General features: G+C 46.7%; 3 protein-coding genes across 14 annotated transcripts in view; all 3 read right to left on the bottom strand.

The window, feature by feature from the left end:
* nox5 (NADPH oxidase, EF-hand calcium binding domain 5) overlaps positions 1-1,235 on the bottom strand; it is a 21,127-nt gene extending 19,892 nt beyond the window's left edge. The window contains exon 1 of the mRNA XM_063477494.1: positions 1,150-1,235. The gene's annotated coding sequence lies outside the window, so the exon portion shown is untranslated. The remainder of the gene's footprint in view (positions 1-1,149) is intronic.
* A 2,259-nt stretch (positions 1,236-3,494) lies between these two features.
* rpgrip1l (RPGRIP1 like) lies at positions 3,495-28,195 on the bottom strand. Of its 6 annotated transcripts, XM_063477479.1 has the most exons (27): positions 26,030-26,125; positions 25,286-25,381; positions 24,979-25,123; positions 24,499-24,806; positions 24,285-24,384; positions 23,587-23,730; positions 22,074-22,179; positions 21,493-21,639; positions 21,289-21,362; positions 21,055-21,194; positions 20,854-20,960; positions 20,732-20,782; positions 20,442-20,624; positions 20,187-20,304; positions 19,639-20,091; positions 18,676-18,779; positions 18,244-18,580; positions 17,698-17,891; positions 17,363-17,458; positions 17,165-17,224; positions 16,891-17,020; positions 15,321-15,409; positions 14,769-14,955; positions 8,140-8,224; positions 7,765-7,901; positions 4,769-4,907; positions 3,495-3,590 (listed from the first exon to the last, which is right to left on the bottom strand). In XM_063477479.1, the coding sequence occupies exons 2-26, from the start codon at positions 25,371-25,373 to the stop codon at positions 4,792-4,794; spliced, it is 3,699 nt and encodes a 1,232-aa protein (XP_063333549.1). In that variant the 5' UTR covers positions 25,374-25,381; positions 26,030-26,125; the 3' UTR covers positions 3,495-3,590; positions 4,769-4,791. The 6 variants fall into 6 exon arrangements, with proteins under 6 accessions (XP_063333549.1, XP_063333547.1, XP_063333548.1 ...); XM_063477477.1 differs by lacking the exon at positions 26,030-26,125 and adding an exon at positions 28,175-28,195 and having other exon boundaries at positions 3,495-4,907; XM_063477478.1 differs by lacking the exon at positions 26,030-26,125 and adding an exon at positions 26,422-26,440 and having other exon boundaries at positions 3,495-4,907.
* A 32,577-nt stretch (positions 28,196-60,772) lies between these two features.
* LOC134630312 (ankyrin repeat domain-containing protein SOWAHC-like) overlaps positions 60,773-63,167 on the bottom strand; it is a 56,790-nt gene continuing 54,395 nt past the window's right edge. For all 7 annotated transcript variants that reach the window (XR_010094282.1, XR_010094280.2, XR_010094284.2 and 4 more), the window contains 2 exons: positions 62,039-62,134; positions 60,773-61,249 (listed from right to left, as the gene is read on the bottom strand). The gene's annotated coding sequence lies outside the window, so the exon portion shown is untranslated. The remainder of the gene's footprint in view (positions 61,250-62,038; positions 62,135-63,167) is intronic.

Below are 63,167 nucleotides of genomic sequence, written 5' to 3'. Positions count from 1 at the left end.
GGAAAAGCTCTTGTGGAGTAGCTTTCTAATAAACCATCAGACTGCATCAACCTTCATAAGAGGAGTGATGATTGGAGAATGCAAACCAACGTTACCAACGGTAAAAGTGATGATGACGATCACATGATTCTAATTTTTCCGTCTTTCTGTAAAGCCGGTGTGTTTGGTTGCTGATGTCATGCAGAGATTTGATTGGTTGGTGGTGATCGAGTCCAGATTTGGTTCTGTGTAATCACTTTTCCAAGGAGATCATTTAAACTGTGTTAAAAACAGCAGGAGTCTCAGTCTGAGGCCTGAAATGCATTCTGGGAAACATTCAGGCTCTTCTCAGCAGGTGGGACAGGTGTGTGCTCAGAGCAGGTGACAGTAGGTGAACGGTCTCCTTTTACCCACATTTAGAGACGAGCATCATCTTCCAGCTGTATTTGAAGTCCCCGTGGCGGTAACGATGGCGTTCCTGTTCTGTTAAATCAAACTTGAGCTTCTCACGTTTGTAAAGTTCTTGAAGGTTTGTGATCGCAGAGTCTCCGCTGGGATCTGAGTGGAATTTGAACCGTCAGCCTTCACGAGCAGCTGGACTCGTGGACGTCCTGCTGGTTTCCCTCACGGGGACAATCTGCGGCGATGCCGTCGTCATGGAGACGTCGGATGCAGAGACAACAAATAATACACGTGAGGCGACGAAGCATCGCCACAATCAAACCTGAAAGTCCTTCAGAGTCCCAGCCTGAAACATTTCAGCTCTGTTTTTTAAATAAAGCTTCTGACCGTAGAGTCACAGCTGCGCCTCACACCTCACCTACTGAGATCAGTTCAGCCAATCAGAGAGCAGCAGGAATGTCCACACGTCTGTACAGGCTCCGTCCTTCTGCTTTTCTGTAGTTATTCGGGCATTATTTGACCTCCATACAGCAGCGACAGCTCTCAGTGTGAGCTGCTGTATGGAGGTCAGAAACCGCCCAGACTAATCATCAAAAACATTTTAAATCTGCCTTCAAAATAAAATGTATTCAAAATATGATCACGGGCTTCTGATAACTGACTTTTTAGTTTAAACCTGAAACTCTCACTGAGCCGTGAAGTCTCTGAAATTCATCTTTTCCTGAAAATTCTTAAAATATTAGTTTCACAAATTAAAGTCAGACTCACATTAACCTGCTGCGGCGAGTCTCCCTCCGTCCTCAGCTGCTCTCTGTCTCCTCTGAACTCCCTCCTCACCTCCTCCTTACCTCCTCCTCCTCCTCCGTGTCAGCTGGAGCTGACATCCCACAGCCCTCACAAAAACCAAAAACAACATGGAGCAGAGCAGAAACACGTTTAACCCCACAGGTGAGTCCGGGTTTGTCACATGGTTTAACTAGACTTTTATTATTTTTATAAGTTTGTGGTTGTTATTCCTGATACTGCTGAGGTTCACGTCTTGACCTCACCGATCCTTTTGATATCCCAGCTGGAGAAGGGTCAGATGAGGCTGAAGTATTTTTCATCAAAGCTTTATTACCAGTGCACACTGGGAGATCCCACTATATGCAGTCACAGCAAGCATCAAGTGAGGATCTTTCCTCATACACACACCTTCATAGAGTAAGTGGGGGGGCTGCCCTGTGTCACCCCTCTTCAGTAGTTTTCCACTAATTCTATTGTTCAGTCTGGGGGGGCTGTCCTCCCCAGGCTTGTAACTGTGGCTTCCTGTTTAATTAGCTGAGGCATTTATGACAGGCAGACCCCCACTGTCAATAAATTCCTAACTCTATAGTTACACACCAGGACTTATAGCTAAACCAACTAGTTGAGAGCAAAAATCCACTATAGTCCTCTAAACAGGGGCTGACAAAGTCATCCAAAAAAACACACTTATGAATCATTTCCTGTTCTTCTAAATTACAGTCACACCCTATTATCTAAGTAAACTTAAGCACATTCTGTTCCAATCATTGTTTTATTCTACTCACAATTAGAGATGGACCGATCCGATATTACGTATCGGTATCGGTCCGATACTGACCTAAATTACTGGATCGGATATCGGCGAGAAATAAAAAATGTAATCCGATCCATTAAATATCAAAAAAACACCTCACAAAACTTGCGACATGGAGTAACTCGGCTCATAACCGTAGCACGTCGGAGCAGTGTGCATCACGTGATAGAGCGGCTGTGTGTATTTGTAGCCTCGCTAGCAAACCAGCATTTCATCTCCGAGGAAGTGATCCCAGAGAGAAGTAAAGCAAGTGTGTAAGTTCATCTCTGAATGTTCGTAAAGCGTTTCCACGTTAAGCTTAACAACCGATATATTTAGCGACTGTCTCTCTCTCTCTCTCTCTCCCTCTCCTGCCGCTACTTCATGAAACTGCTTAATGATCAGCTGATCGGCTTTTCTGTCGCGAGTCCGTCTCTCTTCTTTGTTTTTGGCCCACTTTGCACCAGAAAGAGGAAACCAGCGGCTGAACAACAGCAGCACGTTTAACCTCGATAAGCTGTTGTTAGAATTTATTTATATTACTTTCTAGACCAGGATCCTTTTCTACGCAGCTGACGGCTGGTAACTGTGCAGGGGCGGATCTAGCAAAGTTTAGCCAGGGGGGCCGATAGGGCATTAACAGGGAAAAGGGGGCACAAAGACATGCTTATCTTTCTTATTCTCATTTAAAATGTCTCGCTTTTAATAAATAATTATCTGAATCTTACACCCAAAGTTTTAATCTGATGTAAAATGTATAGAAGTCCATTACTGTATATACTAACTGTTAAGTCTAATATACCCTAGTAAGCTATAGTACTTTTTCCTTTGGGAAGGTACGATCTGTGCAGTTTGCAATTCTGTTGAAGAAAGATGTTGAATCTATTTAATTATTCTTGAAAAATAATTTAATTCTGTGCATTTTTTTCACACTGCATCAAATAAAAGTTGATTACTTCGATTAAGCATCATGAGGTGGAGGGTGGGGGGTGGTTCCCTATTTTTTTTTTGCTGGGAGTTTGCAACCCTATTTGTTAGTTTGCTTAATATTTCTGCTAAGTACTCTTTAAAATACCAGAATAGGAAGGATGGAGTAGGTTTAAGTTTATTAGATTGATCAGTGTTGCTGAACTATGAAATATTTTGGGTGCAGTGTATTTTTTACATACAGGTATAACAGAATAGCTTTAGTGTTGTTGTTTATTTAAACTTGAGTATGAACTTATACAAAATGCAGCAATATATTAAAAAACAGTTTTACTGATTAAAAAACACACTATATCGGATTCATATCGGTATCGGCAGATATCCAAATTTATGATATCGGTATCGGACATAAAAAAGTGGTATCGTGCCATCTCTACTCACAATACAGATTCACCGAACGTGCAGCTGTTCCCATTCTTACGTCACCGTACAGAGGTAAAATGAGATCAAAATTATGGGATAAAAACGGTGTGAATGAAGAAAAATATGAAAAAACAATGATAAAAGCTAAAATGTGAAACGTGACTCATAAAAAAAAGAAGCTTAATTGCTTTATTCTTGTATTTATTAGAAATATTCTTGTTACAGAGGCGTCCATCACTTTGTGTAATGTTGTGTTTCAGCACCGACAGGCGTGAGGACTCTGCCAGACAGGAAGAAGATTTTTATCAAAGCAAGAAGAAAACAAATCAAAACAACAGTTTTGTACAAGACAGAAAAACTTCTATTCGTTCTTTTGCCCACTGTGAAAACTGATGAATGTGAATATTGTGTGTGCTGACATAATGACGGTAAAGTAATCTTATGTTGCGCATGTGTTATATTATCAATGCTTCCCCTGACACGAGGCATCATTTGTGTTATACTGTTTTGTTGTGTATGTTTGGCGTCATGTGGTTAAAATCTACAGTTCTTCGATTAACTGCTCCTTCCATAATCCTTCTTCTACCCCACTACAACTTGAAATATGGAATACTTAGGTATTAATGTCTCTAAGCTTGTAGATTTAAATGAAAGCACATCCCACTTTTAAATAAAATAAAAGATGATGTGGTTAGATGGAAATCTCACACATCACACACGGGAAGAGTCGTTAGAACACCAAAAATCTTTATTTTCAATGATCTTGAGTAAACCATCAGCAGACTGGTTCAGATCTCTGGATTCGTATAAATTCCTTTGGAAAGATGAACCCCGCCTATCAGCTTAAAAACACCACAGAGGACCAAAGAGCACGAGCTCTGCCTAACTTTTGTGGAGATTCAGAAATTATTTTATTCCTACTATATAATCTGCATTATTGTGATTGCATTAATAACATGTTTTACAGCATTGTTTTATCAGTAATATTTCTTACAGGGTTCATATTGCATTGAAGATGTCTTGTCATCACATTGACCTTTCTATTCACAGGTTGCGTCTCCGTGGTTTGTTTCTCCGGTCTGCATTTGATTGATCTCGCAGCACTTTCAACACTACCTCTGAGCCAGCAGGCTTCAGTTCATCTCAGATCAATGATTGTGATTGTTTTCCCCACACTGAGACATTACAGCTGATTTTATCCATAAATGTCAGAAACATGATGATTTATGTCTTTCTAAGCCACACCTGCAGACACATCATCTCTTTGTAAGAGTACAGAATCTAAACGTTCGTGCAGGAAGGACACGTTTTATTTCTCGCACACAAACAGTGAAACTGGAGAAGAGCGTGAAGATGCTCTGAGCAAACAATAAATCATATTCACAGGCTCACAGCAGAATTCAGCACATTCACCACTTTGAAACACACACAGAGACGTCAAATTTGAAATGCCTCCACCTCACACAGCCTGCTGAGCGGCCTCACAGCGAGCTGATGGCGGTCTCCTCCTCCTCCATGATGGAGCGCAGAGCCTCCAGACACTCCATGGACACCGTCAGGGTGCCGACCACCTCACTGCTGTCCTCCACGTCCAGCACTGCAAACACACAGACACACGCACACGTGTACTATGATTACTCAGGGAATGATTTTGGGTTTCAGCTAGAAAAGTCTGCCAGACTCAGACACTTAGTTATTTCTTTTAGTTTGTTATTCGTTTATTTTGCTGTTTGTAACAGCTCAATACGTCTATCAGAGTACTTACTGCTCACCCCTCGCTGCAGAACTGGGATCATTTTACATTGCATCAGGTAAGTAATATTCACTTTACTCTTTCATGTCACTTTGTGGGGTTCAAAGAATATGATTTTGTGGGTCAACTAAAAAGTATACATTTTTATTTTCACCCTGAAGATCAATGAAAAGGTCAAACATGAAATCTGAGACTCAAAGTTTTCTGTGCTCACAGAGTGTCAGTTTGCAAAGTCACATCCAATCATACTAATGAAGGTGGAACGGCTTTTCCTCCTTTTTATAACTGCTTAACTAGTGACAATCATCTCGCTGTGAGTGGCAGTGGGTCCTGAAAGGCGCTTTTCCCCACAGCACTGTAAGGTTTCAGTGGAGCTGTGTGCCATGAATGAAACTCTGTGAAGTACAGCATCAGCTTTTTTGCCAGCCAGGTCAGAATGGAGACGTTGCAGATTTACGTGCAACCACAGAGAACGTAACGCCTCCGTTCACAAACACAGTTTGAAATAATGCTCATTTATTTTCTGATGAGCATTAGTTAACCCAGATGCTGTTTTAGCCCCTCCCCCTTTCATCCAAGCTTCTTCTGATTTGCTGCCTGTTGCAAACAGCAGAGAAGACCACATTAGGACTTTCATTTCTCACTGAAATCAATGAGAGCCTGAAACAGTGTTTGGAGCAGTTTGTGAAGCCTAAGCTGGAAAATTAGAGAAAGCGCAACAGCATCACTTTGATTTAATTTACCAACCCTCGCAACGCCTCAAAGAACCACTGTTCACTTGAATCCTTCATAGGAGGGACAATGGTCTCTAACCTATGAAGCGAACCGACTGTCTGTGTCGCTCGACTTGACTTAAATGTTTGTGAAAGTCATGTTTTCTGGGTCACAAAAACATGCTCATGTCTCCCTCTGCCCCACACCCTCCACTCTTTTATTCCCTCCATGCATTCCTTTCCTCTTGCTAAACACATCCCCCTATCAGCCAGAAGAAAGTCGGAGCAGGGCTGCTGGGAGACAAGGATCTGCAGACATGGTCAACAAAAACACCTTACACATCGATTTGTGCAACATGGCGCATCTTCAGATCTGTGGTAATGAACCATAATGTAAGAAACCCCTCCAGGACATTTAGTCTAACCCTGCAAAGCTTTTAACCATTACGCTGAAGAGAGCGAGCACCTGGAGTTCTCTCTTTGGAGCCAGCGATGGCCGACATGGTGGTTACAGCAGGAGACACAAACTCCACAAATCACGTTGTGTTTGCAGGAGTAACAACAACAGTAATCAATCAAACGTGATCCTTTCTGATGGAGGGACAGATGTGAACACACACACATACACACACACACACACACACACACACACACACACACACACACACACAGAACTAAACATCTGGACTGTAGGTGTGTCTGTGAGAAAGGACAGAAAGAAAACACACACACAGTGTGCGTAACAGTGTTGAAATACTGATAAAATCCTGATGGAACAGAAAAAACTAAAAAATACAGAAACACTGGAACACACACACACACACACACGCACACACACGTGCAGGGTGGATGATATCGCTATCACGATGTGACACAGAGACCCCAGCACCACAGGGAGAGGAGGAAAGTGTGAAAATCAGTGGCAGACATGGTCGGAAATACGAGACAAAGTAAACGTGTTTGTGTTACGGTGATGTCACGGTCGAGCACACCCCCGTGTACGTGGACTGAGCGGGCGCGGCTGAGCAGATGGCCGTTTTTGTAGTGAGGAATTCGTCAACATCACTCGGCTGACGTGAAAACTACGCCTCAAGTTTCCCCTGCGGGACGGCAGACGTGCTCATGTCAAACACACTCGTTCTTTCTCCTCGGCCTTTTGATGCAATTTCTCACAGTCTGAGTGCAATCTGAAAACGAGTCCAGATGAGTCACTGAGCCCCACAATCGCACTGTGCTTGTCCGATTCGTGCTGAAGGACCTGAACTCATCGATTATCAGTGCAGCAGTAATCCAGGGATGACCCATGTCGGGCCTGCATGGAATAAGTGTGGATTTGCCACACAGCCCCACAGTTTTACCCACATTACTTACTGTGGGCTCAGACAAGCACGTTTTCAAAGAGAAACTATTCCCCTCACATCACTAAAAAATTCATTAATTAATTAAAATTAAGAACGTCTTTCACAGAGGTTTCCTCGACTCAGCAAGTCTGCAACAATCAAGCATGTTTCTGATGGTGAGAGAAACCATGAGGCTCGAACGCCAAAAACTGTTCCCATAGAATGTATGCTGGATCTGGGAGTGACCAATGCTACCGTATCATGTCTGATTTAACATACAACATGCAGGAATACAAAGAAAAACGGAAATAATGAACGAGCAAATGCACGCAAGTTACCTGAAACATGGAGGAAGTCGGTTCACATGAGTAGGGGAAAGAAAAGAGGGAGCGCTCAGACTATTTCTATTCTGACGTTTAGATTTAACCCAGAGAGGCAGAGAATCACCAGCTGCAGGATGGTCTGCACCACTCGAGCAAACACTATTATTTGGAGGTCGTAATCTATTGCAAATCCCGTGTCAGCGGCTAAAATGGTGAACATTAGAAAAAGGATGTGTTTCCTGTGTCTCTGCTTTTAAGAACAGGGTGAACTTTAAAGGCTGCTGTGGTCATGTTGTTGGTGGTTATTGTTTCGGTGCGTGCTGACCGCTCAAACGCTCCTCCGTCACGTCTCGCTGTTTCTCCAGGATGTCAGGGATCCTCAGGAAGGCCATGCCCACATCCTCACACTCCCTCTCCTGCTCCTCTTCCTCTGGAGGCTCGCTCACCACTGTGAACCGGATTCTGTTGGGAAAGGATGTTCCCGTTAGCATAGCCTGCAGCACCTGGACGTTAGCACCTGGACTCTGTGGCTAACCTTCTGTGGTGTTTGTGACCTATCACAAAGAGCCTGGGCACTAACACTGGGGCTCTAACACCTGGCAGCAGCCAATCACAGCAGAGCATGACGGACGCTGTCTGGAGTCAGAAGAAGAAGCAGCTGCTCTGAGTCTGTGTTCAGTGAACTCCTCCCCCTCCTCACCTCTCCATGTGAGGATTTCGTCCCTGCAGGACTCCCCTCAGCAGGCGCCTCCTCGCGGCGTTCCTCTCAGCGTCCACGGGGATGACTGTGGACAGACAGTGAGGTCACAAGCTGTTAAGAGATTTTGTGATGTTTTTCATTACTCAGTTTTCCTTATAATGTTTCATTTACTCAGTTCTCCTTTTTCTGTTTCATTTACCCATTAAGAAAGGCCTGAAAAGCACATAGTGTTCACATATCTTTATGTTTTGTCTTTGCTTCTTCTCACACACATACACATGAGCCCTGCGGTATTCGCTGACTCCTGTGAAAGTATCTTGCAGACACCCTTGGAAACAGGACCCAACTGGCTTCTGTTTTCCTCGAGATAGAAACTACACACCCACACACACATATACACTGTGTCCCATACATGCCCAGATTGTCTGTTACAGCCTGAAAAAACAGGGAATGCTACGATGTATAAATAAAGCTGACTGCAAAGCCTCGGTGTGAGTATCACCCGATCACTCACCCGTGCGCACGTAGTTCTCTGAACAAAACTCTGACTGTTTCTGTATTCTTTCAATGTTTAAAAATGTCTTGCCACTGACATTTAATTGGTCCTTCGAGCCGGATGGTTTATTGATATTATTATATCATCTAACTATTCACAGACGGAGCCACCGGATCCTGACGTCGTGACTACCTGCACTGCAACCACCGTTTCTAGCGAAGCGAGGAAAAGCCCAGAGTCGTAAATTCGCCTACTGGCCAGTGTCTTATACAGGTACACGACGCCAGGTTCTCGGTGACGCCGGGAAAAAGAACACAGCGCAACATTGAAGGTGAATATAAAGCAGCCAGAAACACTTTGCGTTGAATAATCGATTTTTAGCTTGACACTGCTCAAAGTAGAAGGGTCCTGTGTGGACCAAAAGGACAGACGTGTCCTATTGTAAAACGTCCTGTGTGGACCGGGCCCTGTGTGGACCCGCACGTAAACGCTCGCCTGTGTAAGACGGGATAATTCGCCCTGTGTGGGCCCATTCCGCAACAAAAGAGAGGTTGGTAGCTCGTGGTTTCATTTCACTCCGGGAGTGAAAGGTAACGAGAGTGTCAAATAAAAATAGGATTTTTCTAAGCGCGCTGAATGTTTGTTGAGGAGTAAGTGCTTCATTGAATAGGAGCTCTAGGCTCCTGCACTACTCCTATTGTTTTCCTGTGAGTACCTGATGGTGAGAAAGAGAAAAGGTTGCGCGTCAACGCGTAAAAATTAAGTCCGCCCTGAATTTAGTTCAGGGTAGAAGGCTGACTTAATAACCCTCCTCTGACTCTAGTACCAGAACGTCTCACAGTGTGTGCTGGCAGTATTAATAAATCAATAAAATAGTACTAATAAATAAAATACAAAATATAAGCATTACATCGATCAAACAAAATTAGAAATGGGCAACGAATCCAAAAGTAAACTAAATGTCCCACATGGGAGGGAAAATGTAGCCCCTCCGCATTGACTAAATTAAAAGAAACCCTCCAAGTAGATATAAGTAAAAAAGAGAGAGATGCATAAGGTATATTATGGCTGTGTCATTGTTCAGCCAAGGAAAGTGTGTCTCCAGCTTGGGTGGGGGTGAAACTGCAGATCACCCCCAGCCCTCGATGGATACATGTTATATAGAAGTAAGAGAAAATAATTATTAATAATAATATTAATAATGACATAATATTAATGAGAAGAAGCATCCTATCCAGTTATGATGTGAGGTGGATAATTGTTAAAAGTAGTCTGAATCAAGCTTAAGGTTTGCTCAAACTCAGTATAATGATATATGAGATGAAGAAAATACCAAATCTAATCAAGTGCATAGAGACGCTTGACCTGCTTGAAAACCTGTCATCCTAGATGAGACATTGTTGAGATATAGAGCACACCTATCCTAACAACTAAAAACCCTGTATACAACAGCTAAGGCTACACAATTGCGAAGCTGAATTAAATATATGGTCACTGCTAAGCTGATGAGCAGGTTACACATTTTTTAGAGCAGGAGCTGCATAAGAACACATCAGAGGGAGGGAAACAGAGCTATTAAAGCTCAAACATGAAGCTGTCTGTGAGCTCAGTTTTTTCCCTCATGCTTCTGATTTGTCTTTGGCAGCAGCCTTTTTGCATCCTGACTCGTGTGTAAAGCGTTCAAGCCATCAGTAACTTGTTTTTGTTTTGTTTTTTGTTTTGTTGGGTTGAAAAATGAATAAATCAGTGATCATACTTGTGGATCACAGTGGCACATAATGATTAGGCATATGGTTTACTAATGCAGATGTAATAACTTTATTCTAAAATTCAAGGAGAACAAACAAGAACAACATCTTCAGTTGTGTCTTGTTGTCGTTCTCTGTGTAGTGTGCTGAGTTTTGTTTGTTGTTTCTTTTGTTTCTTCAAATGTTGCTTGAGTGATGAGTACTGTAACTTCTGAAGTAGCTCTCACCATGCGACCTTGATGATGATAAGTCCAGAGCCAGCTGAGAGCTGGGTTGTCTGTTTTTGTTTTGAAATGTAATTTTGTGTTTCTCAGCAAGGAACAACTACAATTTCATTTTCTGTTTTTGAGAAAGGAGAATTTAAAATAATAGTAATACAAACCAATTTAACTTCTTCAAAAAGAAAATAAAGAGACTGGTATGGCCAACCAGTGATTAAACAACAAATTTGGTGGTTAAGAGTCAAATTGTGAGATGTTTTCTGCTGATTGAACGACACATGTGATTACTCAAGGAAGGAAAATTCCTTTTCGTGCTTTTAAAAATGATCTTAAGAATTTAAATATCTACCTGTGTTGTCCTTTCAACTTGGTGGGTTATCAGTTGATTACATCGTGGGAAAAAAAGGACTGTCGAGAGAAGGCTGACACAGGGCCTGCCCGGTGGTTCTCCCCTCCATTTGTATCACAGCCAACACAACGTCTTTTTCCTGTTCGTACACCTCTGTTTGTTTTTGTTTTGTTTTGTTTTTTCTTCTCTTTATGTTTAATTACAGGCTGCTTTGCCGGCCCTGAAAGCCGAGGCTGACCTGGACTCCTGCTCTCCCCTCTACCACCTTCGACGTGACCCTGACCAAATGCTGCAGCAGCTGGACTTACAACAACAACAACCTGAAAATGTCAACAGGGCTGCAGAAAAGCGATCTTATGCAGCGGAGACGGAGAGCGTTAAAACCAAGGCCCGTTTCACTACACGGGGGAAAAAATTCCCAGACAGCTTCAGCTGGCAGAGCTGTGACGAGACGCCTGCCAAGCCGAATGACAAGTAAGGCCGAGCAAAAGAATGCTGACCTTAACAATTCAGCATTAACACTGTGCAGGACAGTGATGGACCAACACGGCAGCAAAAAGGGCGTGCCAGAGACAGGAGGAGCTACGGGGGTCGAATGGACAAAACACAGAAGAAGATGCAGTTTTCACCTGCGGTGAGCATGGACACTGGAGAAAAGGACTGTCCCAATTGGGGTCAGAACCAGGACAGACTGAACTTTGAACAGCAGCAATGGTGGCAAGCGGACTGAAAAGGAGGAGGGCAGGACCCCAGGGCACGCTTCAGGCTGTGGTTTACCCAGAACACCAGAACAGGAAAGTGATGAACACACCCACATCTACATACACTGACTCAGAATGGAGAGAAACACACACATGAACACATGTGCACTCGTTGATAGAGGGAGAAATGGCACACACACACGCTTATGCACTGAAGAATGCTTTGCTCGCAAATGCTTGTGCTGACATGCAAAATGCTGCACACAAACATCCCAATACATAATTTTTATGAGAAGCAATTGATTACTTAGAATGTGTTCTATGTCACCCAGAGGATATTTATGTAGATTTAAGGAACAAGGTCTAAAATTGTCCGGTTATGAAAACAATGTCTGTGCGTGAGGTCTGTTTATGGCTCAAGGTCTTGATTGAATTGTCTATTGTGCTACACATTTTGTAAATGAAGTAATATCAAAGGTCTCTGAAGCACTGGGCTTCAGTATAAAACTTCTCATATCACCCGCAGAGTACCTATTACAAGTGAACCGATAGACAAATCCATAAGAGAAACAACACTAGCAGAATGGATGACAAAACTGTTAGAAAACAAAGAAATAGTTTTGAACAATCAACTGCCAGATGATTCTCTTCCAGTCTCTTCCAGGTTGAAACCAGGAGATTGGATCCTGATAAAAGTGCTCCAGAGGAAAAAGTGGAGTTCCCCGAGGTGGGAAGGACCTTACCAAGTCCTCCTGGCCACACCAACAGCCTGCAAAATTGCTGAACGACCTTCCTGGATTCATCAGAGCCACTGTAAAAAAGTGAGCGACAGTCCACACTAAGACGCCAGCACCCCTGCCTGTTAGTGATCTGGGAGGTGGAGAGAGGGCTGTTTGGGTAAATCCCGCCCTTGTTCTTCTCGCCCCTAGTCTACTCACTCACAGGACCAGGTGTGTTTGGTCATCATGAAGACCATACTCGTTCTGGTGGCCAGTGTCACAATCCTGTTGGGACTGCTGTTACTGATTCCACAAGAAGAAGAACAGCACCACCTGGAGACAAGACTGACACATGACGCAATACATCCAGACGACATGACACAAGATCACAACCACCCATGGATGAACAATGCCTGGTACCGTTATGTGTACAACTCCACAAGAGACAAAAACTGTTACATCTGTTCACACATGCCTCTCACTGCAAAACACTTGACCCTGTACGGCACACCCGCACCACTAAATGAAGGACTGTGCATATATGAGAAAGCAGCCCGCGGACATTGTGATAACCAAACGATGAGAAAATTGGAGAAGTGGATATGTCTGGGAGACCCTAACGTCCAGAACATCAACGTCACCACAACAGTAGGACAAGAAGACCCAACCTATCTGATGGACCTATGCACTAATATCACCAACACGTCAGAGCCTAACAGGTACACGTACGCCTGTGAGGACAAACACTGGGTGAATATGTCACTCAGCACCCCAAACATCACTGTGCTGGCTGTGGTGACCACGTACACTTTTCCTTATGTGTCGTGTTTGTCAACATCACCAAAGGAGCAACTCACTACAGCCTATCTGGCGCATGCCAATACACCCTGACACTACCGACTCTTACAAAGAAACTCTACTGGGTCGAGGGGACCGGCTGGTGGTGTCAAGGATATGACAAACAACCCCAAACATACCTAGCCGTGCCTGAAAACTATGAGGGACAATGTGTGCCACTGATGCTAAGCGATCACACCTTCAAGATAACAGCAGGAGCAGCCCGTGCGCGGACACGCCGGAGACGAACAATACAACCACACGACCCAATTTGGGGCTCTGACGTCCCAGAGGAATTCAAGCTTTGGACCACAGGACAAAAGGTCGCCCATGCCCTTTTCCCATGGGTAGGAGTTGGAAAGCACGCCCTTAGAATTGAGACTCTGAACTACCGTTTTGGACTGTTCCTGAATGCATCCTGTAAAGTGAATAACGCGCAGAATGAAGAAATCGACGCCTTGCGCCTTAGTACAATGCAACACCGTGTGGCGTTAGACATGATTTTGGCCGAGAAAGGCGGTCTCTGTGTGTTGTTTAATACAACCTGCTGCACCTACATCCCTAATAATGTGCATTCCACCAACATGTCTGACGCACTGAACACGCTACGTCAGCTCAGACGAGTACAGCAGCAAGATTACACACACAACACCGAGGACTGGCTCACATGGCTGCTTAGCGGGTCGTGGAAGTCATTACTTACAAAAGGACTAACATTCGTTGGAATGCTCCTTATGCTACTTTGCTTATTTTCCACATGTGTACTGCCTTGTATTCGGAGTATGATAAGCAAAATGTTTACTGTAAGATTGCAAGCTTACATCGCATTATCTCAAGTTGAACAAGCTCAAGAAAAGGTACAAGTTGAAGATGATTTTTAAGCACTAAACTGTGTAAACCCAATAAAGTTGATCATGTACGTTTTCACAAAATGATACTCTAGTTGAAAATGCTTCTGCAAGTGACTAGTAGTTGAAGTACATAAATATATATGAACAACAGCAGGGAATGTTAAGAGATTTTGTGATGTTTTTCATTACTCAGTTTTCCTTATAATGTTTCATTTACTCAGTTCTCCTTTTTCTGTTTCATTTACCCATTAAGAAAGGCCTGAAAAGCACATAGTGTTCACATATCTTTATGTTTTGTCTTTGCTTCTTCTCACACACATACACATGAGCCCTGCGGTATTCGCTGACTCCTGTGAAAGTATCTTGCAGACACCCTTGGAAACAGGACCCAACTGGCTTCTGTTTTCCTCGAGATAGAAACTACACACCCACACACACATATACACTGTGTCCCATACATGCCCAGATTGTCTGTTACAGCCTGAAAAAACAGGGAATGCTACGATGTATAAATAAAGCTGACTGCAAAGCCTCGGTGTGAGTATCACCCGATCACTCACCCGTGCGCACGTAGTTCTCTGAACAAAACTCTGACTGTTTCTGTATTCTTTCAATGTTTAAAAATGTCTTGCCACTGACACAAGCTGAGAGCAGAGGCTGTTGCCGCGACTGGTGCAGTGTCTGAGCACACCTGTGCAGGTGCGTACCTTTGCTGTAGTTGTAGTTGATGCTGCGGCCCGGTGGCGGTTTGGGCAGAGACAGCGGCGTTTCCTCCGTGGGCAGGTCCAGGAAGGAGTACTCCACGAAGAGCCGCACCACGCTGGTGTCCCGTGCCACCCGAGACTCCGCCCTCAGGCTTAGACACACAATCTCCACCCGCACTCGCTCTGACACCTGAGGAGGGCGGGGCGAGGTTATTTAACCACAGGATGGTTACATCATCTACGAGTGCTAATCATCGATGAATCAGAAATTCTTATGATCATTATGACTTTTAAGGACGTGAAAATAGGAAGTGAACGGCGGCAAGAAAACCGCTTTATAATTATGTTACACACACACACACACACACACAGGACATTAGTTTTAGTGTGTGTGGCAGCCAGCAGCGACCCCCTGGCGGGCCGACTGGGACATGAGCCGTGAGGCTGAGAGGCTCGATATAGTTGAGGTTTTGTTTTCCTGTAGTTTATGTTTTCAGATTTGATGGGAGACGATGACTTTGTTTCTTTATTCACACAAACGCTCCTCCTCCTCACCTTCCTCGCCGTGGCCGGGCCGGGCACGATGCAGTCATCGCTGTCAGACTGAGCCGAGTCCTCTGCAGCTGCTGGGACGTCCTCCACATCTGGACAGGAAGAAGAAGAAACCAGCAGATGATCAACAAGTGTCGACACTTTTGCTCTTTTCACCGTTTATACCACAAATTTGTCACAATTCTTCTCACGTTTTGGTTTTTTGATGTTTTTCTCTGTAATCTTAAATCATTGGATCAGTTTTCTGATGGTTTGTCATGTTTCTGCTTCAGCTCACACATTTTCTTAACTTTTGTTTTTAGACAAGACGTGAGTTTTTGCACTTTAAACTATTTTAGCTTTAAATTTGAATTATTTTCTTATGCCTTGAGTTTATATTTGATCAGTTTTTAACTTTTATTTTTTTAATTTATAGTTTTCAGTCATGATTTCAGTGATGATGTCATGGTCAAGAGCTTGGAGGCAATTGCGGCTGCAGTGAATACTCAGAATAACATCTCTGAGCGGATACTGGGTTACATCAGGGAAGAATCCGCTCAAATCAACACCTATGGGCGGAAGCTGGAATACATCACGGATCAGTTGGCTGCGGTCGTGAGGTCTCAGAATCTGCTCTGTGAGCAAAAGAGTGACAAGACCACGGAATTGAGGGTAAATAACATCATGGAGAAACTGGCAGCTATCCAACGGGAGACCAGTGTCGGAGTGCTAAAAAACAGCTCGAAATTCTCATGAGTTGTAGGAAAGAAAATCGCCATCATAATGCGGTACCCCTACGGCGCCAGCTGTGGGCTCAAGGCTGGAGCCGATCAAAACACTCCCTGATAACGACTATGTTGAGACTGACCATTCCATGCAAGGCCACCTGGGTTGGCTGGTAGACTGTTTACTTAGCCTGGCAGGGCGAAGGACACTGTCTCCGCTGAACTATGGACACGCACACACATACACTTACACTGATAAGCACACACTCATCCCCCTCCCTTTCCAAACGCCTTCGACGCTTGTTTCCTGCGGGGGAACACGGCGGGTCTATGTGCCGCGCTGGAAAGACAGCGACGTGCGAGGCGGCTGCTGAGTTCGCTTCAGATTACTCCTCACCCATCACCCAACCCTGTGGCTTGTTATGTCTTCACAATGTTGTGCTGTGAACATTTATGTGCTTTTTTGTGCAGAGGAGTTTTTTTGTTTCCTGTTCTCATGCTGTCCTACCATGGAAGCACAGCATGAGAAGAGGTCTCTTTTTTTCCTCTTGTACTTTCCCATTGTAATGTACATTTCAATGTTTTTTCTCCAACGCTACCAATCTCCGACTTGTATCCCCATGTAATGTCTGTGTTGTGTATGTAAGGTCGGGGGGGTCCCATTTCACTGCAGGGCAACCTGCATGTGACGAATAAAGCTTTGATTGATTGATTGATTGATTAGGACATTTTCTAATGATTCTCCGTTTTTATTGGTGTGGATGAGCTTCAGTGTGGGACACGTCACACATTTAACTAGAGGCAGAAAATGTTGTGTATGTTTTAAACATAATAATCGACTGCGGGGGAGTCCCATAGTCGATACAGACCTTCGATGATTTCCTCAGAGATTTCAGAGTCATCAGAGTACGACGCAGCGCTCACTGTGACCAGCTGTCCTTCAGAGACGTCAGACTCTCTTTCATCGTCCTCTTCCTCTCCGGCACCTTTGGACAAAACCTGAAAAGAGGTGGGGGACAGGTGAGGACAGGTAGGGAATGCAGGTAAACCATAAATTAATTATTGATTCCTTATTAGGTCAAACCTGTTTTTAACGAGTGTTGGGGTGATGGTTTCTATCTGGAGTGTGTGTGTGCAGGTTACCTGTACAGGTGCTGCAGGTAGAGTCTCCGCCCCCCGGGCCGCTGAGCTCGACGCGTCCAGCTGAAGGAAGGAAAAACAGAAAAACATCAAACTCCACGTGTTGTTTTATCCGATCTCCACCTGAGCCCTGAATGCACCTGCTGAGCTGCAGGTAAACTCCTCCCTCTCTGATCACCTGACAGAGGCAGTGCCTCTCACCTGTTGGTTGGCGGCCGTCCCTTCTACAAACGTGACCTTTTTGGCGGGTGGCGTTCCCTTCACCTGAGTCTTCGGTCTTGGTTTGGGCAGCGGGGCCTGAAGAGGGAAGCATCCAGAGAGGTGAGGGAGGAGCACACCTGGACCGAGTCACAGGTGAACATCTGCTGAAGGCACAGGAAGGCCACAGCCTTCAGGAGGAACAGGTATCTCTGGGAATTATGGGAATCGCTCGATTGTTGTGCAGTCGATTCGCAGAAAAGGAGAAAAAAATCTAAAACATTTTCAGGCCATTATTAAATTTATAATTTATGTTTGGGTCATCTGGATGACCTGACCTGAGATTCAGTGCGATGGCGGCGGGCCTCCTCGCCCTCCGGCTGTTGTTCGGCCTCTGACGCTTCCTCCACAGGAGTAAACCTGGGCTCGTCCTCCATGGCGTCCACCGGGTGGATGTAGGAGACCTTCCACTTCAGAGTCACTTCGATGTTCCCGGCGGGGAGTCCAGAGGGATCAGCCAGCGAAAACACACCTGAGGGAGCAGAGCAGGTTACACGTGCTCACTCACACCTGATCATCCTGATCCTGAAACATTTCCTCAGACAGCAGCAGTGTGAGGCGTTTGGTTAACTTTAGATTTAAGAAGTTTAAACCATTAAAATACTTTTTGATGTTTTATCGACTCAAACAGAAGCCTGGACCCTTCATCAGGAGCTAAAAATAAAAACATTTCCTGTCCAGTTTATTTAAAACCAGTGTAAAGTGTGTATGTCCATGTTCAGGTGATGACGGTGAGAAAGAACCCCATTTTAACAGATCACACTGTAGCTGAACACTGAAGCTGCACCTGCAGGCGAACAGTGTACTACAAACACCTGACTCACCTGTGAGGCTCTCGTCGTGGGTCAGCGTCCTCAGAGGGACTCGGGCCTTCCCCAGGTACGTGTCCATCTGCTCCTCTTTGTAGTCGAACACGTAGAACTGAAGGAGCTCCGACTTCAGGTACCGGTCCAGGTCCGCATCCATCGAGACACAGTACGACCTGAGGTCATTGAAGTCGGGGTCCTGGCGGTTGTGAACGGTGGCGGTGGGGTGGTCGGGGAAGTGAAAGAACTTGTAGACGACATAGGGGCTCGGCTGCCGGGAGCCTCGCAGCTGAAGGCCGGAGCAGCGGCGGACGGTGATGAAGAGCTCGTTCCAGTCGCTGGTCGTTGGCGGAGGCTGAGGAGAAACGACACAAGTGAGAACCTTCACCTGCTCAGGTGTGTGTACACTGTGGGTGTATCTGAGTGATGACGGGTGATGATGAAGCTCACCGCCTTCATCTTCTCTCGGTACAGTCGCAGCGTCTCCGTCATGGGCACCCTCAGCCTGAGCCAGAACTCCAAGGAGCCGAAGGAGCGCGCCTCATCACGCGACCCTGAAAGAGGTTTGCACACGAGCGTTCATCTGACGATGCGTTTTCATCGAACATCACCGACAGTCGCTGAGTCTACCGTCATCGTCAAGTACATCGGACAGCCCGCAGACCGCGTGGATCCGGCCGTCACTGAGCTGGCTCACGGGTCACACGGCCCCTCAGTGACACACAGGAAGGCAAATATCCAGGTTCTGCCTTCGGCCCTACTCTGACCTCGTACATATTTGAGAGTTTAGAGGGGACATGAGGCGCTCCACTTATAAAGGCTAATTTACATTAGATGTAACGTCATGTGGTTGGTTGCAGCTAACAGACTCACATTAGTTTATGTTAAGTCTGCTAGCCACAACCAACCAAACTCATGACGCCATGTTCCGTACTGACAGAAGATGGCGCTAAACATCTTTTTAAAGAAGCGTCTCCTCTTCCTCAGACTTCCACCTCCCTCTGAAGGTGGAGGAACAGCACCGGGACAGACGAGCTCTCCAAAGAGTGGTGCGCTCTGCTGGATGCATCACTCGCTCAGAGCTCCCTGACCTGCAGTGGTGCTGAACCAGGTGTTGGACTGGACTCTCTACACTGCACATGCACTTAATAACAAAATAATGTACTTTAGTGATGCACCCCGGTAACTGTTTTTGACTGCTCGCTGTCAGTCTGCACCTGTTCAGTGTTGTTCTTGTGTCTGGTGCGTCTGAACATGTCTGTGTATGTTCGTGTGTGTGACAAATGAAATATGGACTTGGTCTGTGTCAGTGTGAGTGAGCCTTTATACGTGCAGCGCTCACGTCTGCATCTGTCTGTCAGTCTGTGCTTATGTCAGTCTTTCTCTCCCTCCCGCCACAGACCAATGACTCACCGATGAGCGCCACGCTGCCGTGAACCTTCCCATCCTGTTCCAGCAGCTGCTGCAGACGAAGCTCGCCGGTCGCCAGTGTCCTCCAGTCCAGACCGAGCGCTTCGTGCAGCTCCACCCTCACCGTGCCCCGGTGGAGGTAGTCGAGGAAGCGGTCGTCCACGCTAACCACGTACTTTGAAGTAAAGTTGTATTTCGGACTGCGGCCCGTCACCACCGGTGTGGCGTGCAGCTCGAACACGTAGAAGGCGTACGTACAGAAGGTGGCGGGCTCAGCTTCGCCCAGCATCTGCAGGGCAGAGTCAGACAGCGTGATGCCTACTATCTGAAGCTCCAGCAGGTTTTCTCCACTCTCCAGGTGAAGCGCTTCGCCAGATTCGTCGGCCTCGTCCTCGGCTGTGACGTCCGCTTTGACGCTGTAGGTTTTGGTCCCGTAGGCGATGTCTCTGAGCTGAGCTGCGGAGCAGAGAAACCTCATCATCGACGGTTCATTTATTCTTTAAACTGAACATCAGCAGGAGAACTGGATGGATGCTTGGATGGGTGGGAACCTTCCAGTTTCCTGATCTTCGTTGCCCTGGCGTCCAGCAGCTGAGCCTGGCGTTCTAGCTTCTGCTCGTACTCGAGTTTGTCGGCGTCCATCTTGCGTAGCGCGGCGTCCAGCTCGGCCTGCGGCCACGAGAAAGGAAACAGATTCTGCTCAGCACAACAAACGTGATCAGGTTCAAACTTAGCTCCGCTCTGACCCCTCCCCTCGCTGCTTCACCTACAGTAAGAATAAAAGTGGGCGGGTGTGTTTGCTCCACCTTGTAGCCTTGGCTGATCCGGCTCTCCGTGCTCAGGAGGCTCCGGGTCTTTTCCAGCTCCTGGATGGTTTCGGCGTGAGCGGCTCGCAGCTCCTTAACGGCGTTTTCCATGATGGCGCCACCCGTTTCCTCCTCCGCCTCCCTCAGGAAGCCCAGATCTCCACTCCTCTGGGATTTACGTGTCTGATAGACGACGATGTTACAGACAAAAGGCGAGACATGAGACTGAATCTGGGCTGCGTATGATCGCAGTAACGACCGGACGGCAGCGGCGTGTGACGGGCACTCACTTTGACGAGCAGCAGCGCCTCGGTGAGTTCGGCCACGTCGTAGTCGCTCCCCTGTGAAGAGCACGGTGATGTCACACACACCAAACCTGCAGCAGGTGAAAGGATTTGATTCGTCTGCTCACCCGACTGTAAAACTTGAGCCGCTCATTCAGTTCCTCCAGCTGCTGCTTCTGCTGCAGGAACTGCACCTCCAGTTTCTGATTTGCTTCTTTCAGCTTCTCGTTTGTGTCTGAAAAACAATCAGAGGGAGGAAATCGGTCGCCACATTCACCCTCGGCGCTCTCACGGGACACGGAGCGGTCTTAATGGGCAGGTACGCGTACCTCTCTCGGCCTTGACTTTGTCGAGGATCTCGTTTTTGTCGACGAGGTCGGCCTTGAGTGCCGTCTCCAGCTGAGAGATCTGAAGCTTCAGCTGCTGCTCCTGAAGCTGCCATTTCTCCTGCTGAGAGACGTCAAAGGCGCTGCAACGAAAGGAGGTGGTGACGGAGGTCAACCTGGGCCAGGTAAGACTGAAACGTTCAGCGCCGCGGCGTGTCTTCGCCTCCTTCTGCTCACCTGTTCAGCAGCTTCTCGTTGCTGTCCTTCAGCAGGTCTCTCTCCTGCTCCAGCTCGCCGATCCTCTCCTGCAGCTGAACGCACACACACACACACACACACACACACACACACACACACACACACACACACACACACACACACACACAGGTGAGCCACCCACACCTGCACAGCAGAACACCCCTACAGCGGACTCGGGCTCACCTGCTCCATCTTCGTCCTGGAGACGCTGGCACTCTGCAGCTGCTTCTCCAGCTCCAAACGCTTCAGCCGCTCGTTTTTCAGATCCGCCGACAGCTCGTCCACCTTCGCCATCGCCGCTTCATGACTGAGCTTTAGCGTCTGCTGACTCTGCAAAACAAACACCGCCGCTGTTAGCTCGCTGTGTGTACACACCTGACACCTGGTCTTGTTGATCTTGTCAGGCCAGATGTGTCTGCAGATGTGTGTCAGTGCCATAAAGTGGAATTATAAACGGGAGGGATGTCACATGATCTTTGAGCTCATCATATCCAGCTCTGGTGTTTCGTCCCTACTGCTCTGCATGATTCATAGTTCAAAACAATGCTGTGCACTGAATCAAGCCCCTCCCCTCTTAAGAAATCTTTCTCCTGATTGGCTGCAGATGGATTTGATTGTGCTTGAAGTCACAGCGTTGCAGAGAAAAGTGTGATAATTTGTTCTCTCACAGACAGAGAAGATCAATAGTGATTACTGAATATTGATCTTGGTGCTGCAGGGTTTCAGGTGGGGGAGGAAGAGGAGGAGGCCGGGAAACGTCTCACCTCCTGCAGCTGCAGATATCGCCCCTCCAGCTCGGCCACGGTGTTGGATCTCGCCGCCAGCTGCTTCTGCAGTTTGATCAGCGTCACGTTGCTGTTGACGTGCGTCCTGACAGGAAAAAACAAAGATTCATCCACAAATACAACCTCGACCTCGAGCGCAGCTTTGAGTGAAGAGGTGACCGCAGAAAGCGATTCTTGTGAATGATGGACGCCTCGCCACAGCACGAGCTCATCTTCTGCCCCGATACGGTGAAAGCTGTTGGACTGAAACCGTGAGAAACATCGTGGAGAAACAGGTTCTGGTGCTCCCCTCCAACAAAAACCTGAGACCAAAATAGAGCTGGGTGATAGAACGATAACGATATGTATTGCGAAATAACTTTTTCTCGATAGAAAAATTAAACTATTGCGATAGGCCTCATCTCTCTTGTCCTCTTAAAAAAAAAGAAGAAAAGAACAGCCAATCCAAATTAAGTAGCGCAGAGCCGAACCAATCACAGCCGCAGCGTCACGTCACGTGACTTGTTACGTGCAGCACAAGTTCCAAGCCGCGCATGTGTATTTGTTTTTGCAGCCGGGCTGCCCGGGTAATGAAGGAAATGAGTTTGCCGACTAGAGAAAAATCAACCGAGAGCGTGAGCGAAGGTTACCGAAGAAAAAGCCGATGATGGTTCCAATGCCGGAGAGCTTGTCGAACAGAAGGGCCATAGAAGTTCCGTAGTGTGAAGGTATTTCGGCTATTTCAAGTCTGACAAAAAACAGAGTAGCGCGCACTGTAAATTGTGCCGAAAGCAAGTCTGGAAAGACAATAAACCGGTGCATGCTCAATCTCTGACTGAAAGCGCTAATTCGTCATTCAGCTTTTGTCAGACTAAAGTCACTGTTAGAACTGTTTGAAAAGCTAAGCTATACAACAAGGAGAGATTGAGAATTTCCTTTTAGTTCTCAGTTTATTTGATATTGACAAAAGTTAGTCAATTTTGTCTGTTCTTCTGTAAAACAAACTTAGAATTTAATATTTTGTTTCTAAGTGGAATTGACAATTTAGTAGTCTGTTTTGTTTGTTTTATTTTGAAACTTAAACACTTTAGCGGCTGCCTTTTGTGTAGTTTGCAATATTTGCCTTTATTTATCTGAAACTGAAGTCTGATGTTCCTTAAGTACATCTACCCTGTTGAACTTATTATGGGAAATAAATATTTAAATCAAAACAAGCTGCAGATTATTTCATATTTTACTTGTGAGCAACGGCACATTTAAATCTTACAAATATAGTTATTTGGCTTATATCGTGATATATATCGTTATCGCCTGAAATGAAAAAAACATATCGTGATATGAAAAAATCTTATATCGCCCAGCTCTAGACCAAAATATTCTCACTGGTTTTATTTAGATGGATTTTCATTTACTCAAACATAAACGACATTTTTGATGAAATAACAGGAAACATCAGAACGAGGCGCCGCTCAGCTTTACTGAAGGCTTCGTATTTAAAACCAGCAGCTCGTACCTCAGTTTGGAGGTCTGCTCCTGCCGGACCTGCAGGAGTCTCTCTTCATACTCTGCCTCCTTCCTCCTCAGCTCCTCCCTCAGCAGCTCCGATGCACCTTCCAGCTCCTCCATGCGGCTCCGCTGGGACTCGATCACATTCTCTCTGCGACACAAACATGACGTGTCACAATCAATGAGCCTCTGAAAATGAGGGACTGTGTGTGTCACCCCTCCCGCTAAAGCTGCGAGTCTGCACTTCACTCACAGCGTGAATCCAGTAAAGAACTACAAAAACTGTCATTTATAAATCCTCAGAAGAAAGCGCTGTGGAGCCTTAGTTACTGTTATCTTCCTGTTTCAGTGCCGATGCCAGCGACGAGGACACGATAAATATTAATATCCTTAAATAAGCTCAGTATGACTCATAGGTAAGGACGGGAATTAAGAACTGGTTCTTGTAGAGAAGTGGTTCCCAGTAGTCCAGCTGTATGGAATTGTTAGTCTGCTTGCCGATCGATCCTGCTTATGGAGTCTTGTGCTCGTGCATCCAGAAACAGCTCCATCATGCTGCTAACACAACTTCAGCTCTTTACATGCACCTGCACAGACAGCATGCTAACGCTAAGCTAGCCAAGAACCCGGAGTGATATGCTGCTTAGAGGTGTTTTTGAGCCAGAATCGATCACTAACATCTCACTGACTCCCATTCCTACTCACAGGTTGCGGATCTCTGATCTGGCCTCCTCCAGCAGACTGTGCCCATAGCGAGGCAGCAGGCCAGTCGGAGGTCGTCCTCCTCCCTCCAAACTCCTCGTACCTGCAGGAGATGAATTCACAGAGGTAAGATGGTAAAAGTTAAACAGAGAGAAAGAAAACATGCAGTTCGTGGAGCGTGATGGCAGAGAAGCTCTGAAGACGCTGCAGAACTCACTTTTAGGTCGTATTAAAGACGGAGACGACATGTCGTCTCTGAACTTCAACCCCGTGTTGACTCGCGGCTGGATGCGGTCGTACGGCGTCGGCCTCTGGCTCTGAGAGTTCATGACTTGATGCTTTGCCACCAGGAGGCGCTGTTTCAGCCCTTCGTTTTCGGCCTGCAGGGCCCGGACCTTCTCGTGGAGCTCCTCCATCATCTCCTCCATCTCCACGTCTCGGACCCTGGAGGACGGGGCTGTCCCTGCTGCCAGCTGCTCCATGCGGTCACGGTTGTTCATCAGCCTCTTCAGCTTTGTGCCCAGTCTGCAGGGGGCAGCAGAGAGACAGTTAAATTAAATGGTATATTGTTAGACACATTAAGGATTCTGGAGCTTTTTGTGTAGAAAAATATTATTGAGGAAATAAACGTGTTCTCTTTAAAGACGTGCTTTTGTTCAGTGATAAAAACGCCCCGGGCACATGGGAGAAGCCTCACTTCTTGATCATATCATGCTGTTTGTGGCTGTGCTGTTTGAGCTGCAGCGTCTCCTCCTGCAGCCGCAGGAAGCGGTCTTCCAGCTCCTCCCGGGACACACGCGAGATGTCCTGCCGCGCCCGGGCGTGCTGATAGGTCGACGACTCTGTGAGCAGAAATCAACAAATTAGCAGGTGAACAAACTGTACCACATAAAACAGAGCACTGGATTTAACCTAAAATGTAGGTTATAATTCAACGTTGTAGTCATGCTACTGTCTGCTGGTACGTGGAAGACTCTGAAACAGCCTGATGAGTGTGGACACACCTGGTGGAGCCGGTGTGAGTCTGGAGAGGTCCACCGTGACGTCCTTGACCGGCACATCTGCTGCCGTCTCATCCCGGAGGGTTGACATGTTTCAGCCTGGACAGAAGATTCAACCGTCGGTGGCGGTTACAGAAAACTTTACGCCTTTTATAATTCATCTCTGAAGATAAATCTCTCAGTGAGGTTAAAAACACAATCGGCGCAATGAATAAAAATACTTTACAATGAAAACTTAATCAGCAGCACTTCACTTTAAAAACGCCTCTAATAGCGCGGTGTAAAACGGACTGTTCACCATTTCAAAAGCACCAAAATTCAAACAGCCTAGTGTGTTACATGTATGCCGAACTTAAAACCGGCTAATTCCGATGTTTCGGAGTCTTCGACGATAATTACGAAGCCACATTTAACGCTACTTTCGACCGTGAACATTAAAACGTATAGAATTTAAAGGTAGTCTGGTACTGAGCAATGATTTAACAAAGCAGCGTTATCTTTGACCAATGGGACACACCATATTAATATCAGATAAATAAATTAAAATATATATTATGCGTACGTGGATGTATTTCACTGAAAAGCTCTGAATTTATCGTGTTTTTTTCCGAGTTAGCAGCAGTAGCTAACGAGCTAGCGGAACCGTCTAATTATCAGATTGCGTGTCGCCTCAAACGCTCGTAACTCCATATTTACTTCTGACTTGTTTCCGGTCATTTTTCTGGTAACATTTGACGCATTTCTTACCTTTTACAACGACTTTATTCAGTTTAACTCACGGTTGCTATTGAAAACATAACCGCTCATCACGTCGTTATGGTGCAACAGCGCACGCGCTGTGCGAAGAGCCTTCTGGGAGTTGTATTTTTTGTTTGTCTTTTTAGCAGTCGAAGGCTTTCCTAGCTTATATTTCCCTCTAAAATATGACACAGTATAAACCACCAATGATTAAATGCTCTTAAAGCTGTTTCGAGTTTAATAAGAAGGAATTTTGTGTGTGAACGTGTCTGTTTCCTGCTGATTTTCATGCAGAAACCCTCTCTCCTGTCTGTCAGCTGTATCTCTGACTCTGGGCCAATTTGGGGACTTTGTCTGACCTGACTTTACATGTAAGCGTATTTATGAGCAGTGTGACTCACTGCTGCACACACATCTGCGGGGATTTGATAGGCGTGCTGTCAGACGCATGCCTTTCATGAACTGGCGATGGATCTAATTTAGGACCCTGAGATGAGCGTCGGCAGGCCAGGATGAGCTCAGTCGGCATGTCAGTGATCGCTGGGCCGTGACAGTCTCCCATCACTGCTGCTGCTTCTTCCAGGCATAACCTTTGAACCCTCCTCCCCGCAAACACACCTTCCCCCGTGTGTTGGGCCTGCGGCGAGCAGGCGCGGATCTGTCAGCGAGTCAGCCTGTCGTTGAAATCTATGATGCCTGCTGGCTTCTTGTTCAACAGGCCGTGCCCACGTTGGTGCAACAACTGTCAAGCACATGATCAGACGAGCATGGAGGCCCGTCTTAGCCTGCTATTGTAATATAGGCAGATTTCCCCTCAAACATCCAGCAGTCGTGGCTTTTATTCAACTGGAGCCACGGGGGGGAGGTGAAAGTCTGTTACTGTCAGGCGCTTAAAGGAGAGGCCAGATCAGCCGCCTACTGTAAATCTGCTTCTTCTTTCAGCTGCTCCATTCATAGCTCCACTGCACAGCAGATCATCTGCCTCCATCTCCTCCTATCCCAGCATCCTCCTCCGTCTGAGCTCTTCTCCTCCTGCCTGGCAGCTCCATCTTCATCCTTTTTTTATCAGTAATAGTCCCTGCACCCACCTCCTCTCACTGATCTGCATCATTATCATCGTCGTTATCATACGATCCTGTGACTGTCCCAGATGTGACACTAGATGGCAGCTGGTTAACGTGTGAGCAGCTGAGGATCCTCCACCGGTCACAGTAATGATGACGGCAGTGAGCCTCTGTGAGGACAAATCACTCGGCTAATCTGATGACACAGATGAAGTCGCAGCCTCTTTAACAACCAGCTCAGAATTTAATGGGGAGTTATGTGGTTCAGACAAAACATGAGGGAAAGAAAGAGAGAGACCTCTGAGTGCTAAACATACAGAAGATGCATAATTATGTGTCTAAAAGCACAAAGACAGGAAACAGAGCTGGATGACTTTGATACTGAGCAGCCTGTAGAAAAAGGTTAGTGTGGAAGAAGGTGGGACTGAAAATCTGACAGAAAAACAGTAAAAACTGAAAATAGATGCAGAAAAATGTTTCAGATTACCAACATGTTAGCTGCTGTTAGCTCAGTGGTCACCACAATTCGCATATTAATGATCAAAGAACTGAGCTCACAGTTCATTCAGTGGTGCTGGTTTCAGTTATTGTGCAGATGTTTACAAGGTTGGAGACCTGCAGTCAGCTGACACTGAAGAAGTCACCTGATGATGATGATGAAACTGAAAACATCCAGATGAACAGGATCAACTTTCTGGGATTTCCTGACCTGGATGACTGAGCACGCATCGAGACAATAGTCTGGATATTTATAATGGAGCTGTTTGTATATTATGGAGCTATTTCTTATACTCTGTGAACTTTGTAATATATAGTTTTATTCCATTTAGTTCAGTGTGTTACTGTTCTTATTGAGCGACTGTGACCACATCATTTCCTCGGGGAATAATAAAGTCTGATATAAAATATTGTTATAATGAATAAACGATGTTAATCCTGCAACAGTGTAAATGAACAGACGCTACAAATACTGTAAATATGAGCAGAGTAACTGCTGACAAATCTGTAAATGCTACAGTAACTGAAAATACAGCACATTATGCTGATGATATATTTTGCTGTAAAAGGTTTGTGCAGTAACTTTTGTTACCTGTGTAGAGTGTGCGACCATCCTCCCCACATACTGTTTGTCATGGAGCACATCACTGACTCGTTGTCAGTATTCCTGTTCCAGGAATGAAGGAGAACTCCTTTGATGCCTGCTGTGAGTAAAGCTGCTTTAGTGGCCTCGCTCTGGCCCCCGAGCCATACATTTAGCACCTCTGGTCTGAATGTCATAACTAGTAAAAACCCAGAGACTTGTTCAGAACCAAAACTTCATCTCAGTTTAATTAGTTTTATTTCCACAGCGTCACACAAAGAAACTCATTGTTTGATTGATCGATCATGTGATCAGGAGTTTGTTCTGGACTCGGTTTGAGGAGAAAGCAAGAGGAGAGTCTGGGGATCAAACATCATGTCAGGAATTGAACACACCTTCTGTTTATCTTCCATTATAAGTAAAGTTATTGAGACAAACCTGACATGCTCAGTGTGTACGAGCCACCTTTGGAGCCATCACAGGAAGTGCATGTGCAGGACTTCCTGTTTGGGAGCAGAACTGTTCTGCTTTTTGATTCACGGAGCAGAATTTGAACTATTTCTCTTGTTTTCAGTTAAAATGTCAGAGCGCAGAGAGCAGCTGGTGACGAGTCAGCTCCGCAAACATGAAACCGCAGACAGCACGGCGCTCCTCCTGATAACTCATTCACACAATTATGTTTTTGGTATTCAGCGTGTTTAAATATCTAAATTAGACGCCCGAGCCACATTTTCTTAATATTTACAACATCAGGCAGCAAAATAGTTTCCACGTTATGTTTGTCCTCTCATCAGTAAAATATCAGGAAGTTTTTTAGTTTTCCCCAGTCCAAGCTCACTCTCGCTGACAGCGTTTCCTGTGGTGCTGACAGCACGACACCATCTTTCTGCTTACTACTGATCCGAGAGCAGGAGGAGCAGTAATCAGAGTATTTCATTAGTAATCAGAGTAGTTGATGGAGCTAGTTGTTGGTTGGATAAAGAACACTTCTTCATGTTTGCAGTGTGAATGTGCCCTCCGAGCAGAGGACATGTGACCTTGTGTGTCGGGGGTCACGCCTCGGGCGGCGCCGCCGCTCTGACAGACGTGTAAACAGGTGCAGCCGTTGTTGCCGTGACAGCTGATCTCAGTTGGCACCTGAGCAGAGCCAATTAAAGCCAAGCCAGTTGGAACGGCCCTCTGTGACCGTACGGCAGCACGTTGGGCCGCTGCGCCGAGGCCTCCTGACGTCGTTAACGTGGGCGAGGACAGCAGCGGGAGAGGAGGAAGCGGCTCGGGAGAGACGAGGTGAGACATTTATGGTAATGAGATGAGCTGCAGGGATCCAGCATTGGTCACAATCAGACGGAGAGTCCGAACATTTTTCCACCTCAGGATCAGAACAGCTGGAGACAAAAACAATACCTGTTCAGGTTAAAGGCGGAGCTCTCTTCAGCGTGTGCAAAACATCTTTCCAAACTGTTTCCATAACATGCCGTCATGTGTTCCGAATGGTGAAGTAGGGAAAATGAAGCAGTTCCTTCCTGAGCTGCTGTTAGTGGTTTTGGTGTGGCTATGAGAGGGAGGCTGCTGGAATAAAGGTCCAAACAGAGTAAGCACCACCTCCACCCACTGTGCAGAAGCAGCGGTCCAGGCTGACGGCAGCTCCTGTCTCAGGTTCCTGCAGTCTCCCGCTCCGGCCCTCACGCCTGCCTGCTGAGTGTGGACGGTCTCCACCGGCGGCTGTAAGACCGAAGCCTCGTTAAAATAACACGAATGCATCACCTCACCAATCACAGCGTTCTGTAGATGCTTTGTAGTCTGAGCTGGATGCTTATTGATGCCTCAGGTGCTCGAGCCGGTTACTCCTGACTTCCTCTCTGAATCCTGCTCGACCTCTCGAAGGTCAGATTTGCAAGTTTCTCTGTGACAGCAGCTGTCAATGAGTAAGTTGGGGCCATCTTCCTGATGTACTCGTGGATATTCGTTGTCTCATCCTGGACTGTGGTGCTGACACTCACCAGTCCCCGGCCTCCTTCTGCTTACCGTACAGCCTCAGGATGCTGGACTTGGGGTGAAACCCTCCATGCATGGTCAGGAGCTTCCTGGTCTTGATGTCAGTAGCTTCTATCTCCTCCTCTGGCCAGCTTATTATCCCAGCAGGGTAGCTGATCCCGGGCAGGGCGTAGGTGTTGATAGCCCGGATCTTGTTCTTACTCTTCAGCTGACTCCTCAGGACTTGACTGAAAGCTGGGTTAGCTCTGTGTTAAAATCATCCGAACTGAATTCACACTTTCACACTGATGTGATCTGTCAGGGTTTTCTCCTGCGAGACTCTGGATTTCCCATGAACCGCCTGACCCCGCTGTGTGTCTGTCGGCGCCCTGCCACCTCACTGTGTCAGATTTCGGGTGTAAATCCACAGAAACCTGCAGGATGGACTCGGTAAATCCTGCCATTAAGGCTGGGTCGCCCTGCCATCTGGCTCTTGGAACATGTGACCCTCACAGTGTTTGTCTTTAATTACGCCGCCGTGACTCAGCCGACCTCGGCTAACTACATGTAATCAGCTCAGATTTGACTAATGGGCAGAGTTTGATGAGCCCCAGGCTCGCTCGTCTCGACCCGGCTGTTTCTAAGCCCTCGCTGGAAGACACCAAGTTCATTTGGACCGAAGCACAACAGCCAGTCGGGGAATGTTTTCCTTCCAAAATAAAACCGATGGCTGGAGTCAGTTTCACACCTCACTAAAATAAATGTGTAGCTAGTCTTTATTAGTTCTGTCTCTACAGAAGAGAAGATGAATCATTACACTCACACACAGTTTCTTAAAGCTGCACGCTCTCTGATGTCCAGCAGGGGGCGACTGGTCTGACTCCTCAGAGAGGAGCAGGAAGCAGGTCCACAGTCACTTCCTCTTTAGATTCACCGAGCTGAGCCAGAGCACCGAACAGTCCTTCACGGGCACACGCTAAGACCCTGAGACTCTCAGGACCACCTCTGAGCTGTCATCTACCTGTAAACCTCCACACGCTACAGTTACAGGTCATCAGGACTCACAGTGGTTTGTCTCGTCTGTCAGTCTGTGAAGCTGCCAAAGGAGCGTAAACGCCACATCCTGTGGATTTTATAGGAGTCAGTCTGAGGCTGTTGGAGGGAGCCGCAGAGACGTTTGCAGTTACCGCCTGTTCAGACCCCGGCAGCAAAACGCTTTTAGCGTGTTTAAAGGACACGCCGAACACGTTTTCGAATCCTTCCACTTTTGTGGCTCGTTGATCTGCTGGTTCTTTGCTCTGCGCTCGAGCGCTCACCTGGCCCCCAAAATGGAAGCTAAGTGAGATTTTAACACGATGGCGTCTGAAAGCATCACAGACGGCGCTGGGCGACTTGTGGAGAAGACAGCGCCTTGGATCACGGGAGATAAATGACGGGAGATAAATCACGCGAGATTACGCTCTCAGAGCGCATGTCGCTTCCTCCCAAAAACACGGCAGACGTTTTGTCATCTCGGCGAGTTTCTAGGAAAATGTTTGAAGTCTGAGGCGAGGTCGGCAGGTCGCTCCTCTGAACCGTCATCTTCTTTAAAGCATGCAGTCAGACTCCTCAAAGACGGCGAGCGGCGACGTCTAATCCGAGCCTCTGGGGATCACGCGCGCCTGTTTTAAAGAAGACGAGGGTGTCAATTAAGAAGAAAAAAAAAACTTCAAAACGGAGGCGATTAAACTTTGAAATCTTTAAAATGCTCCCTGCTGAATTGTCTTCTGTGAGGTCGTCAGAGCGCACGGCTCCGCTCCGCAGCGCACGGCGAGGACAGACAACTGGTATTTATTTACTCTGCCCGGGCTGTCAGCATTTCTGTCACGCCGCTTTTAAAGAGCTCGCCGTGACACGTCCCATCAGCTCTGCGTCGACGGGACGCTCGGCAGAGACGATACCGACAGCTGTAATTATATCTTTGTCGACTTCCAAACTGTTTCCTGACGCTGCTGGACCAACAAAGGCCGCCTTCACACGGATGTTTCTACAGTCAGAGGCACGAAGGCTTCATTTAAGGAGACGATAACGAGCCGTCACGTCCTCCACCCTCCTCTTTGTAACCTTCAATTACAAACTGAGAGCCACCGAGGTCTCGCCAAAAACCGCACACACACCGTCTTTATTATAATAATTACAAACGGCGCGTCTGCTGCTTTCATATCAGAGACGAAGCTTCCTCCGTGCGTCACACCGATCTCCAACACGAAGCAGATTAAAGCAGAAATCGCAGCACATGCAGGACGGCGCCAAGTGTTTGGGTCCTCCGTACGAACAGAGAGAGACGAACAGTCACAGTATTTTATTTATGTGTGTGACGATAAAAAGGTTGTGAACTCGAGTCATGGCCAAGTGTGATTACAGAATCAGAACACTTTATTAATCCCACAGGAAGTCGTGGCGTTACAGTGACATATTAAACACTACAGAACAGCTGGAACACATAAATATCCTGCTAAAGTTGGACTGGAGGAGCTGCTCTGGTCACCAGACGTGTTTCTCTGTAGAACACCTGCAGTGCTGACTTGTGTAGATGGACAGTTTTCCTCTCTTTAAGAGGAAGTACCAACAGTCAGGTGACCCTCTACGAGCTTTGGCGACAGTGGGGAAACAAACCTCCCTTTTAACAGGAAGAGACCTCGACCAGGGCGGTCGTCTAATTCGTGGTGAGGGGAGGGATTAATGTTCACTCTGGTTTCCGATGGCTGTTCGTGGGAACAGGAAGTGATACATTTGTCTGATGACCAATTAGAGTCTAGGTCCACCAACAGGAAACGCCTCTGCACCTGGATGTGCGTGCAGGTGTGTGAGCCTGTGTCAAACTGTCCAACATGGCGGGTGCGACTACAGTGACCTGATGGTTACCTGAAAGCCATCCGCTCGTGTTTCCAGGTTAACCGCAGCTGTCAGGGGGAGGAGTCACACGCCTCAGTAGAGAGTAAACAGGTGGGAATAGAGGTTTGGTCTTTGTTACCTGCCGTTATTTTTTTTGTTCTGCTGCCGATGTCGCATCGTTTCGTGCGTCTAACAGTGTCATGGCTGTGTGCAGGCAGGCAGAGAGGAAGGACCCAAAATGCAGGACTCACGGAGGCGAAAGTAAACTCAGAATAAACTGCTTTATTGCAGGCTGCTGATCAAACAGAAGACTAACTAAACTGGAAAATATAAACTAACAGGCAGGCAAAAACAGGTTACAGAACACACAGCGGAAACTGAGGGTGAGTAGACATTAACGACGCGACAGAGAACAAAGGAAACACAGGGCTAATATACACACGGCAGTAATCAAGGGATGAGAGACAGGAGGGGAACACACCTGGGGGAAATCACAGCTGACGAGACAGCGGAAATGTAAACTGAACACACTGACATAAGACAAGGACCTTCAGAATAAAACAGGAAACTAACAGACACAGAGGACCAGACAAGACACCATGGACAGATAGAGGGACATACGGGCAGAGAAGACTAAGCACAGGCAAAACCTAAACTAAACATGAGGGCAAGAGAACGAAACCTAAACCAGAAATAATAATAATCATCATCATCATCATCATCATCATCATCGGCTAGCTAAAGAATCAGAACATAATTATAATGAGCATAATCTGGAAACCGAAAAAGCAGGGTCAAAATGACCCAGAACCGTGACAAACAGGGCGTCACGCTCGGATAAACATCGCTCATTTACTCGCCGCCATCCGACGAGCCGCCCGCGGGCCGGCTTCCTTAGCCCCGGGTTCACTTGGCTGTTACTAGTCACTTAGATCAATATCAGCTTTCATGATGGAGTCCAGCGCTGCACGCAGGAGGGACTCGCCCAAACAGCGCAGCGGTTTCCTGTAGTCCCGCCTTTCTTTTCTCCTGACTCACAGACCCGCCCCCTCTGTAGAGGACACCTCCCGCTCTGATGCCACAGCTTTCACTCAGAGGTTGAACGTTAGTCTTAAATAACTGTGAGTTTAGCGTTCAGCGCGTGGGTGGAGTCTCTGTCGCTAACACGCCGTTCAGCATCTCTGCAGAAAGAAGTGATGCTTTATTTGCAGCACAGCGAGCGTGGCTCACACGGAGGTGAAGGTGCGGGACCTCGGCGGTAAATGCAGATTCAGACGTGGTCGTGTGACCACGCGTGCTGTAAATACCCTGTCAGCTGTCACGTGCCCCCTACTTGGCCCGCTGCGTCTCAGAGCTAAACTTTCACAGCCTCCCAACTTTAGCTGTCCTCCAAATTGCTGTTGACACCGTGGAGAGGCGTCTCATATCAATCTGTAATGGCTTCTGATGACAAACTCCATGGTTGGAGGACCATGTAATCTCCCGCAATTAATTACAGCGCGCGGGGCTTTCCAGAACATCGAGCGGCGCCCGCTAAACGGCTGAGCTGAGGCAGATGCTGTATGTGTGTGTGTCCTCAGAAAACATCTGCACATTCGGCAGTTAATTACCTGCACCAGTTCCCCCAGTCCATCAGTACCAGTTTGCTCCCACAGAGCATCAGCAGTGTCTGAAAATCTGAGGAAGCATCGTTTAAAGGGCCATTTCACACACTTTCTCTGTGATGCCTTTGAGATGAAGGAGGAGAGGAGGAGCTGCTCTAAACTGAAGGGATTCAGGCCCGAGGGCCTGGCGTGCAGCGATGTGACGCGGTGCTGACATCAGTGTAAAGATCTCAGACTGAACCGCCGCTCTCTGCCGTCCCCGCGTCTGTCTCAGAAACCGCTGCCAACCCTCCGTCGCCTGACGAGTATCTCCTCCTATCCCAGCATGCTCCCCGGACACACCGACCCTCTGCACCTCCTCCTCCACTACACCCATGAACCTCCTCCTCGTCTCCTCCTGCCTGCAGCTCCACTCTCCCTCCTCTGCACAGAACTGAAAATGTGAGACAGTTATTACAGCGCTGTATTTAGTTTCAGCGAGTTTCCACGGTGGATTTGTGTGTTTCAGTTTTTATTGTTTGAAAATGTCTTTCAGTGAACGATCGGGGGAAAAATATTTGATAAACATTTTGAGGATGCTTCCTCTGTACTCATTGTTTCAGTTTTATTTTTATTTCAGTGAATTCAAATGTTTTTTCACATCTGTTTGGAGAATATAGTTAGGGCTGGACCAGGTGACCCTGAATCCTCCTTTAGTTATGCTGCAATAGGTGTAGGCTGCCGGGGGATTCCCATGATGCACTGGGTGTTTGTCCTTTGCTCACTATGTGTTAACAGACCTCTCTGCATTGAATCATATCTGTTATTAATCTCTGTCTCTCTTCCACAGCATGTCTTTATCCTGTTTTCCTTCTCTCACCCCAACCAATCACAGCAGATGGCCCCGCCCCTCCCTGAGCCTGGTTCTGTCGGAGGTTTCTTCCTGTTAAAAGGGAGTTTTTCCTTCCCACTGTCACCAAAGTGCTTGCTCACAGGGGGTCATATGATTGTTGGGGGGTTCTCTGTTTTCTCTGTATTATTGTAGTTCCTTTACAGTATAAAGCACCTTGAGATGCTATAAAAGTCAAATAAAATAATAAGAACTGTGCAGACATGGTGTGGATGTGGAGCATCGTGGATGTGGAGCATTGTGGGTGTGGGGGCTCTTGCAGAGAGGGACTGCTCGCTGCGGTCTCTCTGCCACATTTAGCTGCTCTAATCGATCTTTAAACGACGTCCCGTCCTCAGAGGGATCAAACCTGGTTTCTGGAGAGTTACAGTGAATATACGTGCACGCATTAAAGAGACACGGTTTCTTAGACTGACAGTAAACGGCTCCGCCAACTGCAGCCCGGGGCGAGAGACTCCGACTCACACAGGAGGAGATGGAGAGCGAGAGGGCGGAGGACCTGGCGGTGTGCCTGATTAGAAGGAGAGCAGTGGAGTGGAAAACTCATTAAACAATGGATAAGCCTCTTAATCAAATCAATAGCTAAAGTAACTCCAACCTGATAACAGTTATCAAAGCGCAAGCAAAGCCGCAGCCTTCTCGCATTTTAATTAGAGGCGAGGAGAGCGAGCTTAACGAGGGGAGGACCGCAGAGAGGGAGGCGAAGGAGCTCAGGAGGAGGCGAGTGTAGGAATGAGGCGCTTTATCCCAAACGTGAAAACAGAAGAAGAGCAGCAGGTTTAAAGGACTAGTTCATCCACATCAGATGCAGAAATACTGCTCAGTAATCGAATTATTCAGATTAGCAGTTAGAGCGCTCCGGTGACTTCTGCGCCTCCACCTCAGAGCTGTGCGGTTTCCTCCCGCTGCTGCGACGATCATCATCTCCTCTTTGTTCAGGTGCAGCTCTGCAGACTTTAGAGAGAGGACACCTTGGTCCTTCCAAACAGCCGTACCTGTTCAGTCTGTGTCTAATTCTACTGTCATGAACTTTGACATGAGGCCTGCTGACTGAGGCCTGGATGGAGCTCTTGAGTCTGAGCTCAGGGCGGAGACCGCGGCTTCAAAGCCTCGACTTTCACGCTGCTCTTCTCTCTGAATCATTTTGTGTGGCTTGTGTTCCGTAAAGCAGTTTCACCCCGGTTCTTTTTTATTCCTCAGGCCTCCAGAGACGACACCGGACTCAGCAGTCATTTCACAAAACCTTTATTCATCTTCAGTTACGCATGCACCTTCTAGAAGGGGAGACGTCCAGGGCCGGTGTCCCTCTGCAGATCTCCACTTCTTTGTTTGTTTCCACCAGTTTTATAGAAGCGACCCCATCGTGAAACCCACATGGTGTGTTGTAAACTCTGTGTTTGTGTGTGTATGCACGAGCACGTGAGTGCCTGTGTGTGTGCGTACCTGTGTGTATGTGTGAGTGCACGTGAGTGACTGTACGTGTGGGTGTGTGTACGTCGTAACAGTTAAAGCATTGTGTGTGTGTCTCTGTGTATGTGACTTCCTGCTGGTCATAAAAGTCCATCTCCCCTCACCCAAGCTACACCAAACTCCTCTACAAAACATACAAAACACAGTTAACATATTACAAGCACTGAGACCCTCACTCTGCATCCACTGGGCCATCGGCCTCTTGTTGTCTTACTTTTACAGCTAAGCATGTGGAGAGTCACCTGCAAACTTACTTCTTTATTACAGTCAGGTACAAGCATCAGCATCCCCCATCTGTAGCTTCCTGTCTCCTTTTATGACAGGCTGACCCCCGGTGTCCATAAATTCCTCTCCCTCTACACAATTACACACACTCTCAGGCCTACAGCTAAGCCAAACTGAAACACAGACAAATCCTTCCCTATTCCTCTGATCTACTGCTGGACCCTCTCATCTAAGCAAATTTAACACATTATATTCTAACAATTGTTTTCTTGTACTCACAGTTGAAATAGGAAAACCTCCAGAATGAAAAAGTGATAAAAACTGTACTTCCTCTGAGGTCTAAGATCATTTCTATTTAAACTTAAATGCTGGTGGTGTTCCTCAGGGTTCGATTCTTGGTCCTTTACAGTTTTAACTCGTCGGTGGACGTCCCACGAGTTTTAATTCCATATCTGTTTTAGATCCTCTGAAAAATAAAGAAAAACCAAAAACCGAAGATTCAGACTCCAGAACACAAAGTTTTTATAGAGGTGCTCACACCTGCTGACGATCAGCTGATCAGTGCTTTGATTATCAGCACCTGAGCAGTGATAAAACATCATGTATATTATCATGATCATAGACATGATGTGTGTCATGTGAGACATGTTATTGACCCCGAGCTGCCCTGGATGTGTATTATATCAGCCTCACGGAGGGTCATTGAATACTCGGATACTTTCTGAGGATAAACTTTGGAAGTATAAACCCAGAACATGAGTACTCCCCGCTCTTTTTATTTTCAACCGATGCAGAGACTAACCCCTCTCTGCTCTCGGGACACCTTCACCTGAGTCACAGGTGTGAATAAAAAAAGCAACTGATGTTTGTCAGGTGAGCGCTGAAACACGAGAACAGCCCGTCCGGAGCTGTTAACGTGGCTCACCGGTGCCACTCACTTCCTGTCACCACCTCGGTTGTCTAATTACTCCTCCACCCCTCTCCCGCTGACGGGCAGCTAATATTCGCAGCCCCCCTGTGATGTTGTTGCCGGCCGAATGACAGGGCCGACGACGGCGGCGAGCAGATATGAAGGGGATGGGCCACATGCCGCCGAGGCTTCACGGCCCGCTGATCGTTATCGGGCTCTCCCCGCCTGCTCCGAGCCTGCGTGGCGATGCATTATTAATGGCGGTGTGGTTAGACCTAGAGAGGAGTGTGGCATTATTTGTAGTGGCAGTAATAAGCGGCGGGCGTGAAGATTCGGCAGGAAGAGGACGGCGGTGGTTAGAAGTTCATTACAGGCTCAGAGAGGAGCTGTCAGCGCTCGCTAATGAAATGCTTGATTTGTTTGTTTTCCCTCCCGACGCTCCTCAAATGTCACATCCGGCCCGGCGCCGGCGCCACATTAGCGGGGCTAATTATGTTTGCAACTGTCAGCTAGCCGCGGCTAACGAAAGTGACAGCGAGGAGCGGCGGCGCTGAAGGCTGCTAATAACTCAGGAGGCTAACGATGGCCGACACCGGCCCACTTGGAAGCCGAGGAGAAGAAAGGACGCCGTCGACATCAAATCGAGTTATCTTGCTGCTGGGAGGTGGAGGAGGAGGTGGAGGAGGGGAGGCAATCTCATCTTTAATGCTGGGTTATTGGCAGCAGCGAGCAGCGCTTTGTTCCCGCCGTCTGAGCGCCTGCCTCCTCTGGCTCGCTCCGCCGCCACTGCTGAAGAGGCTGAGAGCGACTCTCCACCTAATGATGAAGAGTGGCCTGGCGAGGCAGAGGAAGATTACTCCCCCGAGAGCCCGCTGCCCTGATTTATGACATATTTATCTACGTGCTGTCACTCGGAGTCGGGGGAGGCGGCCTCAGGAATTATGTGGCTATAATTGTCAATCACGGTGGAGAGCGAGCGCCGCACGAGGGCCGCGGGTGGAGGGGCGTGTATCCACCCTGATGAGAATATTACTGTCATTATTGCTCCGCGGCGTGCTGACGGAGGGCATCTCCTCCACGTGTGCACTGTGGCGGTCAGCGGGCGCAGAGACGCCATCTCTCAGACTGAAACGGCGTTTTGCTCTCAGTGAGCGCCTCGCCGAGAGACCACGCCTCTCAGCTTTAGGATCACAGTTTTATTTTCTAATTGGGTTTAATTAGTTTCAGTTTTTGTGTTTTTTAATAAGTAGAAATGTTTTTGTTTGTATCACAGCCTCATCCACCGGCTCAAATTCAACTTTTACCAAAATAAAAGCTCACAAAACTGTTTCGTTTGACTTTGTTCTAAAGTCACTTTTTTATTTTTCACGTCTGGTTTGAGTTTTTAGTTTCAGTTTGCTGTAATAACCTCGCTGCAGACGTGCATCACAAAGTGATGACGCAGAGACGACAATAATCTTCAAACCCGTGACCTTTCACCCTCCCGTGGTCACGACACAGTCGGCTGGTTTGTGGCGCTGATGTCGCAGCCATGTTTGCTCTTCGTTCGTGATTTAAAGAAGAGACGTTCTGACTGGACCGCTGCCATCTGTGGCATATCCACAGTACACCCTGAACGCCCGCACAGGTCACGTGTTCGCGCCCTGTTTAACACCAGTCGCCGCATGATGCCCGTTTCCGTGGTGATGCCCCACAGATGTTTCCCTCCTGCAATAATTCCTTCATTTTCCCATTTCCTGCTCTGACACTCCTCCATCAATAAATTAGAGGCAGAGATGCTCGTCAGCCAGCGGTCTCATCGCCTCTGCCTCGCCGTGATAACCGTCCCCGTCTCGGCTGAGGCGTTTAGAGAGCTGCAGATAAGCGGTGAGCTTTGGTGGTTTTCCCTGTGCCGCCCGCAGACGCCGCCTGCTGCTTTATTTCCTTTAGATAAAGAAATAAACGACCTCAAGGGGCGTTTGGCTTCAACAGATTGAGAAGAGGTGACGGGCGTTGAAGACTGTGATGGAGACTTTGCACACGGGCTCCATTGTTAATTAGCAGTCAGACTGACTTACCAGCGGCGAGGAGGCGTGACGGCAGGACGCTCGGTTTGTCTTCATTTAGTCCGACTGACCCGGCAGGCTTAGTGACGTAGTGCCGCTCCGTGATCCGCCGATGCTGTGATGTACCTTCAACACATCCAATAACCAGCGACGCTGATCGTGAAGCTCGCCGCTTGCTGCTGTAAGTGAAGCACGTCTTTGTGTGCAGGGAGGAGAGCGAAGCTCCCGATGTCTCGATAACAATCCCACGCTCTGGCTTCTGCTGCCTGCATCAGTGAGACGGCAGCTTTGACCCCTGACCCCGGCTTGGTCACATGCAGAAGAGTCTAACACGGCTCCCCGGTCCTCGCCGCAGCCTTGTCCTGATCATTACTGAGAGTTAATAACCGCTGCTTAACGGCGCCAAACTGATCCGCCTCATTGGCCGTGAAGCTGCTCGTTTATAAATCAAGTGCCGGATAATTTAGCGCGGCTGAAGCGATGATAATCAGCGCAGAGGGAAACGAGGCTCCTGCGGCAGATCTGCCAAAGAGCTCGACGCCGTCAGGACTCTCCACCCATCTGCACACATCCGCCCGGAGACCAACAGAGCCTCAAACACACCTTTAAACCAGGTTAAACACACCATTACTGTGTCTCTAATGCATCCCAACAGCTCTCAGATACAACCTTAAACATGGCTGATGAAGCACGCCTTCACCCTGAAATAAACCTGATCGCTGTTAATAAAGCAACAATTCCTCCAAGATGGCTGCAGCGCCCTGTATCCACCTGTGAGGCCTCCACCATGACCCACAGTATTTCTGTTTCTTCATGTGTAAATTAGGTTAACTACTCGTTAACGCGAGTATCTAATCAGCCAATCAAACAACAACAAATCAACATATTTAATCACGTAGAGGTGATGAAGACGAGCTGCTTCATCATGACTGAGCATCGTAATGATGAAGAAAGAGGATGTAAGCGACTGTGCGTGGTATGGTTGTTGGTCTGAGGGTTTCACAAGCCGTCTCTGAGCTCACAGAGCAAGCAGCAGCTGTCGCTGAGGTCAGAGGTCAGAGGAGAATGGACACGCTGCTTTGGGCGGAACGGGAAGTCAAATAACCGCTAGAAGAGCGCTTGCACCCATGGGCGTGAGTACGCGAGGTCGGCGTGTTCGCAGGAACCAGGTGATATGTCTCGATTAACTGCGGCTGACTTCTGTGTGAAAACATGAAAATCAAAGCAGGTGACAGAAAGTGTGGGAGAGACGCCGCAGAGCCGGCAGGACGAGCAGGTGACGGCGCTTTAATGAAATCAGTGAGTGTTTAAACGCGGCGCCAGAGGCTCGCCGTATCAGCTCTGTATCTCCCTGCAGGAGGACGCTGCACACGGATCCTTGCTAATCTTCTTAGCGATTGTTTCCCTTTATCTCCGTTATCAGCCTCTAACATCAACCCGATAAGACTCTGGTTGGAGAAAAACATGAGAGCGCTTCTTTCTTATAAATGCCACATATCACATTTCATGAAAGGCCACATTTGCTTCCTGTTTGAGTCCGAGTTATTATTTTTAACTGAGCTCGGTTAGCTTAGCATAAAGAAACAGAGGGAAACGGCTAGCTGCTGCTAACGCTGCCTGATTAACGTGTGAAATCTCCTTTATTTAATCTCTGCAAAGCCAAAGCGGAACGAGCTGCGAGCTCGGTATAATGACCGTGCACACACACACACGCACACACACACGCGCGCGCACACACACGCAGAGCCCTCATTGGTCAGCGTGGCCGTCACGCTGCTCAGATGCAGTTGGGCCTCCTGATGCATGCACATCTGTGCAGGCAGAGGTCTGTGTATCATCATAACTCTGAATTTTAAATGTGTTTATGATGCACGATTGGTTTCAAACAAGGATTTTCAAAATAAAGTGTTTGCTGTGACGGTGGCTGTTTGTAGAATCCAAACATGACATAAAACTTTCCACAGTTATGAAAGAACGATGTTTGAAATGCTCCAGGCTACTGCCGATTGGTCAGATGCGATGATGTCACCGTCTGTTTTTGACTGTTGCTTGGTTTTCTTTATCTGCATCTAATACGAGCTCAGAGCCTAAAGTCAGACTTTCTGAGTGCGATGGCGGCAGCAGAGACAAAGCCAACACTGTCCAGCGTCGTGTATTTATCTCTGTATGCAGATTTTGTAAGCAGCGAGACGATAAGCTCATTAAATATCATCAAAGTGTTTATGTGGAGTCAACTTTCTGAAAGCACGAGACACAAAAAATGAGCAGATGTACAAAAGCGAAGCTGTTCGTGGGGAAGGAGCCAATAAAGTGAACGAATAAACGCAGAAGTACGACAAAGACTGAGGGTAACGAGGCACAGGTGAAATAATCAAGACAAAAACAAAGAAGCAAAGTAAAAACACCAAACTAAACTTTAAAATATCTATAACTGCTCCTGAAGGTTTTTCATGTTCGAAGTAGAATAAAGGGCCATGCTGAAGTTTAACCAGTATTTTAATCTTCTTTTCACCAGTGAAATGATCAATGAAAAACACAGATATTATGTCAGCAGAATAAAAATTACAACTCAACTAAAATGTACACACAAAGTAAATGCACAAACATACCGTGTGCGCCTTTCTACTGAACATTCATGAGCAACTGTAGTCCATACGTCCATATTTCCACCTTGTACACGAGCCAGCCTTCTCTTTCTGGCTCAGCCTTCAGTCTCTGGTGACATGTGCGCTTAATTGAGCATCACCCCAAAGCACGCGCACCACAAAGCGCCACACTCAGGTCCACCAGTAGGTGGCGACAACACAACAATAATCCAGATTAAACACCAAATTTTGAACATTGCAATAACATAATAATTACTGTAACGGCAGATATGTAAAGCTAGCTCATATACACGTAATATAATGTTTGTGATTTTATTGTGGTAACTTCCTGTGTGACCGGAAGTGAATGTTGCTAACGGTAACTAGCTTGATGTACAAAAAAGACGCAAGAAAACGGTAAACTATTGCTAACGGAGAAAAGGGAGAGAAAAACATGGTTAAACTGTACAAAAACGAATGGTTCTAGCTACAGCTGACAGGGGAACAAGGTTTGTAATGAACATGATTTAATTTGAGCAATCTGAAACGCATAATATGTATTGTATAGTTTAATGGAAAACAGTTAGACCGGCGTAATGAGCGGTTAAAATGGTGTTACATGAATAACATGGTAATTGTTTTATTTGTTTGTCTAGCTCTTACGTTGGTTCATTGTCTGATACACGGCAAGGAATAATAAAGGTCATTCAACAACCATCAGTTCTGGCCTTCTCAGTTCGACTGGATGCTACAGTAAGAGCTTGACCGCCGCCATTTTGCTACACCACGAGGGCTCAAGGTTCAACGGCAATTGACTATGTGCACGTTAGCATATGCTACTTCCGGTGTGGAAACTCCTGTGGGGAGCTTTGTTTCCGGTGTCCTATTCGCGCCTTGTTTACGGTCCAAAACAAGTTAAGCAAATGAATGAATCAAGCGACGATTTACATTTCTATAGATGTCTTTGGGCATTTACCCAATATATCTGTAAATGATGTTCATCGACTTGTCGATATTTTTCCCCCGCGCCTCAGAGCAAAAGAGAAAAGGGATTCAAATGTTATATTTCTCAGCTGTCCCTCGTTTATCGCGGGTGTTATGTTCTAAAAATAACCAGCGATAGGTGAAATCAAGTAGCCAATTTTATTTTTTGACGCATGGACATCGTGGACATACAGTACTGCACTTCAGAGTCACACTGCTAGCGATCGATGCGGCGATTCTGTACTGTACAGGAGAGACGTCACGGAGGAGATCGTCTGCAGCGATCAGGACACATGTGATGTATAAAAAAAAAAAAAAGCATGCAAACTTGCACTAAAAAAATCTGCGAAACAGCGAGGTGAAAGGTGAACCGCGTTATAGCGACTGACCACTGTAATTTTGAAGGTAAGTCACAACATACCCCTCGTAAATACTAATGTATAGAAACCCTTACCTGCAATCATTAATTTTTTGTGTGGCTTTTTTTCACGGTTTGTTAACATGCTGTGTAGGTGTGTACTTGACCAGCTGATATCGACATAACGGGGAAACATCTGGTTTGACTATTGTTCACCTGTAGTTTGAATGCTGAACATTTGCCTGTTTAAATCATAAGACCAGTCACTATACAGAGATGTGCTTCTGAATGTGGACGATGTGTCTTCTGCATGCAGTAATGCAGTTCTGCTTGTGTTGAGTGATGTAAACAACTGATCGATCGAAACTCTTTAAACGTCAAAATTGATCATTAGATTTTTTATGACACAACAGTGGTGAGTGTTCCCACCTTCTGCTCTTTGTAACTTAAGGCGATCTTTCCGTTTTTGAGTTTTGGACATGATTTTGGAGTATATCTTGGCAGTAGCGATTGACCGCAAAGTAAAGCTACCGGAAATGTACAATCCCACATCCGGTCTCAAACCAGGAAGTTAGCATTTTCTCGTGCACAGGGTCAATTCCCACAATGTCCAGCAGATGGCAGAAGCAGGTCAGAGAATAAAACGGTGAAAGGCATAAGGAAAATAAAGTTAAAATGGAGGATTCAGAAGAAGACATTAATGAACAGTTTGCAAACAAAGAACAAATATTAAATGAGCTGCAAGATAAAGCTCAAAGTGACTCCGCGATTCCAAGGCGTTCAGAAAGAGCCAAGGTGCCAACGGAAAAAATGCTAACTTATCAGAGGGAAGAGATAAGTAAAAAAGAAAAAAGACTATTAACTCTTTATGAACAATGGAAAATACGAGTGCGAGAAACAAGAGAAAGATTAAAGTTGGACCTTTCAGAGAAAGAAATGGCAGATCTTGCAGATGATGTAGAGCAAAGAAAAGATGAACTGCTAAAGTTGTACACTGAAATGAGAAGTCACATTGCACCTTCATCAGACATACGAAGAAAAACCGATGCATGTGAAGCAGTTACTCATGACATTGTGAAAGTCATCCTGGAAAGAATAAGCGGTGTAGATGGAGATTTTGATGCAGAATATGAAAGAAAACGTCTACGCAGACTATTAGAACATGATTATGCCCAATCCATCTATGGTTCAACTGCAGCATCGAAACGTAGCCAACTGTCTTTAGCCTCACATCTTGCTTCAAAACGAGCAGATGCAGCAGCAGAACTAGCAGCAAAGGAAGCGGAGTACAAGATTGTACAAGAGGAACAAAGACAGAAGGAAAAGATAAAGGCTCTAGAAGAGGAGCATAAGAAACAAATGGCAGTTCAAACATCAGAGTTGGAACGCCTGAAAGCTGAAAGGGAGGTGGAAGCCGCTCGCGCCAGGTTGGACGCCTACAACAGAGAGTTATCGCAACTTGATGATGCATATTCAGTTAAGATGGAGAAGGTGAACCTAGAGCACACACCCAAACACACTGTACCATCATACTCCATACCGGCGCCAACAGCCCCTCCTAGTGTCAGCCAGCTTGCACAGGCGGTACAAGACAGCATAAGAATAAACAGACTCCCCACGCCAGAACCAACAATGTTTAGTGGTGAGCCAATAAAATTTATTGAATGGAAATCCACTTTCATGTCACTTATTGAACAAACTGTCAGCAGCAGATAAACTGTACTATCTAAAAAGGTATGTAAGTGGCTCAGCTCGCAAGTGCCTTGAAAGGACTTTCTTCAGAAATGATGAAGAAGCGTATAACGACGCTTGGGCAAAGTTAAACCAAAGGTATGGTCAGCCATTTGTGCTACAAAGGGCATTTAGAGAGAAGTTATCTGGTTGGCCTAAAATACAGTCGAGAGATGCTGATGGGCTAAGGAACTTTGCTGATTTTGTGAATGCATGCACGCTTGCCATGCCTCATGTGAAAGGACTGCAAATACTCAATGACTGTGAAGAAAATCAGAAACTGTTGCATAAACTGCCAGACTGGATAAACACAAGATGGAATAGGCATGTAACAAAGATACTCATAGACGGTGGTGAATTCCCCAGCTTCAGTGAATTTGCCTCCTTTCTCTCACTTGAAGCAGAAGTAGCATGCAACCCAGTCACTTCCATACATGCACTTCGCTTCACGGAAACAAATGATGACAAAAGAAACAAGGCAAGTGTATTCAACATTAACACAACTGAACGAGATGCAAAGACTAAAATACACAACAGTTCTTCATGCACACTGTGCCAAGAGTCGCATCCACTTATAAAGTGCCCAAACTTCCTGCAAATGACCCTGGAAATGAAAAAGAAACATGTAAAGGATAATAAACATTGTTATGGTTGTTTAAAGCAAGGTCATAGTGCTAAGGACTGCAAACGGCGCCTCACTTGTGAAACCTGCACTAAGAGACATCCGACCTGTCTTCACGATGAGAACTACAGCATTAGTCTGCAAAGAGAAAAGCAAGATCAAGTGAGTATAGCAACGCAACACAAGGCAACTCACCTGAAAGTGCAACAGCCATGGCGTTAAATGTCGCTAGAGCAGAACACACAGTCAGTACCTCCATGATAGTCCCAGTATGGGTCTCAACGGCTGCTAATCCACAAAGGGAAAAATTAGTCTATGCGCTACTAGACACAGAGTGACACTGTTTTTATAGATCAGGATGTAACACAGAAACTGCAAGCAAATGTGTGCCCTGTAAAACTCAGACTAACCACAATGATGGGCAATAACGCAGTAGTAAGCAGCGGAAAGGTGTGTGATCTTGTAGTGAGAGGTTACAATTCAGCAACAGTGCTAAGGCTCCCAGCTGCTTACACAAAGGACTACATACCCGCAAATTGAGAACACACACCAACATGTGACACGGCAAAACTGTGGAGTCATCTGTCGTCCATTGTAGATGAGATCCCACCACTCCTCAGTTGTGAGGTGAGTCTCCTGATTGGTTATACTTGTCCCCAAGCTCTGGCGCCCAGACAAGTACTCTTAGGTAAAGACAATGAGCCATATGCCATCCAAACTGGTTTGGGATGGAGCATAGTTGGCAACTCAGTGCCATGCAATGCATTAGAGACAACAAGGAGTCTCTGTCACAGAATAACTGTTAAAGAAATGCCTCCATGTACTCCCGCAGATGCAATACGTGCACTAGAAAAGGACTTCAAAGAAAACGAAATAAACGAAAAGATGGTGTCTCAAGACGACCTTAGGTTTCTTGAGAAACTTGAACAAGGCATAACACAAACAGAAAAGGGACATTATGAAATGCCATTGCCATTTAAAGAAAGGCCACAAATGCCAGATAACAGACAACTTGCTGAGAGCAGACTCAATCAGCTCAAACAAAAACCAATACGTGGTGAAAAACACAAAAGAGACTATGTCACATACATGAATGACATTATACAAAGGGTTGATGTTGAAGAGACTGATGATAATGGACCTGAAGGTGAGACACGAAACAATACTGCACCACAGCAATGGTTTTATGTACCGACGGGTGAAAACCCCGCTGACATAGCATCGAGGAGCACATCAGTAGCGGAACTGCTATCATCAAACTGGCTCACAGGCCCTCAATTCTTATGGGAAAAGAAGTTAAATCTTCCAACTAAAGAGTCTATTGAACTTTTGGTGGGAGATCCAGAGGTGAGAAAAGTGCAAACACTCAACAGCCAAACTACCGAACACAGAAGTCTCTGTGACCGTCTCACAAGGTTCTCATCCTGGTCACACGCTGTCAGTGCCATAGCACGTCTCAAATGGTTCCTACTCAGAGACAAATCAAAGTCACTCAGCACTGTAACTGAAAGACAAAACGCTGAAATGGTGATCATCAAAAACTTACAAGGACTAACATTTTCAGATGAGATAAAGACATTAAGCAAAGGAAAGGCACTGCATGAGAGCAACAAAATGTACAACTTGGATCTTTTCTTGGACGAAGACAATGTGCTCAAGGTGGGAGGAAGGCTACAACACTCATCGCTTCCTAACACATTCAAACATCCAACTGTCATTCCAAGAGACCATCATATTACAAAACTCATAATCGCTCACTGTCACGAAAGAATAAATCATCAAGGAAAGAGCTTCACAATGAACGAAATACGGTCCAGCGGTTATTGGATTCCCAAGCTAAGTCAAACAGTATCAGACTACATCCGTCAGTGTGTGACATGTCGGAGACAAAGGAGAGCTGTGGAAGGACAAAAAATGAAAGATCTCCCCACAGAAAGAGTCGAACACTCTCCGCCTTTCACATACTGTGGTATGGATGTTTTTGGCCCGTTCCTAACCAAACAAGCAAGAAAAGAAAACAAAAGGTACGCTCTCCTTTTCACTTGTTTCTATTTACGAGCAGTACACGTAGAAATGTTAGAAGACCTGACTACGGACGCTTTCATTAATGGACTAAGGTGCTTTATAGCTCTGAGAGGCTCTGTCAGACAAATAAAATGTGATCGAGGTACTAACCTTATAGGTGCCAAAAATGAACTGTGTGCAGCACTGAATGAAATAGACACTGAAAAACTGACAACCTTTCTATCTGAAAAACAATGTGATTTTGTGTTTAACACACCCCATGCTAGTCACGCAGATGGAGTATGGGAACGACAAATTCGGACTGTGAGAAACGTCCTCAACGCCACACTTGCTCTCGCAAAGAGACGACTCACCGATTCATCGCTCAGAACCTTTTTCTATGAAGCAGCTGCAATAGTAAACAGCCGCCCGTTGACGACAGACAATCTCAATGATCCAAACAGTTTGAAACCAATAACTCCAAATCATCTCCTAACTATGAAAACTACAACAGCTTTGCCTCCTCCAGGACAGTTTGTTAAAGAGGATCTGTATGCTCGAAAGCAATGGCGCCAGGTACAATACCTAACAGAGCAATTTTGGAGCAGATGGAAGAGAGAATATCTTCACAACATCAGGGTTCGGCAGAGATGGCATGCTGCTAAAAGGAATATGCAAGTAGGTGACATAGTGATGGACAAGGAAGAAATACTGCCACGATCCCAATGGAGACTTGGTAGAGTTGTGGACACCATAACAGATGAAGACGGACTTGTGAGAAAGGTCAAAGTAACCTTTGCAGACAGAAACCTTAGTAAAAAGGGTGAACGTTTACATAAGATGTCTACAGTAGAACGCCCAGTTCATAAGTTGGTTCTACTGTTAGAAAGTTGTGAAAAGCAAGATGCACTAAGAAGTTAAAATGCAATGAAAATTAGTTGTTGCATATACAAAGGTATTATCATTGTTAAGTTACCTGTTTAGAAATTATTTGTGTTTTATTTTGTTTGTAACAGCAAATAATTTGGTGGGAGTGTAACGGCGGATATGTAAAGCTAGCTCATATACACGTAATATAATGTTTGTGATTTTATTGTGGTAACTTCCTGTGTGACCGGAAGTGAATGTTGCTAACGGTAACTAGCTTGATGTACAAAAAAGACGCAAGAAAACGGTAAACTATTGCTAACGGAGAAAAGGGAGAGAAAAACATGGTTAAATTGTACAAAAACGAATGGTTCTAGCTACAGTCGACAGGGTAACAAGGTTTGTAATGAACATGATTTAATTTGAGCAATCTGAAACGCATAATATGTATTGTATAGTTTAATGGAAAACAGTTAGACCAGCGTAATGAGCGGTTAAAATGGTGTTACATGAATAACATGGTAATTGTTTTATTTGTTTGTCTAGCTCTTACTTTGGTTCGTTGTCTGATACTCGGCAAGGAATAATAAAGGTCATTCAACAACCATCAGTTCTGGCCTTCTCAGTTCGACTGGATGCTACAATTACATTTCAATGCGACAGCTACAATATCTCAGATGTGCAGACGCACAGAAAAGGAAATCACTCACACACTAACAAAGAAGTCGTCACATGGACGGCTGTGAAAAGATGTGACACTAACTTTGACCAATCACAAAGCAACGCTTCACAAACGTCTTCAGCCGGGCATCACAGCAGATCTCTACGCTTTCAGGAGGGTTCAGTCTTTGAACAAGCTTGACCTACGACCTCTGTACTGCGTGCTGTCTCCTGCTACGAAGGAACAAAATGAAGAAAATCTGGAACATACGCTGCCACAGTTTGTTCAGTTGTGGTCCTCACCTGGTCTCGCGGGAGCCCTGAAGATTCACCCACAATGCACCTGGTGCAGAGTTTGAACTGTTGGAGTGGACGTAAAAGTGACGAGTCTGCAGTTTTTAGTGTCGTGGATTCGTCATGGTGACGCAGTTAAAGATAATGATGGAAATAAGAAATCACTGAAATGTAATAAAGTAATATAAAAGTAATAAAATAATCAGGATCTGTACTTGATGACGATGGATCACCATGATGGCTGGAGCGCCCGTGACTCTGAAAAGAGGAAAATATTCATAGTCGAAGGTGAAATTTTGCTTCATTAAATGCTAAAGTTGGAGTAAGTGAGGCCTCGGCTGACTGCTCTCTGTTTGTTTTCCTGTTTTGCAGCTCCACAGATGAACTTATTGAATAAAATGTTTGGATGTTCCTGAGTGAGCAGATCAGAAGCTGTTCGTCTTCCTCTGGATGAGGAAATGTGGAAGCGGCCCATCGAACGCTGCGGTGCCGCGGCGACCTGAACGTGTAAAGAGATTCTGTTTCTCGTTAGCTCGGCGTGATATCGCCTGTAAACTGGTTCCCTTCAAACTCTGAGGGGCCGAAACAGTCGTGAAGTTAGTGTCACGGGCTGAACATCGTGTTTTCGGTGTAAAATCGAACATTTCATCAGCTCTATCTGCCGTTTCTCTCTTTTGTTTCTGGTTTCCTGCGGTCGATTTATTTCTGTTTACAGGCTGGTTTTATTGTGAAGGGAATTTGCACCGAGTTGCTTTTCCTTTTGTACTTCCTGGAAAAACAGGATCTGTTTGCTCTCGCTCTCTCTTCATCCTCGTGTTTTCCTCCTCCTCCTCGGGCCCGTCCTGGGACTGTTTATTGTCTGGGTGAATATTTCATGGCCTTCGCCTCTCATCCGCATGTCCACAGTTTCACGCTGCTGCTCAGCAACCGCATGAATAAATGAGGAGAGACACCGGGAGAGGCCGGCTGTCTGAAAGCATGTTTTCCTCAGCAGGTGAATCCATATCGGAGTCTGCCGAGGGCTTCGGCGTCTGTAGTTTTGGGCAAAGTTCAGATGGACAGGTTGCATGAAGATCCCAGCAGCCCAGACGGGAACAACTTGGGGGATAAAGGTCACCGCGCCGACAGGAAGCGTTTCGTAAACCCAGCACTACCTGCTCATCCTGCTCGGGGGGGGGGGAATTATCTGGTGTGTGAGGTCACTGCAGGAAGCAGTCTGCTGATTACACACAAAGGATAAAGTTTAATGCAATGAAAAAGTCTGTAAATCAGCGTTGATGCTTCTTTCAGCAGGATTTACACATGAAGGCAGCGCGTCACGTCCAACGTAACTGCTCAAACACATCAGTGGAGGAAAGCCATGCTGATATCTGCACTGAAGAAAATGATCAACCTGCAGAGGCTGATTCAAAGACCAAAATCCAAGTGAAGAGTGATGCAGCAGGCTGGTTTAATGAAACTTCTTTGCAGAACTCAAAACACCAGTTTGTACGTATACATGTCGCCTAAAGAGATGACGGACGGACTGAACGTGCCAGAGGGGTCCTGCTGGGTTTAGGAGAGCGTCAGTGGCATCTTCATTCTCCCCAATACCCGAGTGCTGAAGAGGACCTACAGGTTTTGATGCTTCAGTTTTCAGCCCTGGAGATCGAGTGCTAACTCACATGCCGACCTCATGATGGCGCTAGGCTAGCCATCTTTAATATCGATCAGTCAGGTTTGAGTCTGTAAAACAACGAAGCGCACAGACACAGAATCCACAAAGACAAAGAAACTGCTGGGAGAAATACTGACACGACAAATGTGAGCATCAGTCTGTCAAGACTGGACTTGAGGTAGACGTGCAGGTCACGGCTGCGTCGGGTCCATCTGTACCACGACCCAACATGGACGATGAACATTTGAACTTTGGACCAGGTCATTTATTTGGACGTCAGGTGGATGTGTATGACAGGTGTGACCTGGGAATTCAGCATGTGGGTGGAGGATGAAGATGGAGCTGCCGGGAAGGAGGAGAACGGGAAGACCTCAGAGGAGGTTCATGGATGTAGCGAAGGGTTGGAGTGACAGAGGAGGGTGCTGGGATAGGAGGAGATGATCCACTCAAAGGGAGCAGCTGAAAGAAGAAGAGGTCTGGCTTTGGAAAACCTCAACATTCCCAGAGGGAAAGGGAAGCTGTATCTGGAGATTTCAGCTCAGCAGAAGGTGGATGGAGAGAAACGAGAGACTTCAGTGATTTCAGGGAAGTTGAGAGGCACAAAATAAAGTCCGAATGCATCTGGACATAAAGTTTCATAGTTCTGACGTCTGCTCATTACATCCTCCTCCTCGCTGCTGCGGTTGACTTTCATTGGCTTCGGTCAGGTAGGGTCACAGTCTGAAGTTCGCTCCTTTATTATCCGATGTTCTCTCAGCACAGATACCAACAGTTTATCTTCTGACAGCAGAAGAAACCCGGAGCCAGCCGTTAATCCAGTGAATGAACAGAGTCCTGAATCTCTGCTAACGAGGTGCGTCGAACGCAGCACGGGGGAAACTTCGAGGCTCACCTGGTCTCGTATGTTTTGTGCATAGATGTTGAGCTGATTGTGTCCAGCAACAGAAGCCCAAAATAAAGGCTTTAAAATTCACTCTCATCACTGCAACACTGGCGTTCCTGCAGCTGTTTCTGTCTCACATGAAGCTGGATGTCGGGTCGATACCGCTTCATATTTTATATTTTGGATGCACCTCTGCAGCCTGGGCCGTCATTTTGTTTCCCTCCCAGGTTCAAGTTTTCACAATACTCTAAAGGCCACACGGCCTTATCAATACGCCCATTAATATTTAGAGCTCATACTTCCTGCCTTCCTCAGTGATGATGAAGAAGAAGAAGAGGACGATACCAGCAGCGCCTGCTGACAGCCTCAGAGGAATAAACCAGTCCACACTGGGAGCGTCTGCTTTCTCACTGTGGATGGATAGACGTTGTAAACATAATAATGAACTGGAGAACTTCAAGTTCCAGTTTGAAAGCAGCTGCTGTAGAAATGTAACTTACCACAGCTGTCTTTATTAAAGCTGCGGTCAGGCCGAGGACGAGAGTGCAGCACGTCCAGCCTTCCTGCCGCTCACGCCATGAACTTGTCTTTGAAGCAGTTGTCTTGACGTCTGCAGCCACTCGAACTCTTCAAGAAGCAGACAGTGATGTGTTGGCAGCCTGCTGGCTTTACTACCTTAGACAAACCTTCACCAGTCCGTCTGCCACCACGGTTTGGAGACAGGTTTCCTCCCACCAGGATTGCACAGGTTGCTCAACTTTCATGAGCTCTGAGGAATTGTTTCTTTCATTTTTCTCCATTTATTCACTCACATTTTATCAATGAGAAAACACAAAGACTTTAAATCAGTATCGATTATAAGTAATGAGGCTGGAGAAGCTCCATAAGCCTCTGCAGAAGAAGAGAAGGGCGACTCGTGCTACAGGCCCACTCTTACCTCACACGTCCGATTCATCAGGACGCTGCACAGACCTGCTGTTTTTGGATTTCTTGCTGTGATCAAACACAACCTGAAGAGTAACCACAGCATCACACAAGCAAACCAACCCGTCCCAGGAAGGAGGCAAGAGGTGGAACCTACCTGAGCCAACGAAGCTTGAACACATGCAGAAGTTTGAGCTGATTAAATACCTGCAGGAGGCACCTGAGACATGTGAACTGCTCATCCTCAGGTTTGAGAGTCCTGGGCAGCATTGTGTGTGTCTGTTCTCCACAGCTACAGTGAACTTATTATTAATATCAGTATTTAAAACCATCTGTGAATACATGAATACAGGAGTTACATGTAGTTGTTATTATCGTTGTTATTACACATGAAGAGTGTTTAGGAGCTCCAAACGTCTGACAGTCGTGAGCTCCGTGTGCAGCAGTCAGGACGTCTGTGGCTTTAAACGAGCGGGCTGCAGACGGCGTTATCCTAGGATGGATTTCACCTCCTCGGGCAGCAGCCAGACCTCCGTGACATTCCTAAACTCGTGTCAACAGCTCACCCCCCTCCTCTGTCGGCCTCGGCCAAAGCCTCGGCTCAACTCAAGCCTCATCCAAGGAGCTTACAACTGTAATTAAATCATTAAATTCTTGTCTGTGCTCCACAGAGCCGGGCCAGATTGACTTTCACCAACCTCATTTTCTATTTGAACACCAAATAATGATTTTCTGCCAGTCTAATTACAAAGCTCAACATCTGATCAAGCCGGCATCCGGCGGGGGAATTATCGCACGGGCCCGGCATTAGAGCTCATTACCAACCTGAGTGCAGAATTATTACATCTTGTAATTGGATGGGGATATTTATCAGCCGAGGGCCGGCCTGACCGCCGCTCTGCAATCACATGCTCGACTGAGTTTCCTGCAAAACAAAGCAAAGCTGATCTTTAACCGCAGTCCGCCGTCGCTCTCACGATGCTGACCTCCTCGCTTTCAATGTCCTTTGAAGTTGTGAGTTTTCCTGTCACTGCAGGTGTTTAATGGAACATCTGGAAATCAGCCCGTTATCCCCCTCAAAGTGAAAATGTTTTTCTCTCCACACGTCATCAGTACAGACCCTGTTCTGCAGTCCCTCATCTGACCATAAACACCTTCTCCAGGTGTGTGAAAGCTAAATGTCTCAAAGCTAGCTGACAGTTAGCTCTGAGATCACTCAGAGTCTCCAGTTTACTCCAGGACAGCTCTTCCAGTCAGTAAATCCAAGCTAAATCCACCTGCTCACCTGGATTCTGTCAGAGCAGCTTTGCATGACTCACAGTTAAAATAATCCTTCTTTATCTGACACTTGGCCTTCTCAGCTCATTCTTTCCTGAGTTACCTGTCAGCTACTGCCAGGTGCAACAAATCAGGAGGCTTCGTCTTCTTCTTCAGCAGCTGGCAGCAGCATCAGGTTCACCAGTGATGCAACAAAACACACGAGACTCTGGACTGTGTGTCAGGTCTGACAGAAGCTTCATCTGGTCCAGCACCAACCTCGTGATGAGGAGGAGGACGTGGACGAGCTGCATGGAGGAGGGAGGCTTCGATCCCACACCTGCTGAGAAACGCCGAACTATAAGATCAGATTTTAACCAATCTCACCGCAGACGCTCCTAACGTGACCACGCCATGGTGAAAGAACAGCGTGGAAGGACAAATGGGAACGCTGGGAGACTGGGACATGTCAGGATGCAACACTGAGGACGATGGATGATGATTTTCTGTGCGTGTTTCTTTTAATGAATCACTTGCGTCCTCTCGTCCTGCGGTGTTTTGCTAACAGCTGCTGGCTCGTATTTAATCCCGTGTGACCTTCTTAAAGAAGAACATACTTGAACACGTGACGTCTCTGCTGCTTTCACGTTTCATCACTGTTTCTGTGGTGTCTCCCCTTTGCCCCTGTGTCCCACCTGTGCTGCCACATCTTTGTCTTTATCAATATTATTGCTTTTAATTATTACTCAGTGCCACTCCACACTGTCCCAGTCTGATTCCCACAGTGGCCGTCCTGGAAACGAGGAGGCCAAATGAATGGACCAAGTCATCTGCTGGGGGGGGGGTTCCTATTGGCTGCCCCTCACAGACAGGAAGTCTGAACCTCAGGTGGGTGGTGCAGTTAATTACGTTCTAATTTCTATCATGATTTTGTCTTTCAATTATTAATAAAATGGATTAACTGGGATCGTTTTTGTTTTTTTACTTCACCATTAAGCTCTGGTTTGGTCTCCTTTTCACCTGCCACCCCCTGTGACCCCATGTGACCCCGTATGACCCCTGCAAAAATGTGTCACATTCATGAATGAACGATTAACCACAATAACCGTGATGCATATATAGAAGGATAGCCTCTCTATGACATCATACAGATCAAAACGCAGAAAAAACTGTGATAATCTGAGGGTTCAGTTTGGCTCAGAGATGACTGTTTATACTCTGAGCTCATTGTTAGAAACTTGGATGTGTTTAACATGAAGAGACACCACATGACAGGAAATGCACGACAGGAAGTGAGGAGAATAAATGCTACAGGAAGTGTTTTGGTCGTACAGTTCAGTGTCACAGTGACTCCCTCGACTGGAAGCCAGAGATCTGCACACTCTTGCAGCTTTAATGGATTTGGAGTAAATGCAGTTTCTTACATGATCACTGGAAAAACGGCCACATGGATCATTTTACTGAAGCTTCTTATCAAACTGTTTGTTTGATTTGGAGCTGCTTGTACCCTGAAGTGTCCCGGTACGTCTTCAGAGTCACGGTGAGTGTTGAGGGCAGAGACGATCTGCTTGTATCAGGTGCACCTCCCTGTTTTTATGTTTTCGGAGTTTGGCTCCGTGACGCCGTGATGCCCCCCGCCTCCCGGCTCGTCTGTCAGTCAGCGGTTAAAAACCGGAGTGGCTGCTTCTCTGCTGCGTACATAAATAACGGCGCTCTGCTGCATTTCCATACAGACAGAGCTTCAGTGCATTAATCACCACAACAGCAGAGCAAACAGCCGCAGCAGGAATTTGAGCGAGCGTTAAGCTGAGAGGCCGAGCGGTAATGGAGCTGATTACTTCCCACCGGCTTTGGCCCGTCGTCTCCTATCAGCGTTTACGGCTCTGTGGAGGACGGCACCTGGATTTGGGAACCATTAGAGCTCTGTGATGGGAACCACCTCCAGGGCAACACTGTCGGGACCACCGACAGCCTGTTACACCTGCTGTGGCCACTATGTGGTGTTAGAGAGCACCTGGTAATGTTGCTGTATGTCACGTGTTTATCAACTAATGCTGAATACATGCACTCAGTAGACATCTCCATCCCTGGTATCAAACATGAAGGCCTGACGTACGGCTGAGGTCAGAAGTTCACTGCAGGTGTGACTGACTTTAAAAACAATGTATGAATTGTGTGAAATTGTCTCATCCCACCAAATATACACTTAAATCTGTCATCAGCAACTTTAAGCGTGTCATCAGTGATCGTGGTGCAGCACACGCAGTGGGAGCAGTCAACACACACCAGAACAAAGTAAAAGTCCAGCATCGGAGCAGCTCGGAGCGGGACAAAGTACAAAACATGATGTTTCTGCTGCCAACAGGTGGCGCCATGCCTACAGCTACCAGACTGGCGTATGTGCGTGGACACCACGTTCAAGATTAAATCTGTAGGTTTGCTAAAACAGAACATCTGGAGTGACAAACATGGCCTACAATGGGGACTTCCTGTTGGGGTCCCATCTTTGACGATGTGGGATCAAAGTTTGGGAAACTTTAGCTCGATGTTGAAGTTTTGCTGGGACGCCAGTTTTCAGCATCAGGTGTCCGATTCGTTTCCAGGTGGCTGTGGAGTGCTGTGAGCACTCGTATATCGAGTACCGCTGCTCTGTGTGGAAAGTTATTCTCTGAAAGTGTCATTTTCTCCTGCGGCGCCCGATGCTACGTCTCTGCCAGCTGGCTTCCTCCCGTCACAGCGAGCAGCAATGGCGGCTGGCCTCTTTAATCAGGGCCGCAGCTCATTAAGAGCCTCGCTCTTGGCTCCCTGCAGGCCTGCTGGGCATCTTTACAGCAGGAAACACGACTCCAGCAGCCACTGACTGACAGCAGCCGGGCGCAGCTCGCTGACGGAGGCGAGAATGTCACCGACGGTGGAGACGTGAGACGAGCCGTGAGGCACGTCAGCGAGCTGCAGAGACTTTATAACTGAATTCAGCTGAAATAAAGACACAGTGCTGTGCAAAAGTCTCGAGCCAGCCCTCATTTCTTTACACTTCCTGGAGTCGGACTCTCCTGCAGCCGCTCTCGGGCCTGCTGACGTGTTAATGTTATCTGATAATCAGAGACAAATCTGACATTTAAGGAAGTTTATGAAAAAGCCTTCAAAATGAAAATCTTGAATATTTGCTGAGATGAAAACCTTTAGATATGTTTCTGTTTGCTCTGCGAGGATCTGCAGAGTGAGAAAACTGGATCTAAGCTATTCTTTCTTTAGTCCACGCCTGAGTTTAACCTCCTGTCCTGACGGGCTGCAGGCGGCGCTGCTGCTCGCCGTCTGCGTGCGAGTCTTTGATGTGGACGCTTAGCTCATTAGGCCTCATTTCCGACTGAACGGGCGTCATGGCAACAGCCACTGTGGGCCCAACAATGAGCCGACGGCGAGTTAACGGCTCTGCTTCTATTATCGGGCCCGAGGTCATCACCGCAGTGCAGACGTGTTCTCTCAACCGGCTTTGTGAGAAGTGTGGGAAAAGACAGGGGTCAGAGGTCAGAGGTCGGTGTCTCAGAGGAGGGACATGAGTGTCTGTGTCACTTTCTCTTTTCTCTCGGCAACATCTGGATGGAGGACATAAATCAGTCCGTGGGCCTGGCAGACGTCTGCGTGGAGCTACACCCACTCTGAGCAGAAACCCACCGCCTGGCGCTCCTAAGAAACCTCAGCGCTGTTCCACGTGTGGCTCTCTCCGTGGTTCACTGGAGTCCCGAAGCCTTTCAAATGTCTCTGTGACCTTTCAGACTGATGATGTCACTGACTTTGTTAGATGGTGGCGTGAGGCTGTTTGACATCTGTCAGTGATCTGAGTGTGGCAGTGAAACTGAACTCAGCTCTTTGTGATTAATCACAGTGATTTCAGTGAGGTTTGGAGGACTTTTTAAATAAATGACATCATTGCTTACTCGGCTCTTTAGTATTAAAATCAGGACGGGGGCAGATAGCTTCACAGCGCTGTCAGTGCGCGCTGCAGCAGGGGCGTGAGGAAGATGGAGGGTAGCAATGACGTCACAGTGCGAAGATTTCTGTCAGCTGTCGATAAACCGAACGTGTGAAGGCTCTTACACAAGACAGGCTGAAATATCAGGGATTGTGGAAGGTGGTGCACGTGTCCATCGCTGTGTCGTCCACTTTGTTTTAAACTTATCTGAAGATAACTGCGATGACACCAGCAGCAGCGACACTACGATGAAATGGTTTTTTTCAGCTTGCAGCCAATCAGAAGCCTAAAAATACAGCTGACATCATCAAAGGAGACAGCGGTGCACGCTTTCATACTGAGAACACGGCGGTGTGGTGGAAGGCATCTGCACACCGTTCTGTCTGAGCATCAGCACACAACCTCAAAAATAACTACTCATTCTTTCAAAGCAGCTCGTTGCACATCTCCTTATATGGTCATCTGTTCCAAGCTCCGGGCCCCGCCCCTTAGCAGGGTTCCAGACGTTGGTCAATCAGAAGATGGTGGGCATTTAGGGGGAGGGGTCTTAAAGGGACAGGAACTTCTTTTTTTTTTGGGGGGGGGGGGGGGGGGGGGGGGGTATTACTAAAAGTAAATTAAAGACTTGTAAAAATGTTGAAATCCAAGCGTGACAACATTAAATCTGATCGTTTTTACGTTTTTCATCATCATCGTGGTGAATGTCAGAGGTGTTTCTGTGACGCATCATGTGATCCTCTCACTGCTCGCCTAGCCCCGCCCTTTGTTTAGTCACAGCTAATTTCACTCCGAGTGTTTGTTATTAGTGTCGAGCGTGTCCTCCGCCAGCCCGCTCATTTACTGCTTATCGCTTACACAAACGCCACCTTATTAAAGCAGATAATGAGTTTAACGCCATGAGCCGGTCAGTGGAGCGGAAGCTAATGAAGACATTTATGAGGGTGAAAGCGAGTGAGAGGGTGAGGCGTGTCTGACAGAGCCGGCGCTAACGGCTTCCTTTAAACGACTTCTGTCCCGGTCCGTCAGCGCCACGTTCACGATGGCCCTCCATTAATGAATTCAGGGCAATGCACAGCAAACCAGTTTATAAGATCAAATGAAGGAGGGTGTTTGGACTGAAGCTCTCTGTGCTGAGAGAAAATCGAGAAAGAGAGTTCAAACAGGTCATATCAAGACATTTTTATTGGGTCACACAGGTACTCTCCAGCTCTGCAGCTCTGCTCCAGCAGGTAAAAGCCACCTGTTGGAACTAACCGTGGTCACGTGATGCGGGTGTTTTGAGCACAGTCTGGAAGCATCTGCACTTCCTGCATCGACACGTCAGTACAGAGCATCCCATGCCTAGTTCCTGGAATTCTACACCTCTGGATTATTTTCCCTTTGATTCCTTTAAAGCAGAGGTGGGGAACTCCAGGCCTCGAGGGCCAGTGTCCTGCAGGTTTTAGATCTCAACCTCGGTCAGCACACCTGAATCACATGATTAGTTTATTACCAGGCCTCTGGAGAACTCTGAGGCATGTTGAGGAGGTCATTTAGCCAAGTCAGCTGACACGTCTAAAACATGCAGGACACCGGCCCTCGAGGCCTGGAGTTCCCCACCCCTGCTTTAAAGCAGGAAAAGTCAAAGTGATTTAACACTGGTGAAACTCCACACACTTAATCCCTGAGATGTGTGAATAAGAAGATTTTCTACATGAAGAGAAAGAAATATGTAAAATTAGAGAGGTTTTGTGGCTCGCTGCTCAGATTGAATGTTTCTGTTGATTCACAGAAAACGTCTGTTTTTATTTTTCTATAAAAAACACATTATTACAGTCGAGAGTGAAAAAAGTTTAATTCTTTATGTTCTTCATCACTTTGGTGAAGCCTGAATGAGCATGAGGCAGGTCTTCATCAGCAAACTTACAGTTCATGTCGTCCTTGGATCTTTGCAAGGCCGATTCTGGCCCGCGGGCCTTATGTTTGACACCTCTGCTTGATGAACCTTGGCTTTAAAATGAAGCCCGCCTTGTGTTCAGGTCTGAGTCTCCTCTTTAAAAGTAACACAGCGGCCATCATTGCCATCTGTGGCTCCAAGCCCAGAAACCCTGCGTGGACCAAACGGGGACAGAGTGGGTCACCGGGTTTCAGGCAGGGCGATCAACTTTAAACATGGAGGTCCAAGGCGTCGTGGGAGGAGGACTGAGGCGGCGTCCTGAACTCCAGGTTGAGCTGTCCCTGACTGCGAGAGCGAGACAGCAGGAAGGACGGCAGAGCGTAACGCTGCGTCCGCTGACGGCGAACACACCTCCCGCCTGAAAAGAACAAAACACACGACTGAGGTCAAACTTTGACCGAAGCACAGATCTAAACCCTCCTGTTATACTGTCTCTGTGATCGAGCAGCAGACGGATCCATCTGCAACCAGAAACACCGAGCTTCGGAAACACGAAGACTTTCATTTTAACCCTAAGTGTCAGATCTGACTGGCTCCGCCCACAGAAGAAACTCTCTGTGACCGCTCGCCCACACGGAGAGCGTGAAACAGCCTCCACCTCTGGGACCAGCACGGTCGCTGCAGTCGCTCTCATATTAGCAAAGGTCTGAAAATATCTTTGCTAATGACACTGAAACAATAATTACTGACTCCACAGACTGTAGGTCATGCTTTTATAGTGAAATACAGATTTGATTCCTTTGGCGTTATAGAGTTTCCATCTTTATTTTTTAAATGAAAAGAATGACAAAACGCGGTGACTGCAGAGAACAGGAGAGAAAACTTCACTCATGAGTAACAGTTAATAATAATAATCCAGAAGCTTCTGTTCTCTGTGATGACTTTAAAGCTTTTTAGACATTAAATATAAAAAATTAAAATTATAACAAAAGGTCACTTCAAAAACCAAACTGCATTAGATTTTTCCACGTCAGTGTACGGGCCGCATGTTTGGGTGATGTGGGCCACTTGCGGCCCCTGAGCCACGAGTTTGAGAGCCTGGTACAGAGTAACTTCACTGGCACAGATGGGCTTCCGTAGCCCATGTAGCATGGTTCTGGTAATGAAAACATAAAAAAGTGATTCTTATAATAATTGTTGGACAGACCTGACTGAGACTCGGGTTTGTCGAAGATGTCGGCGCTGCCGCTCCAGTACTGAATGGCCGTCTTCCCGTGGTAATCTCTGATGTTGGTTTTAGCATCTGATTAAGACAAAACACGACAGTTTCCTCTGGATTAAAAACATATTGTGTTGGTGTTGTGTGTGAATTCTGTTTGAGTCAATGGAGTCAGACTGACAGGAGTGAACATTCAGACGTCATCTTTGCAGGGTTCAAAGAGACGCCGGAAACATATTGAGAGGTACATCTCCATCAGTGAATCTTAAACTCAGGTTTAAATTCACAGGAGGACACTTCAGAGAGTCGCGCAGGCACAGGAAAGGATGTCAACCTGTATCCCTGCATTTCCTGTCAAGTGAAATGTTCTGTTTAAGCCTTTGTCTTCATATTTACAGCTTGGGGGCGCGGCGGTTTGGCCTGATCTCTAATGAAAGACATCTCAGTTTATTATTGGCTTTTATGTGACAGACTGACAGGAAGCTGTCTGTGTGCTGACGCTGCCCAGCAGGAGATAAAAACTGCTTATTCTGGGGTCATCATTCAGCATTTGTTTCATCAACTAAAAGACAGAAACATGCATCTCTGACAGGAACGCCGCTGATAGTAAAGGTTTGTTTTTCCTTCAGTATCTGGATCACTTAGAAATGAGCTGTGCAATTCTCTCACAAAGTTTTTCACTTTTAAATGTGACTTCCTCACAGCTCAGAGTCTGTGGGACCCTGCAACCACCAAATGGATGGATGGACAGAAGGAGCGAGGGAAAGATGGAGGGATGGATGGATGGATGGAGTGATGGGGGGATGGTGGATGGAGGGATGATGGCATGGATGTTTGGATGGATGGATGGTGGATGGTGGATGGGGATGGATGGATGATGGATGGTTGGATGGAGTGATGGGGGGATGGTGGATGGAGGGATGATGGCATGGATGGAGGGATGGTGGATGGAGGGATGGATGATGGTGGATGGGGGGATGGATGGAGGGATGGGGGATGGTGGATGGAGGGATGATGGCATGGATGTTTGGATGGATGGATGGATGGATGGTGGATCGGGGATGGAGGGATGATGGCATGGATGGATGGATGGATGGAGGGATGGTGGATGGATGGA

The sequence above is a fragment of the Pelmatolapia mariae genome, linkage group LG7, assembly GCF_036321145.2.
Source record: "Pelmatolapia mariae isolate MD_Pm_ZW linkage group LG7, Pm_UMD_F_2, whole genome shotgun sequence".
Taxonomy (NCBI): Eukaryota; Metazoa; Chordata; class Actinopteri; order Cichliformes; family Cichlidae; genus Pelmatolapia; species Pelmatolapia mariae.
The sequence above is the reverse complement of the archived record's forward strand: the minus strand, read 5'-3'. Positions and strand labels throughout refer to the sequence as shown.

Bases quoted from the DNA above. Each gene is read 5' to 3' on its own strand.
- rpgrip1l (XM_063477477.1), bottom strand. From the start codon at position 25,373: ATGTCAACCCTCCGGGATGAGACGGCAGCAGATGTGCCGGTCAAGGAC. The intron at 24,385-24,498 runs GTGAGTTCTGCA...CATCTCCTGCAG, and splicing joins GTCTTTAATACGACCTAAAA to GTACGAGGAGTTTGGAGGGA. The intron at 20,961-21,054 runs GTACGCGTACCT...ATTGTTTTTCAG, and splicing joins CAAAGTCAAGGCCGAGAGAG to ACACAAACGAGAAGCTGAAA.